General features: G+C 38.6%; 5 protein-coding genes and 2 long non-coding RNA genes across 7 annotated transcripts; 5 read left to right on the forward strand and 2 right to left on the reverse strand.

Moving 5' to 3' along the window:
- Positions 1 to 365: 365 nt before the first annotated feature.
- Positions 366 to 7,776, forward strand: LOC138126603 (uncharacterized). Its single transcript, XM_069042398.1, has 6 exons — positions 366 to 453; positions 506 to 720; positions 778 to 1,334; positions 6,687 to 6,772; positions 6,825 to 7,039; positions 7,088 to 7,776. Exons 1-6 carry the CDS (start codon positions 397 to 399, stop codon positions 7,644 to 7,646), a joined length of 1,689 nt encoding a protein of 562 aa, XP_068898499.1. The 5' UTR covers positions 366 to 396; the 3' UTR covers positions 7,647 to 7,776.
- Positions 7,777 to 10,855: 3,079 nt separating this feature from the next.
- On the forward strand, positions 10,856 to 11,891 carry LOC138125634 (chymotrypsin-like). The gene is made up of 3 exons (XM_069041055.1): positions 10,856 to 10,954; positions 11,002 to 11,216; positions 11,263 to 11,891. The coding sequence occupies exons 1-3, from the start codon at positions 10,898 to 10,900 to the stop codon at positions 11,822 to 11,824; spliced, it is 834 nt and encodes a 277-aa protein (XP_068897156.1). The 5' UTR covers positions 10,856 to 10,897; the 3' UTR covers positions 11,825 to 11,891.
- A 521-nt stretch (positions 11,892 to 12,412) lies between these two features.
- Positions 12,413 to 17,415, forward strand: LOC138125631 (large neutral amino acids transporter small subunit 1). Its single transcript, XM_069041053.1, has 8 exons — positions 12,413 to 13,240; positions 13,967 to 14,213; positions 14,488 to 14,613; positions 15,039 to 15,132; positions 15,331 to 15,375; positions 15,424 to 15,748; positions 16,839 to 16,913; positions 16,969 to 17,415. The coding sequence occupies exons 1-8, from the start codon at positions 13,049 to 13,051 to the stop codon at positions 17,287 to 17,289; spliced, it is 1,425 nt and encodes a 474-aa protein (XP_068897154.1). The 5' UTR covers positions 12,413 to 13,048; the 3' UTR covers positions 17,290 to 17,415.
- Nagk (N-acetylglucosamine kinase) lies at positions 17,407 to 24,124 on the reverse strand. The gene is made up of 4 exons (XM_069041054.1): positions 23,965 to 24,124; positions 23,312 to 23,495; positions 18,425 to 18,677; positions 17,407 to 18,254 (listed from the first exon to the last, which is right to left on the reverse strand). Exons 1-4 carry the CDS (start codon positions 23,991 to 23,993, stop codon positions 17,689 to 17,691), a joined length of 1,032 nt encoding a protein of 343 aa, XP_068897155.1. The 5' UTR covers positions 23,994 to 24,124; the 3' UTR covers positions 17,407 to 17,688.
- A 2,500-nt stretch (positions 24,125 to 26,624) lies between these two features.
- Positions 26,625 to 44,734, reverse strand: LOC138126604 (uncharacterized). The gene is made up of 15 exons (XM_069042399.1): positions 44,185 to 44,734; positions 43,845 to 44,132; positions 43,613 to 43,795; positions 43,316 to 43,556; positions 42,755 to 43,264; positions 38,358 to 38,524; positions 37,957 to 38,280; positions 36,285 to 36,579; positions 33,355 to 34,604; positions 33,095 to 33,297; positions 32,458 to 33,037; positions 29,916 to 30,386; positions 29,470 to 29,754; positions 27,698 to 27,900; positions 26,625 to 27,648 (listed from the first exon to the last, which is right to left on the reverse strand). The coding sequence occupies exons 1-15, from the start codon at positions 44,681 to 44,683 to the stop codon at positions 27,061 to 27,063; spliced, it is 6,087 nt and encodes a 2,028-aa protein (XP_068898500.1). The 5' UTR covers positions 44,684 to 44,734; the 3' UTR covers positions 26,625 to 27,060.
- Positions 38,127 to 38,943, forward strand: LOC138125691 (uncharacterized). Its single transcript, XR_011157508.1, has 2 exons — positions 38,127 to 38,637; positions 38,700 to 38,943. It is a non-coding gene; the product is annotated as an uncharacterized lncRNA (long non-coding RNA).
- Positions 40,087 to 41,145, forward strand: LOC138125692 (uncharacterized). Its single transcript, XR_011157509.1, has 2 exons — positions 40,087 to 40,423; positions 40,593 to 41,145. It is a non-coding gene; the product is annotated as an uncharacterized lncRNA (long non-coding RNA).
- Positions 44,735 to 52,924: the final 8,190 nt, after the last annotated feature.

Raw genomic sequence — 52,924 nt, forward strand, 5'->3', positions numbered from 1 at the left:
TTTTCCAGAAAGAAACACTCTAATACGTGTTTTTTTTTTCGCAGAAAAAAATAAGGAATGAAGAGATGAATAAATAATTTGATATTTATTGATACCTACTGTAAAAAGGACCCTAAATGATTTAAAAATATGTCAAAGTTGACTAGCGGGACCAATATACATATACAAGAGTTTTCTAAATTTCGGTTTAGGTAATACGTATCAATAAAATCTCTATGACTGACAGCAGTTCAATTTGTAATTTTTATTCAGTAATTAATCTTAAGTACCAGATTGCTTTGTGAAAATACGTGTCTAGACGCTTCTTTATTTAAAGCATGATCAGATAAGATGCAAAAATGGGTATAAATTTGAAACGTTGTGTGAGTTGCCAACAAAGTTCACAACGACTCCAAAATGAAAGCAATCGTTCTCATCCTAGCAATCGTTGCTCTGGGAGCTGCCGTCCCAAAGGTATGATAATAATTCCTAATTATGTCTGAATTTTAATTATACCATTTCACAGCCGACCAAATTGCACTATCGCAATTTGTTCAAACAACCTATCGGTGAAATCAAAATCAAGCCCCATCCCAGAATTATCGGCGGACAAGAGGCCACCCCACACTCCATCCCTTATCAAACTTTCCTCGAGGTTTACAGCAACAACGAAGGCTGGTACTGTGGTGGTTCCCTCATTTCCGAAAACTATGTCCTCACTGCAGGTCATTGTGGTGACGCGTAAGTCTGTTAAGTCTGTTATTGTTCATTTCTCCAGTCATTACACTCATCTATTAGGGCTACTGAGGCTCATGTCACTCTTGGAGCCCACGAACCCCTCCAAGCTGAAGACACTCAAGTGAACATTGTCAGCACCGAAATCAAAGTTCATGAAGACTACGACGGTGACGAAATCATCAACGACGTCGGTCTTATCAAGCTCCCCGAAGCTGTTACTCTTAATAATGCGATCAAACCAGTGACTTTGCCCAGCAAGGCTGATGCTTCCAACACCTTCACCAGCGAAACTGCCAGAGTCAGTGGATGGGGTTTGACTGACGGTTTCGGTTCTGAAATATCCGACGTTCTGAATTACGTCGATGTGAAAGTCATCAGCAACCAAGAATGTGAAGAGTTTTTCGGCAGTTTGCTTTCTTCAATTCTTTGCACATCTGGAGACGAATATACCGGCTCCTGCAGTGGAGACTCTGGTGGTCCTCTTGTCATCGATGATGTACAAATTGGTGTGGTTTCCTTCGGAATCATCTTCTGCCTGCCTGGATATCCTTCTGGTTTCTCCAGAGTTACCAGCTTCTTGGACTGGATAGAAACCAACAGTGATGTTCAAATCAAATAAGTTTTGTACTTTGACATTATCTAATTTATGTACAGAGGATTAAGAAATTAATTCATTATAAATAATTAAATAAAGAAGTTTAATTTTTTAATTAATTGTTCTTATTTCAAATTTTCATTTATTTTTCCAATTCATGTTTGGTTTCTTGAAATGGACTCCTCCGTTTCTAATAAACTTACCGAGACTAGATCTTAATTTTCAGATTTTTTGAGCATTACTCTATCATTGTCCTGCCTAAATTGGAAGATATTTAAGATACGTAGAGAATAAAATTCAGACTGTCAAACAAGTGTGTAATTTTTTGGCATGATATTTTATTTAAATTAAAATAAATTCCGTCTCGATGCTACTGCAAACTGTAACTATGTCACCATTTTTTTTTCTGCCGTTTGGTTTTTGCAACATCAAGAAATCTATGGTTAGCAACGGACGTTTCTTTCTTTTTTTTAGTTTGTTATTCTAAAAAAAAAAAAAACAGAGACGCTAACCTGTGCCGTATCTGAATTGGTTATTTTGGGCAAGCTTTACCATTAAATTAGGATTTCCAAGGTACTATAGTCTTCAAGGGTCAAGGTATACCGTCTGTTTCGAATTACCGCGCCTTGTACCCTGCAGCTCCATTTGGAGGATCTTACGAATATAGGCATTAGAGGCATTGACCATCACCAGCAGTCTTGGGCACAACAGGCACAACAAAGCGAATATTCTGGTTTCCCATTATCGTTGATAACTACCCGTTGGGTATTTTCTCTGCCAAGAGAATATCTCGACAAGCTCGACAATTCCAACTATCTCAACAATTTCAACAGGCTCAACAATTCCAACAATCTCATCAAGCTCAACTATCCCAACAACCTCATCCCTACAACCTCAACTCAATAATCTCGATCATCTTGACGACTTACGAATCCCGCCACGACCTGCAGCAATCGCTATAACCGAGGAGTTAAGTTCACCTGCACTAGGAGGAACGACAAGCAAACGATCAAACAGTTCTCATAATTTCAACTCTGTCACTACCCTTTTTCCAACCGCTCCTTCAGAGCAACCTTTCCGTCGCCTTTCATATTTTACTGACTAATCATCTCGTTATACTAATAATTCTGTAAGAGCCTTGATAGCTATCAACCTCCGCGTATAATCTATAATCATTAATTGTGCATATCAGTAATTTAACGCTTAGTAACAACTAATTCGCTAATAAATCCAAGTTCGAGGACCCCCCTCTCCAACTACGTTGTTTATCTTTTAACTTTACAGTAATTTAACATCATCTGGCCTAGCTTGAGTCCCTACCTGCGGAGGTACCTCATTGAACCCAGCTCTACCGCGGGTGGCGCCCTAACCATCATCAAACGAGCTAGCCAAATTATGCCCTTTTGGTCACATTGTACCGTGGCAACTATAAATTTGTCAGATTGTGAAAGGATGTTATCACTTATTAGAAACCATTCAAAAAATGAAATGTTCTAGACAATTTGGATATGATCAGATAAAACTGTTGCTAATGAGACTGCTGAGAATCTTGAATGCAATATAGAATTGCCTGCCGAAACTGAAGTTAGAGCCAGAAGGAAAAAGCGTCACTTTGACTATGAAGATGAACCCTTAACAGAGGAGAATACATTTAAAATAAATGTTTTCAATTACATTCTCGACATTTTTCTCAATCCTCTGAATGAACGATTCACGCTTCTGGAAACCTATAGAAAAAAATGTCAGTTTTTATATGACATTTTAAAACTCAACGATATAGGAACGCTAGAAAATTATTGTACCACCATCGACGGTAAGTAATTTTGGTGTTCTAGAACGGTAAGTAAGTTTATTCAAAATTAACCAATTATTATAATAATTTTTATGTAGACAGAAGTTGAAGACAAGATGTTTGCGCTTTCTGGAAACTTATACCTCCTCACTGCGTTCGTCGTGCCCCAACCAACTCGTGTCACAATCAAGCGTCTTATAAAACTCGTAATATACTATTGTATCCGAATAGGTACTGTTGTAGCGCTGAGAATTTTATTAACACTCCCTGTCTCTGTAGCTAGTGGGAAAGGAGTTTTTCCAAATTAATTAAGAAGTTCAATAAGCCACTGCTGGTTGCCAGTCTAGACTACACATCCCTAATTAACGAATTTGCTAAAGTTAAAGTGAGGAGAGTAAAACTGTAGTAGATTGTTGTAGTTAACAGTTGATATAATTATTTTAAAGTAGGTGGTTTATGTTTTCAAAATAAAAATAGTATTCGCATATTTTGTGCAGTTTTTTTTAATCACAGTCGAAGGTTAAAAAAAACATTTAAGGGGCGGCATTTCGAAGACTTGCAATCTTGCATCATACTGAGAAAATCTACCGCAGGTCCTGCTAATTACAAAGCGTCTATAAAGGAATGTAGGTATATTATCAAGAGTTCTGTGGAATTCGAATATATTTGCTTTTTGTAGCTCTGTAGCATATTTTAGTACCAAATAAAAAAACAGAAGTTGTGTAAGTCCCTTAATGTATTAATGATACGTTTTTAATAAAGACTGTTGACTGCTGACAACATTGTAGACTTTTGACAGAGGGCGAAAAATCTGATCATATAAAAATCGAGGTTATTAGAGATATTAGTAGCGCAGCATGTTAATAAAGTTAATAACAACTAATTACAACTAATTTGAGAGTCTTACTTTGCGAGGCATTTTTAATAACACGTTCAAATTTTAGCTGCGAGTGTGCGTACTTTCAAGAATATTACTAATGACAAACGTTGGCTGGTATAGCCAATAGATATCATTAAATTCCCTAAATTTAGTAAAATCTTATATTTACAAAGCTAAATCAACAGGTCGTGGCTCTTTGATTAAAAAGTTGACTATAAGAGTAACATTCTAGTTGAAACAGAGAATCTCCTGAAATTTGGTTCTTATTTCAATGGTCATTGTAACGGTCAAAAATTATTTAAACAGGATTCTGCAAAAAATGTACAAAAAGAAACTCTTCAAGAAACATTAGAAGACATCCATTTCATTGCTGCAATACATTTTTCAAAAAATGTATTCATTTTAGGAAAGTTAACTGGTTTGAATGTTTTCGTGAAGGAACTAATTGACGGTTTATTAAAACAAATACAGGGTCATTATAAATGACTGTCCCATCCCACACAAATTTTAAATGTGCCGCCAGCCTCGCAACGTTTAACAAACTAGTAGACAGATTTTCACTACCGCCAGTATCGCGATACTAGTCTCACTCATGTCACAAGGCTTGCGGCACATCCAACTACGCCACCAACGCTTACTACGATGGTAGTTTATAATGACCCTGTATTTTCCACAAAGAAGCACCCTAATACGTGTTTTTTTCTTGCAGAAAAAAATAAGGAATGAAGAGATGAACAAATAATTTGATATTTATTGATAGTGTAAAAAGGACCCTAAATGATTTAAAAATATGTCAAAGTTGATTAGCAGGACCAATGTACATATAAGTACAGGAGTTTTCTAAATTTCGTTTTAGGTAATATCAATAAAATCTCTATGACTGACAGCAGTTCAATTTGACATTTTTATTTAGTAACTAGCTGACCCGGCGAACTTCGTACCGCCTCAGAATCAATAAATGTGTTAACTTATTAGGTGAATTAAAATAAGTTTTTTTATTAAGATAAAATGAATAATTAAAATGAATTGAAATTTAATGATTTAATGCATACACAAACAAATTTAATACAGTTGGTTGCAAAAAAAAAAACGGGAAACGAAAATTTTTCTAATGTAAATTTGGTTTTGTCCATTTGTCAATTAATTGTCTACTCGACAATACCTATCAAATAATTTCTAAAAATGTCTGAATTTTGACACTAATTCTAACCTATCTCTCGTAAGAAGGTTTCACACTATGAAAAAATTGTAAAAATGTGTCAATTTTATTCTGACAGTTCCCGTTTTTTTTTGCAACCAACTGTTCGAGACACGACCCAACATTGAAGCGATTTCGGAAGGGTTGCGATCACAGAATAGCAGTTTGAAAAGTAGACCTCGACGGCAAACGCAGGGTCTCCATCTCCACTCTTCCAACCATGGAGGTAGTATTAACAGGAGGGAGGATTCCCTATAGCCCTATACCGTCAATGCTTTAGATGCGGTATCAGTCGGCCACTCTCTGGTACCACTTTATGACTCTTCTCAAACTACGCGCAAGCGTTAGTGACACTGCTGGCCCTCTGCTGGGATCTTTCCACATGGTGCGCTCTGCATTTAGTACCACTTTATGGCAGTGCGCATTTACGCGGCATTTCCGCTTTTTTCAAATAGTGCTCCCTCCTGACAACGCATGATGGCAGCTGACAGAGATAGGGAACAAATCTTTAAAACCATGGGACCACGTCTTCCAAATGAGACCACTCCCGCCCCTTCACAGTCTGAATGGCGCTCATTTCAAAAAAGGAAGTTATGTTGTCGCACCCTGTACAATGCAAAAATAGGTAAGAGTAATACGTGTTGATCACCATTGATCACACTTGATGTCAAAACTCAGCTGACGTTAAATCTCAATTAAGTTCAAATTGTCAATGCGCGCACAATGACATATGACATAACCTTACAAAATGAATTTTCTTCATATTTTTTTTTTTCGTTAGTTATTCGATGTTTTAATAGTTATTCTGCTAATCGGGGCGGAAACAAATCCAACAATGTGTAACTAAATAAAAAGCATTGGTGTGAGTTCGTGACACATGTCGAGTACTTTTGAGGTTATATGAAATCAGTGAATAAACTGAACGATCAAGTTATCGACCGGGGTTGAAAATTATTGAATTACTAATATCGCTATTAAAAAATAGGGGTTGATGGTAGAAGGGTGAAAATTTAGGGTTGTATGTATTTTTCAATGCCACATCAGAAAAAAATAAAAATAAACAATTTTGTCCAAAAAATAAAAAAAAAAATTTTGGGGTGGACCACCCTTATCACTTAGGGGTATAAAAAATATATAAAAACCTATTCTCACACCTACTGAATATACATATAAAATTTCATCAAAATCGGTCAAGCCGTTTCGGAAGAGTATGATAACTAAAACTGTGACACGTTCTTTTTAAATTTTTTTAGGCAATTTTTTTAATTTTTTAAATTATTCTCTTCGTAAGAACCATCCTCGTACTTCAAGGAATATTCTAAAAAAAGAATTAGCGAAATCGGTTCAGCCGTTCTCGAGATTTGGGCTTAGCAACACATTTAGCGATTCATTTTTATATTATATTTATAAGTACCAGATTGCTTTGTGAGTCAAGACGTTTCTTTATTTAAAGCATGATCAGATAAGATGAAAAAATGGGTATAAATTTGAAACGTTGTGTGAGTTGCCAACAAAGTTCCCAACGACTCCAAAATGAAAGCAATCGTTCTCATCCTAGCAATCGTTGCTCTGGCAACTGCCGTCCCAAAGGTGTGATAATAATTCCTGATTATGTCTAAATTTTAATTATACCATTTCACAGCCGACCAAATTGCACTATCGCAATTTGTTCAAACAACCTATCGGTGAAATCAAAATTAAGCCCCATCCCAGAATCATCGGCGGACAAGAGGCCACCCCACACTCCATCCCTTATCAAACTTTCCTCGAGGTTTACAGCAACAGCGAAGGGTGGTACTGCGGAGGTTCCCTCATTTCCGAAAACTACGTCCTCACTGCAGGACATTGTGGTGACGGGTAAGTCTGTTATTGTTCATTTCTCCAGTCATTACACTCTTCTTTCAGAGCTACTGAGGCTCATGTCACTCTTGGAGCCCACGAACCCCTCCAAGCTGAAGACACTCAAGTGAACATTGTCAGCACCGAAATCAAAGTTCATGAAGACTACGACGGTGAGGAAATCATCAACGACGTCGGTCTCATCAAGCTCCCCGAAGCTGTTACTCTTAATGATGTCATCAAACCAGTGACTTTGCCCAGCAAGGCTGATGCTTCCAACACCTTCATCGGCGAAACTGCCAGGGTCAGTGGATGGGGTTTGACTAACGGTTACGATGACGAAATATCCGACGTCCTGAATTACGTCGATGTGAAAGTTATCAGCAACCAAGAATGTGAAGAGGATTTCGGCAGTTTGCTTTCTTCAATCCTTTGCACATCTGGAGACGAATATACCGGCTCCTGCAGAGGAGACTCTGGTGGTCCTCTTGTCATCGATGATGTACAAGTTGGTGTGGTTTCCTTTGGAACCAATCTCTGCTTGCCTGCATTTCCTTCTGGTTTCTCCAGAGTTACCAGTTTCTTGGACTGGATAGAAACCAACAGTGATGTCCAAATCAAATAAATTTAGATTTTTACATTACCTAACTTATAAAATCAACTAGATTCGCAATAGAAAAATGTATTCTTACAATCACCTCGATTAGATCAGTAACCACTCAAACTAAGATTAACAATCTCATTTGAGAAGCAAATGTTATTTTCATTTTTGATACACTGGGGCCAGTTTACAGAAGCGAAATTAAGTTAAAATCATAATCAAATACGAGATTAACTGAACACGTGATCAGATTGAACCAATCGAAGTTTCTGATTCATGAGTCAATCGCGCATTAAAATTTAATTCAAATTGAATATTTCATTCTTCTTCTACAGGGTGTCTCAGCTAAGACTTTCGAGCCTAATATCTGGGTTATTTGCCAACGGATTTTTATGAAATATAAAATGCAGATATTTTAGACCGTGAAGGTTTAATTAGCAATAATAAAATTACCTCAAGTTAAAAAATGTAATTTTAACACATGTTTCCTTTATCGAAAATTATGCGCGATTATTATTAGATAATAATTATTTATTAAAATTTAACATAAAATAACATTTTTAATTTACAATGCGAAAATTTCCGATAATAATGCGGAATCTGGAAAAGTGCCCCGAATGCTTGCAGCGTTTCCACGTTGAATGGCAAGGGAAATCCTCTCAAAAAGGAATTTCTTAGATTTTGAATCCCCTGATTCCGCGATAAGTCGGTCTCCGATGACATTAATGAAATCTATTGTTTCTTTGCACCAAGGGCCTAAGGTTTCAAAGGCTAAACCTTTAAATATGTAGTTTAACGAAATAATTGAACGATATTTGTTATGTTTGCGTTTGCAAGCCATTTCAGCCGCAAAACCTGAGACTTCAGATGTTTTCAATACGTAACTGTCTGCAAGTGTATCTACGACAGTAACGTCCCAAACCAAAGGTTGACCTTTATTCCACGGTACTAAAGTCATCCGATCAGGGCGTTTTCCGTCATCACGAGATAGTCCGTTTGGTTCTAAAGTTGAATTAACATGAATAGAAGTCAAAGACCGGTTGATAATAGAATTAATTTCAGTGTGTCTTGAAAATCTACCACTGCTTTTGGAACAACTTAGACCGTGAATACCAATTTCATCAACTTTCGCATTGCATTTGCAAATATGAGGTGTACAAAGATTACAACCCAATCTTAAACCAATACAAACTTGGAAGGAAGTGTTATCTAAAAGAGTACCAATATTAGGAGAAGGTATTGCATGTAACCAAGATCCTGATTCTCTGCATTGCAAAGCCTTAAAACGAGCCCTAGATGAATTAAAGATTAAGTCATTGTCAATTATTCTTTTGATATTGATATTATCCCAATTCTTCTGAAATTGTGGAATTGTTGGTCTTTCGTTCTCATTTTCTACATCCCAGACTGCTAAAGTTTCATCATAATGGTGAATAATAAGCTCATTATCCTTTGAATTTAGTAATTGAGAAACAAGCTTTTTAACACCATGAAGTGAAGATAGGAAAGCAGGGAGGCAAATATCGGAAATGCGGCGAATTCCCAGTCCACCAAATCTAATCGGTAAAGTGGACTGACACCATTGTAAATCAGTTAAACGTAAATTAAAAATTTCCAAAAAGAGTTGTTCTTAATAAAAAATTAAATTTTGGTATGAAAAGACAGTTCTTGATTAAGGTATAAGCCACGTGTCTGCTAAGAAATTCAGCTTTATTTAAAAGATTTTCAACTGTAATAATAGTTTTTTCGACAGTGTTTTTGAAGCCTTGGTCAAAGATTGGAGAGCCTAAAAGAGATAAACTTCCTCGGTCACAAATTTTAATACCTGGTGCTAAATTTTGAAATTCCTTTATGACTTTTAAATCTGTCTCCAGAACAGCTAAAGATCTCGCATTTGTTAAAGTTTAATTCAAGACCAATTTTTCTGGATTATTATCATTATTATTAGATTGTTAAACATTAAAAAATAGGGGTCTACACAAACAATTAATCACTTGTCTGATTCAACGAAAAGATTAGATTTTGTCGTTAAAAATGTAATGTAAAATTTGAAGGTATTTGAGCAGTTATCTTTTGAAACAATTGATGATTAATTGCCAAGCAACATTTTGTACACCCTTTAAAGTCTGTCAAAATTGGGCGCGCTTTGTTAGAAACGTCAAATTGTAAAAATTTATTGAAAATACTCTAAAAATAGACTACAGCGGCAGAAATTTCAATATTGTTCAAAAAGGAAAAAAAATTGCCTATGGAGAGTGTCGTAAGAACTTCAATGACACAGTTCGTTTTCTCGTAGAACACTATCCAAATGTAGGCTCTACAAAATGTAAAGTTAAGAGAGTCGTCATATTTGAAGACACAGGAAGCGTACGTGAACTAAATTACCTTGCTAAAATATCCCGATCGTGTTTTAGTCCTTTATGGAAGAATTAAAGCATCCAGTATAATAAATTACGTCCAAATGTTGTCTTTAACTTTGTAAGTGTTTGTAAGGTTAGCAAGATAAACGTCAAATATGCCACCTGCGCTTCTGCGAAAAGGGATGACCAAAATTCTGCAAAATTGCGCGTTTGTTTCATACGCATTTACGTTTTTGCATTTGCAGCCACGTTTAACACAGTTTTTTGCTTTTTTCTTGCAAACCAGACTCTTTCAAAGAAGAGTTTTTCCCTACAGCATTTTTTATTGACGATCAATTTTTTATGTAAATCTTAATTGATTCAACATTTTAAAAAGGCATGTAAAAATTACGTTTTTAAGACTTGGATGATTGCATTCATGGGATTTTATTCTTCACCGTCTAAAATATCTGCATTTTAAATTTCACAAAAATCCGCTGCAAAATAACTGAGTTATTAGGCTCGAAAGTCTTAGCTGAGACACCCTGTATAAACTGTACAAAGTGTCCACTGCTGAGGCTTTGCTTTCCCAAAATGAAACATGTTTCATAAACTTTATAAAGCAAATGTAGACGCCCTAGAAATCACCATCTTCTTCTTCTTCTTCTATTCCGAAAACAAGTACTCTAAATTGTGAGAACTTTACATCACGCTATGAATGCAAAATATACTCTGCATACATTAATTTTAGAATAAATTTTCGGCAGCAGCAAACTGTCAGAAAATCGTGTTAACGGAATGAAACTCCATCTGTTCGTAATATCGATAGATTCTGGGGCTCCAAATGACTGATAAATCTAATCTCGATTTGCCACTTCGATGAAGAGTATCTAGATAAAAGCTCAACTGATAAAAAAAATCAAACAATATCTGACCATGAAAACTGGTGTTGTTGTTCTGACTGTTTTGGCTTTAACGTCGGCTCTTCCGAAGGTGAGTCTTTAAAAATCGCATAAATGATTCTGACGCTCTGATTTAAGTCAACGAAGTTGAATTTTCGCAACTTGTACAAACCTCCCGCCGGAAAAATCAAAATCAAGACAAATCCCAGAATCATCGGAGGCCAAGAAGCGACACCTCACTCGATCCCCTACCAAGCTTTCCTTGAGATATATTCAGAAAGTCAAATGTGGTACTGTGGTGGTACTCTAGTGTCTCAAAACTACATCCTCACAGCTGGACACTGTGGCGTAGAGTAAGACATTCCGATTACTCTTCTTCTTTGTTACATGTTTTTGTAGCGCTGTCAAGCTTGACGTGATTTTGGGAGCTCACAAAGCTCTCCAACCCGAAGACACTCAACTCGTTCTGACTACTACCGAAGTAAAAGTACACGAGGAGTACGACGGTGACAATATATTCAACGATATCGCTCTGGTGAAACTCCCACGAACCATCTCTCTTACTTCCGCCATTCAACCATCAGTACTACCCTCTTACGGTGACATCAACAACACTTTCAGTGAAGTCCGCGCCAACGTTAGCGGGTGGGGATTGACCGACATGTACGAAACAAAACCATCTGAAGTTTTGCATTACCTCGAAATGAGAGTGACAACCAACAAAGAGTGCGACGACAACTTCAACGCCACTATTATTCCCTCCATGATTTGTACGTCCGGAGAGGATGATACCGGTTCTTGTAGTGGCGATTCTGGAGGTCCACTAGTGACCGATGGGGTTCAGATCGGGATTGTTTCGTTCGGGGTGATTTTCTGCATGCCGGGCTATCCTTCGGGATTCACAAGAATCACCAGTTTCTTGGACTGGATAGCCGCCAATTCAGATGTCAAAATCATGTAGTCGAGTTATATTCAACAGATTTTTATTCAGTTCTAGTCACAAATAAAAATTTTCAAACTTCCAGAAATGGTTTTGGAGATTCGTTGAAACTTGTACGAACATCTTCTAGACCATTAAAGAATAATCACGTAAAACAGAAGGTATACACTTTCTATTCTCTATGGTCCTTCGAGCCGGATCCACAAAATCAAACAAAAGTAAACCCGGTTAGATATCAGTTGATTGTCAGTGTGGTAAGTCATTAAAAGTGTCACTAGTATCTTTTGGAAAAAATATTTGCAACTCACAGGAATTGATTTAAGTAAATAACACCGAGATAGAAACTGCAGAATTATTTACAAAAAAGCTTCAGCAATTAAGTTTCTATAATAATAATTCGAACGATTATTGGGTATTTACTATTGTATAACTGTTAGTCAATAGTGCTTGGAGCACTTATATTGAAGTAGCAAAGAGTAATGATTGACTGGAACAACAGCTGTAGAGTGTTTGGCTGTTTTACTAAGTTTTAGATTGTACTAATGTAAAATCGTGAATAAAATTTTGGTTATATTTGCGTCACCCCTGTTTAAAAAAATTAGTTCTGGTCTGGCGGGAACCCTTGACCCACCCCATCACTCATGACGTCACGACCGAATTCTTGCGTTTCCACCACAATTGCCCAACAATTTTCGTTCGTGATGGTCCGCATTGTCATGCAAATAACTGATCGCGCATTTGAAAAGGCTCAATTAACCGATCTTTGTGCAAGTGGGCGAGCCAGATTAATAAATTGCCACTTCCTGAAAGAATCATCGCAAAGGACAAATTTTTCTCTCGTGAAACAACGATTGTGCAGCAAATGTGGCAGTCAATTATGCAAGTTAACAAAAAAAAACGACGTCGATAATTGGTGGTTGGACCAAGATGCGGAATTTAGCTCGTGGGGTCGAATGCATAATTCAGTCGCTAAAATATAAAAAGGAGGAAATTGGCGAAGATTAAGTTATCGTTGATTGTAATGACGAATGTATTTCGCAAGTCCTTCGCAGATAGTGGCATTTTTCGAAGAGAAAAGGCCACGTGATGTAGTATTAGGGCATAGTAGGGAGGCAAACGAAGAATGGTCCAGATATTGATCCGCATTCTGCTCCGCGAGTAGGACCGAGTAGAACTGTCTAAAGAACGCGGGGTTGGCGAATACGCATCCAAACAGTAGTAAGCTCCCAACGTGGTCACGACATCATGGAGGGCGACAAGAAAACCGACGACGAGATCACCCTCAAGCCCAAGATGACCCTGGTCAACGGCATCACAGTGATCGTGGGGAGCATCATAGGCTCAGGGATATTCGTGTCACCTGCAGGAGTCCTCATGCACACCGGTAGTGTTAACGCGTCTCTACTAGTGTGGACCATCTCTGGGATTTTTTCGATGGTAAGTGAGACAATTCCTATCAATGAACTTTGATAACCTCTGCTCCGGCGAACTCCGAACTAATTCCGTCACACACAAATTTTTAAAATTGTCCTTGCGCCTTTGGCGAAAGCTCCACTTTGGGGCTGATGCAATCGGATCAAACGCACTTCCGACAAGGTTATGTCAATGTGGCTTAACCGCAATTTTATGCCATTCCGCACAAACTTCTAGTTTTTCCTGCGACAAGGACGAAGTACCGGTAGTTTGCGGTGTGAATTGCGCGACTGCAATTACAATTAAAGGCTTTTTGTTCACCGACAATTATCTCACTTAAATTCCAGCTGGAAAAAGTCGATGCGGTTTAATCCAGACAGAGAAGCTAAAATCATGTCAGATGTCCAAAGCTCCAAGGAGCTTACCCGCCCACAGGAGCTTATATCCTCTTTTATGGGAAACAATTTCGCCGAAGAAATACGTGACTCGGATACGACAATCCAGACTCCAGAGTGTCGATGCGAAATAGTCTGGCACAATATCCGACGTGCAAAATCTTTCTCCAGAAGATCCGTTTCAAAAAGCATTCGCGCCCTCTACCTTTTCCCATCCCCTCTTGCTTGATTGATGATTGTTCTGCATCAAGTGGGTGGTTGAAAGCGCACCCTGTGCCCCATTTCCAATCTATTCGAGTCACAACAACAGACCTGTCAGCCGCACGTCGCCCTCATGACACGTTTATATTTTAAGGTTGGCGCTTACTGCTATGCAGAACTCGGCACCATGATCAGGAAAAGCGGCGCTGATTACGCCTACATAATGGAGACCTTCGGTCCCTTCCTCGCTTTCATCCGACTGTGGATCGAATGCATGATAGTGAGGCCGTGTTCGCAAGCAATAGTCGCGTTGACGTTCAGCGTCTACGTGATGAAACCCTTCTTTCCCGAATGTCAACCACCTGAGGACGCCGCCAGATTGCTCGCAGTCTGTTGCATTTGTGAGTATAGTTGGTGGCCAATAAAATCCCCATTGTACTACATATTTTCATTGTATTATTGTTACTTAATAGTTTAATGCGGAGGTTTATTGGACTATAAATATCACTCGGTATAGTCTCGGTTTAATGAAGCACTTCATCAAATCCGTCCGAGCTTCTTTGATTGTAATTACTCGAATAAAAGCTCTGCCCCAATAAGCTTCGAGCTTTTTGCTCGATTTCCCACGGGGCCAATTTGGACCCTACAGATAAACCGGTTTTCATTTCATTCCAGGCGTCTTGACGTTCGTCAATTGTTACGACGTCAAATGGGCCACACGTGTTCAAGATATCTTCACCTATGCAAAACTGTTGGCGCTGTTCGTCATCATCGCCGCCGGAGGATACCAACTTCTCAACGGTAGATACTCTCACACTCGAGTAGCTCAAAGAGCATGCTTTGGTTCTTCTGCTAAAACTACTTTAGACGTTCTTGACCCCTCCGGATTAGTCTAGATTTCACTTTTTTGTAGGCTGTACTTGTTCCCTTGCCTCTCGAAACTTCACTTTTGTAAAACAAGCATGATCTAGCTTTCTAGGTCTATTTATGTTTTCATTGTCGAAAGGCCACGACGTAATTTCGTGGTGACGTTATCGATTCTGTGATGCTCTCACCCCATTAGCTTCCTTTTACAATGGAAGTTTCCCGTTCCTGTCCCCTTTTATAAAAGTGAAGTTGCTAATTGCGCCAGAGGCCGAACATAAGAGATGGCGAGTAGTTTAAACGGTGGAAGTATCAAAGGGTTGTCTGGGTGAACATCTGCGAGATTGCACTTACTATTGCAGGGCACACGGAGCACTTTTCATTCATCAACACAAAGAGCGAAGTTACGTCACTGGCATTATCATTCTATTCCGGCTTGTTCGCCTACAACGGCTGGTGAGAAGAATACCGCAAAAATCTGGGAACAGGAAATTCGGAACCAGTCCACCATCAAAAACCAATTTTTTCACAATCTTGTGGAGATAACGAGTTTCCTGTTCTGTAGTTGTGGTCCCTTTAACTAAACTTCTTCCAATTACTGTTTCACGACAGACCAATACTTTAAACTTGCATAATCGCCGCTATTTCTTACAGGAACTACCTAAATTTCATTATCGAGGAGCTGAAGGACCCTGTCAGGTACTCTCTCCCAAACTGTCTTTCCCCCTAATCACCGACCTCTTGCAGAAATCTTCCGCTGGCTATTGCCATTTCTTGCACGTTGGTCACCGTGGTCTACGTCCTCACCAACGTGGCCTTCTACACGACGCTCTCCCCCGCCGAACTTTTGGGATCAGAAGCTGTGGCTGTGTCTTTCGCCGATAAACTCTTCGGCCCTCTGGCCTGGACCATTCCGGTTTTCGTCGCCCTGTCGACCTTCGGAGCCGTCAATGGGATCCTCTTGACCTCCTCCAGGCTCTTCTACGCGGGCGCTTGCCACGGACAGATGCCCGAAATCTTGACCATGATTCAAGCCCAACGACTCACGCCCACGCCCTCGGTGCTAGTCATGGTAAGACTTGACAAAAATCGAAACGCGAGCAGGACAAAATTTAAAATGGCATTGACAAGTTTAGTTGTCAAAAATAAAACAAATTTGTCAATCGTGCCAACTGACGGTCCAGATGTAGCCAGACGACCTGGCGCATGACCGACTCTAACAAACATAACCTCAAATCTTTATTTATCTGAAATTTCAGATTCAGGAGGTACAAGATGAAGAGAAAATGACACATTTACCTTAAAAGTTTCGTATTTCATTGACTGCAGTCTTCAGTATTCTACAAATTAATTTGAACTGATATTTGTTCTTCCCATATAAAAATTGCAAAGCACCCACAATACCACACATCTCATCTAACGTATACCTAATTGTTGCCAAATAATCTTTAATGAAAACGCTTTACTGCGCTTTTACATTTTTTTTTAATTACTAAATTCTCGGAAGACATAAATTTAACCGGATCACTCTTGCCAACTTAAGGTTTAAACTTATTTTACTTTTATCTTTTAAATTAAAAATAACCCAGAACGAACTATTTCTTTGTTTGAAAAGATTTAACATAAATTTTTAATAACAATTATTTGAAATAGTATCGTAATTATTGGCACCAATAGACTTATCAAATCAAACATAACCTCAATTTTGAGACTGGAATTTTAATCGTAAGTATATTCCAAATGTTATAATTAACCTATATTGGCAAATTGTTAATTTAGTTCGGGTTCTTTTTAGTGAAATTTAAATAACACTATTTATTTTGTTTAAATTTGCTTGTGTAGGCAACCAGATATACACCGCTAAATCACATTTAAAATTAATTTCAATTCTTATCAGTGAACGATGTGATAAGAAACTCTTTATGCTGTGTCTGGGTATAGTGGGTGGCATACAACGTACGAGCGAAATCTTTGAATCCCTTTTTTTCTTTTGGTAATAAATTCAATTACGCAATATCTGGTTACATTGAACAAGGCACCCAAGGAACGCAATAAAATCGTTTGATGAAATTTTATTTCCGTAAATAACTTGTAAATAAAACCGAGGAGGCATAATGGGACATTTATTGTGCACTACAAATTGAGACTTATATTGTTTGCAGGCGCTGTTATCGATGGTATATCTCACAGTGTCGGACATATTCGCTTTGATAAACTACGTGGGATTCGCCACATGGGTGAGTAGAACAAATATCGTAAACACCACCATGATGGATAGTTAAAAATTCGCAGCTGAGTATCGGCGTGGCCGTGTTGTGCGTTCCATGGTTGCGGTGGACTCGCCCAGATCTGGATCGACCCATCAAAGTGAACTTAATATGGCCTGTGGTTTACTTACTGGCGACCGTGTTCGTAACGGCAGTGCCGATGGTGGCCAGTCCTGTCGAAACTGGTATCGGCGTGCTGATGATTTTAACATCGATACCAGTTTATTTGGTATTTATATATTGGGAAAACAAGCCGCAATGGTTCGTTAAAGCCACGAACAGCGTAACCGTGACACTTCAACAAGTCTTGATCGTTGTTGGCAAATCGAAAGCGGCGAATTTGTAGATGACATATCTTGTTGAAGCAGTTGCGAGTCTCTTGTCGGACGCCGTTCACAGGAGACCAAGATGATGACAATGCCTACATCGACAATAAATGTTTGTATGCATGTAAAATAAAGAATGTTACGAACATTCATATTTTATTTGAGTGGTGGTAAGAACTACTTAATATATACATAAAGGAACTATCAGTACATAAGCGAAACAACAGTCAAGAAGTCAGAGGCAAAACGCGGAAGCTTAAATTAAGTGTCTGCTACTCTGCAACAAAGGATAAACGATGTAAAAATAATATACACAATTTATATACACATATAACATCCAAATAACAGCATCAATTTAGAATTTAAGTGACTAGCTGCGATTGGCACAGCGAGCTGAGGCACTTCTTGTCGAACGAAACTCAGCTAGTGAAGGCTGCTTTCCTGTCGTACTTGTAAAACACGGTGTAGTTATTGGAGTAGTCTTTTGCCACCTTGATGTTTGCCTTGTCGGCCGCCATGTAACAAGCTCCTGTGGCCATGCTTTTGGTGAGCCTCATCATCGAGATCATCTCGATCTCCGTATGCTTCCTCATCCAAGTAACGAACCCCGGTTTCAACAACTCCCAACTCAACCAAACCGAACCGACACACAGTACTTGTACCCCACCGTCCCTTTTAATGAGTTGGGGCGCCGCCTTCGCCACCACCGCCGCAACAGACTTGGCCAGGTGCATCCCCGCCTCTTCAAAAACGTACTGAGAGAGCTTGTCGCCTTTCTTCGCCAGTTCCGATATCTTCTTGCAGAGCGAGGCGATTCTGGCCTTGTCGAAATTCGCGTAAAAATAGTCCAAGATGTCCGCCTGGTTCTGGATGTTGAAGTGGTCCTTCACCTCCGCCCAGATCACGTCGGTGGGAAACGGGGGCTCCTCGAAGTTGTCCAGATCGTCGAAGCAGTATTTGATCGACCTGTGCGCTATCTTCCACGCTGCAATGTTTGGAAACAATTAGTGTGAGCGAAGGTCGCCGCGATTTGCGAGCCATTAGTGGAATGGTAATAGGGATTGATTTATCGCGGCCTTGTAGCACTTGAGTACACAATCGAACGCTACGTCTTCTATTGTTAGAGGTGTCGGCTGTAATGAGGTAAACACCTACCGCTGCCCTCGTCTCCGAGGAGATTGCCCCAGCCCCCGCATTGCACTCGAGTGCCGTCAGGGTTGAGCAGGAGGGTGTTGGAGCCGGTACCCGCGATGCACGTGATGCCGCCGCAGTTCGAAGTTGTGGCCACCGAGCCTTCGGTGTCGCTGCCCACGGCGAACACTTTGCTCAGGTTGGGGTACGAGTCCTTTAGACCGTTCACCAGCTCTTGGTTGGTCTCTTCATGCTCGCAGCCGCTCAAGCTCAGGCCCTGCAAATTTTGAGATCAAGTTAAACGATAAAGATTATAAAACTTCTGAAGAACTGATTGCAAAGTATAATTCTTGGAAACAAATCAACGTTCAACTAGGTACATGAGAATGGAATCTTTTATAGATAAGTGAGAAGCTTGAAAAAATGCTCAACGATGAGGATTTAGGAATGATAACGCAGATACACCAGAACCTGAAGATGAGTAGTCGGAAAAATCGTAAAGCTATTCAGCAGACTTTCAACGAACGAATATTTACGTTCATTTTATTGCAAAAAATTAATGGTTACGACAGATGCAAGAACTCGATTAAGATTTGAATCTATATAGAACAAGAATAAATGTCACAATCGGAACATAAAGTATTTGTTACTAGGGTCATTTAGGTGTTTTATTCAAACATAAAACAAAATCCAATAATAGAAGCGAAGACTTGCGCAACGCTACTGAACTTAACCTAACAACAATAATAACAAAACAAATAAACAAAAAATAATTGTCTAAATGATAATGACATAATATAAAGAAAAAAGAACTCAAAAAAGCTTGTTCAGTTAACAGATTGAAGCTTTTAAAAAATTATGAATGAATTACCTCCCCCCAGTCTTTTTTAAGAACATTATACATTGTGCGGATGATTCTTCGCCATATGAGGGTTTTGAATAACAATTCTTTTTGTTTTTCTCTTTATTCATGAAGATACCACAATAATAAGTGAATATTAAACAAGGTATATAATTAGTTATTTATGCAACAAGTGAGTAAAGTAATACTTTTTTTTACGAGAAAGAAAATTTGCCGCACGAACGCAGCGAGTGCGCAAATCCGCCGAAAAAAAAAAGATACTTTACTAACGAGATGCATACAAAAAAATTTTGGCGTCCGTAAGTTTAGATAACAATTTTTTCGACACTCAAAAATTTGAAAATTTTCTCCTGTGTGTGCCAAAAAAATCCCAATTTACATTCGACCTCGTTAAAAAAACTACTAATCATGAATGAAAAATTTTATAATTGCGTTAAAAAATGACACATTACGGCACTTTTTTTAACGCAAAATGCGTGCAAAAATAAACCGCTATGGCACTTTTTTTTAACGCTTCTTGACTGATTCAAAAATCACATATTTTATTAACGCAAACGAATGAAAAAACTTGCACTTTTTTCAAAAATATTTATTTACCTAACGTATGCGGAAAGAGAACTGCCTGCGCTCGTGCTGCAAAAAAGTGCTCACGCGGGAAATTTCTTCCCGCAAAAGTTAAATTTTTGTAACGAATAACTCAAAAATATGAAAATAAAAAATTTAACATTGGTAACTTTTTTATTGTTGGGTTGATCGCACCTTCCGCGTTGCTGATTACTAGATGATTAAAATTTAAAGCGTCGGTGGCATCTTCTACGATCACACAATATATTGAATAAATTCTTCCTCTTCACTTGAAAAACAACAATAATAATTACTTTCAGGGCCCTGTTATTACTCTTACCTTTTTGAATTGTATTCCTATTTCTTTTATAATAAAATTACTTATTTTTTGTGTCGATGAGAATTAATTTTACAATTGCAAATGTGACGGAACGTCCATTTTGTTTAAAGTGAATTGACGTTTCCGTCTAAATATCAACTTTACAATTTCCCCCAGTTTCTGCTGCAAAGTAAAAATCACCGCGTGCGGGAAATCGTTGTTCCCGCACTCCGGAAATACCGGTTTTGATGCTATGAGTAATTTAAACGACGGCCCAGAGTAAAAATATTGTTTAGAAAAAATTGTGCTGAACTTGTAAAGGAAATTTAATAGAATTGATGAAAGCAAACACGGGTTCTCTAAATATGTAAAACAATCTCGATCTAGAAGCACCTGGATATATAAATGGTGGAAAAGCAAGGAATTATGTAAATAACTGAAGAAGTATATAAAATTTACATAAGCACAAGTAATGAAAAATAAATGTAATAAAAATTATCTTTGCCCTTTGCTTACTTCTATTGACATCGCAATCAATTTACTGCACAAAAACACTTCTTTATAGTTTGATTCATTTTTTTGTGATAAAGTGTAGGTAATTTATCTGCCGCAAGGTGTGCCAAATACAGCACTCGAGAGTAAGGCCGCTTTCGTTCACTTGAATTGCATCGTCCACTCATCTCCGTGAACGAAAAATTTGCGTTCCTCACTCTTACTGTAAAGTGTAAATAAATATTAACACAATCTTATAGTAGGTATAAATAAAAATTTCTCATGAAAATTTGGATTTAAAAAAATTAAACGTTATTCAAATGGAGAATATTAATTTGGATAATATAATTAAATGAAAAAAAAAACAATTCTTTATTAACTTTATTAAAAGCTGAGAAAAATACTTCACTAAATAAATTGGTATAAATAAAAAAAACTCATCCGATAAAATTATTAAAATGAGCTTCACCAACTTTCCAATAGATAACCAAATGGTCTTCAAATTCTTTAACATTGTGCATAACCTTTAGTCTAATTTAAGGAACTTCCACCTAATTTTCGCCTTTATAAATCGTGGAAGTCATCGAAATTGACTGAAATCCTGTGTTGTCTTTTCGATCGATTTAAAAAATTCTTTCACTATTAGACAGACGATAAAAAGGCCTTTCGAAATAGTTATTTATGCAACAAGTGAGTAAAGTAGTACTTTTTTTTACGAGAAGGAAAATTTGCCGCTCGAGGGAAGCGAGTGCGCAAATCCGCCGAGTAAAAAAAGTATTACTTTTGCATACAAAATTTTTTTGGCGCCCGTAAGTTTAGATAACAATTTTTTCGACACTCAAAATTTGAAAATTTTCTCCTGCGTAAACCCGTGGACCTTTAAAACGCTCGTTTTACTCGCGTTTTAAATTGGCCCACTCATGCAAAAAAAATCCCAATTTACATACGAATTCGTTAAAAAAACTACTAATTATTAATGAAAAATTTTATAATTGCGTTAAAAAATGACACGCTACGGCACTTTTTTTAACGCAAAATGCGTGCAAAAATGAACCGCTATGGCACTTTTTTTAACGCTTCTTGACCGATTCAAAAATCACATATTTTATGAATGCAAACGAATGAAAAAACTTGCACTTTTTTTGACGGACGTTAAAAAATATATATGTATTTAACCCCACTCTCATTTATAATTTTCAGTTGCCCTTTTGCGCCGACTCTGTGTGAAATATAAACGTGTAATCTACGCTAAAATTTGACAATTTAGAAAGACCTGACCTGACCTGTCTGAAGATTTTTCGAATGAACAATGAACAATTTAAGAAATTTTATTTCTTACTTTACACTCTCTGTATAAAAATTTACAAGAAAATAAAGTAAAACATATTTAAGATTCTTAAAAAAAAATCTTCAAATAATATTTGACGTTTGCGCGTATTTTGCAGGTTTCTTTTTGTAGAATGTGACGCTTCTATTCTTACTAGTCTTTTGTCCAAGTAAAATGCAATTACATTCGCTTTTTTACACTCACAAATAAAAATATTACATAATACCAGCGAAAACTAGTCCAGAGATAAGTACAAAAAAATTCACATTGATAAGAATAATCCTCGTTATTTCAAGTCCACCAGTTAAATATTGTTATTGCTGAATAAAATTCAAAGAGTTCTTCTTCACCTACCACAATATTATGTAATATTTCTTCACTTCTAATAAACTAAAACTTGGTAAACAATGATAAGGAACTGGAGAAACTTGTAAAGAAAAGTTGTAGTTGTAGACGCTATATCGACACGCTTCTAATATTTCCGGCACCAAAAAAAAAATTGTAATACCAAAATTACTTGATTCGATTTGCACACAAAGGCATGGAGACGTCTAATGAATAAATTGAATCGATCAGTGCCTATTTAGCGTAAGTGGCAAGGTTATCAAATCCTTAGGCGCTCTTCACGCAGGATTTCGTTTCAGACAATTCGCTGACAATTTAGTTTATTTTGGAATCACATCTAGAACAATCGGTATGCTAGGTGTCGAGATAAAATATTTCTTTATTGAGTGATAGATGACGTCACGAGTGATAAGAGCGACTTAAGAAAATTAACGATTGCAAATGCGATAAAGGAAGAATTTAATTTTCATTGCCCAATAAACTTATCGATTACTGTCAACGTGTCGAATTGATCCATCATTTATCGTTATTGTTGATCTTTATCTTTATATATTACACAGCTGGGATTAACTTTATGTTTCATTAATTATCCCTTCAATAACACTTTGCCCAACAGTTTAATTTTGTAGTTAATTAATGTCGAATTATCACAAATCTGCGATAAACAGTGATAAGCAAACGATCGCTATCGTCACCGAAAGGATAATTCCGCGATATTGCAAATAAGTTTCGACAACAAGCAAAGTCAATATAAAATTAATAATAGAGGAGTGGAGTGCACGGGTACACAAATTCTGTCCGAAAACATCGCTAAAACTCGATGAGACACCGCTGTTCATTATCGCCCTTTATCGACTCGATAAGCAAACACGGAATTTCGGGTAAACGATCCTTCGCCACGGATCTCGACCCCAACGCGATGGAAAAATCGCGCGACTTCTGATAACCCGACACCGTTTCGTCAATGACCTGCCGCCAGACAAACAAACTCGCAAAACTTACCAGCGCGTCCAGGGGCTGGTGGAAGCCCATCTTGGCCTTGAGCCTGGCGGAGTTCACCATGTCGGCTATCCTCTTCTGGCACTCCGCCATCCCCGTCATGTGGTGGTTGGTGCCGGGGCCCGTCGCCGTCGCGATGACCTTGCCCGTGATGTCCATCAGGATGATGTTCGAGTGGGTCGCACCCCTGCAAGCACCCCCTTCAGCATTTCTTTGCAAATTACTAACTGATAACATCTGCTTGTCTTGTGTTTGTACCGAAACAATAGTGTTTGCGCTGGGTTTCCCCTGGTGCAGTCTTATCAGAAGCACCTGTCGGGGTGCAACCAAACACTTAACGAGGTCTGGGTCGGTGTGGTAATGACGCCCGATTGTTATCGATGGGGGATGGGTTGGACTACCGAAATTGAGACAGATACAGGTGGTCCAGAACCCCGTCCGCGCTGTATTCGCCTGGACAACTTTCCACCGACAACAACTGACATTTCCTAATGTTATATAAATTCGCGTTGCCCAATCTGGGCGACAAGTTTTCGGGGGCTTTTGGGGCGCTCTGGTCCGACCTAATCGACTAATTAATTCAGTGGCGCCCGTGACATATGTTCGAAACGTGGGTTCGAAAGGGGTGGGTTTCGGGCGAGTGACAGGCTACATACCCTTCGATACCGCCGATTAGTTTACTCATTCTGGTGAGTGATATAACATAACACGCCGGATCTGCCACGCAATCCCGACCAACACATTCACTTCTCCTTTGCTATTCTAACCTACTGAATGGTGCGAGCTGATAGGAAGGTTGTAAAACGCTAGAGGCTCGTACACGAACGTAACCGAGCCAGGTCGGGCTCAGACACGCCTCTGTACGGCGTCTACACATTTCTTTTTTACATTTTCAATTCGATTTTAATTCGGTCAATTGACGTTTATGAAGTTAACGCTCTCGATTTTTAATGGGGCCTTTTCACAGGCTAGACTGGACGCAGGAAGCGGCCAATTGAGGGGCAAATTGGGAATAAATGATGCGGCGGCGGCGGCTGCAGGACTAGGGATAGGGCTCCGCATGCAGTGTACTAGCTCCGTTGATGATTTCAGACACAGCCGAAGCCGAGTTTCATTTGAGTCGTCAATAAATATCATCCCTGATCGCCCCCTGTTCTACGACTCTGTAGTTTGTTAGACTGCAAAGAGTAGAGATTATGTGAGGTTAGGCAACCAAAAATTCTTACAGTCGATGGAAATCGATAGTGACCCAATTTATACCGTTACTTTCGGCGTTTCGTTAAATAATGCACTTGCAACTTTTATTCTTTACGTAAGACATTAAAAAAATAACATAACCAATGAGTATTGGAACTGGAACCACTGCCACATTCACCATTAATCAAAACTGCCATTTGTCCGAATTGCACGACACAAAACTTTTTCATTTTTTTGAACAAGAAAAAATAACCTATTTCAAAAAATAACAATTAAGAATTTATGTAGTTGTGTTATGTCTCGTTGTATTCAACGTCTTAATTTTAACTTGTAAATACATTTTGATTGTCTCGATTCGATACCCCAAAATCCCTAAAATTACAAATCAAGTGAGCACCGGCGTCACCGAAACAATTGAAGTGCAATCGTAAAAAAGTTTCGCAGCAGGTGCGTTTTGCAGTTTCTTCGTTTCTTATTACATTAAGTTTCGTTTATTCTGTGTTTATTTATTATTTATTATCCCGTTGATTCGCCTGTTTAATCGGGAACAGAATAAGTAGTGGTGGTTTCCGTTATTTTGATTGAAATTTGAATAAAATTAGTTCAGTCAAGGTCATCCAAGTTGGTATGCGAATTTTGACGCAGAATTGTATCATAAGGTATTTAAATTAATTCATGACAATACTTGTCCATTGTTTGATGAATCAAAACGCAAAAATTATATTTGTTGCAGTACCTGTATACACAGGTGATTTTCGAACCGCCAATGAAAAAACGTTGACGTTTACCTTCGACATCATTTTTAGAGCCTACTGTGAAAAGTGAAGCTTCGCCCTCTAGCAGTTTTTTTGTCCATGCAACAAAAATTCAAAGTGAAGGTAAATCTGTGTTAGATACATATTTAAAAAAAATAAATAAAAACAAAAAATGCTTTTATCATTATTTTTATGTCTAGTGAGAAATTACATTTTTGTTTTTAAGTTGGTTAGGTACGCACCTCTTATCACAATATTTAAAACTGAAGGTCATGACTTTCGGTTCTGTGTTGACCTTAGTTTCCTTAATAATTTCTGGAAATGATAGAAAATAGTCCTGAGGGCTCTGGTTAAGCGATGTTGAATATTTTTTTACAATTTCCTAATTTGTTGTTGGTTTTGATTTTTCAATAAGATTAGTGCAGTCATTTTTTATAATATCTCCTCCCTAGTAAAGGTTCATCTAGAAATTATGAAACATTTTGAAAAATCAAATGTTTAATATCATATTTCCATATGTTTTGACAAATTTTCTGTTCCTGTGACATTTTTACCTTTATTATAACTTAAATCTTCAGCTATTATTACATAATTTTTATTAAAAGTTTTGTAAGAATATAAAAGATAAATCGGCATAAAGTTTATCATTTTTCACTTCCCCAAAGCGTGAATATAAATACCACGCATTTACTATTTGCTTTAAATGGCGATAGTGTGAAGGCCAATGTAAGTTTCAAAAGTTTGTAATTTTTTATTGGCTGTTCAAAAGAAATGAGTTATTTTTAAAATTAGGATTTAATCAGTGCTATTTTAGTTTATCAGAGGTTCATGCAAATGCGGGCAAGATTAAAATAATTGCCTGTCATAAATAATCGTTATAATATTCAATATAAAAACAATAAACTGATAGTGTTTGTTTATGAATTGATACCAAGACTATGCAACCAGTAATACACAAAGTGTAAATGTGTATTTAAATCATTGGTGTTTGAATTTGATTCGTTATTGAGGCACGTGCAGTTTATACGATTTTTTTCGAAAGAGTGAAAGTGGAGGACCATCAATACGCATTTCAAAAACCGTTGAAAAAGTTACGGAAATAATATCTATAAAATGAACCTAAAACGTCAAGTTATCATTAAAAAAAAATTAAGGTTTGATCAAAATTAGGTTATGTAACGAAGGATTTGTCAACTAAATAGGCTATCTGCGTTTGGGGAAAAGAACAAACCACGACTTTCTTGACAAATTTTTTTTTTATATCTGTCAAATCCGATAAATGAAGTGAATGTTGAGAACAATTGAAGCATGTAAATGTAACTGCAAATGTATGACACTGAATTTCAAAATGAAAGAGTTCAACATAATAACGATATTAAATTTTATTGTTAAAAGTAAACATTTTGATAACAGTAAAATATAGAAGATTTGTAAACCTTACCTAGGTACTAAAATTATTATCACTCGCAACATGTATAAACTAACATCAGCTGGACAGAGAATAGAATCAGTCATTTGAAAAACGTCACAGTTTATAGCCAGTCAGTTGCTATTTCGGAATTTCGAGAACTAAATAATCGTAAAGATGCGATTGCATCCACTGTTTATAATTCAGTCCATCTGTTGACGTCTTTGAAGTAACTCATTCCGTTTTGTTTGAGTTTGAGTAATGGTTATGGAGTTTGTCGCTGCATATCTACCTGTAAAAAATAAATTGTTAGCACACGATGCTTAACGATCTGCAATTTGATAATTCGGCCGCAGAACAATAATAATTGTAAAGCATCTCTTAAAATATCATTATCTCTCTTTATCTTTGTCGCTGGTTGGTTCGGTGGGCGTCCCGTTCGCCAAAATTTTCGGGTCGTGCACCTGCGGCAACTCTACATTTTCCGGAGGCACAGTCGTGATGCTGCCGTCGTCTTCGGCAACAGTGATCCCGATGGTGGCTCCAATTTTACTGGAAGCTTGCTTGAACGTATCGCTCAACTTCACTTGCACCACGTTGATGCACATGGACATGAGAGCCAAGCCGAAGACCAAATAGACAATAGAAACGATCATGCAGGCGGGATCGTCGGGGACCATGTCCCCGAACCCTATCGTCGTCATCGAGATGAAAACGAAGTAGAAGGAGTCGAAGAACGCCCAGCCCTCCCACACGCAGTAAATCACAGCACCGAGGAAAATGTAACCGATCAGAATGATGATGGCCACTGATATGGGCAAATTGAATTCGTCGTCGATTTCAAAATGTGACATCGCAGGAGTTATCGGAGTTTCCATCGTACTGGTCGGCGGGATTTCGGGGTTTTCCGGGTCGACGATGGCCGAGGGACGGCGGAAGGTGGCGAATTCGTACACCTGTTGGGCGCCTTTGAAGATCTCCTGAAAACCACGATTTTACACAGATTATCGGAGGTGCGTCTGGAAGTACCTCGACATGAGCGGTCTTCCTGATTTGTCGACAACTCCCAGTGTAATAGACTCGTCGGACGAAGGACCAGAGGAACTTGATGCATCGAGTGAAGAGTTTTCCAAAATCCGTCAAGGCTATGAGGAAGAGGGGAAGGCCGATGATGGAGTAGACAATGGTCAAAGCTTTACCTGTCGCTGTTTCTGGATAAATGTGGCCGTAACCTGCAAATAAAAGAAATATTTTGTTGTTTGTTGTGGAGATTGTTCTTGACCAAAGTGAGATTAACAGTGCTCAAGAACTACGACTCGATTTAAAATTGGATAAGTCAAGCGTGTTATTAATCGAACCATGTGTACATACACCAGGAAATTAAAGACGAAGCCATGAATCATCGGCGAGCAATAATTATTTGGAAGTTTCTTAAAATAAAATTTTGTTTCGTTTAAACAGATTTTTTTTATCGCCTGTTCTGCGGTCAGATTTAAATTGTGTCGACGACTCATAAAAGCTTTGCTTTTAAATTTAGAAAACATCTTGGTGTAATTTTGATTCATTCATTCAAAGAAAACAACTCGGGCTAACGTTTCAAGATAAAAGTAAACCTTTGAACTTGGCCGGTTGCTTGTTGACGAGTTTTGATAAACGCTTTAATTAAACCGTCGATTAATGGCTGAGCAAACTGTAAAAAGAAATAAAATTGCGAGAAGGAAAAAGTTTGGAACAATAAAACATCCCAAGTAAAATAAACGGGATGGAGTGGTCTGCGCCGTTAAACTGAGGTCGAGAAACGTGAGGATCGATGAAAGATACACAAATCGCATTTGGAAAAAAATGTAAGACGGGTGCAAATGTCGCATGGAAAAGAAAGGAAGTAGATGTAGAAACAACGTCAAAATAGAACGCAGTGTCTTCCAGGAACTAATTTTAAGTCCACACTTTTAAATTTTGTAATTATGTGGAACAACAAATCGTTTCAAATTTATTTTGAAATTTTGGCTGCCCCGATGTCGCAGACGCGTTATTGCGACACCACATACAAACATTTATTTTAAAAATTCGGAAACAAGCAGAAATTCAAAGAATTCCAATTGATTTTTTAGTTTCGCTCTACAACAACTCGCCCAGTAAAATCTCGTTATGTTTATGTAATATCACATGTTTACCAACTTTATTAAGCATAAAAAACAAATTTGTTAGTATGCCCGGTCCAACTTTAAATACACCACCTCCTCTCCTGCGAGGATTTCTGATCGATATTAGCTCCACGTTGCTGGTGTCATACTGCGGCAAACTTCAATCGCATCGTCTGCCCTAGCGGCGAAAATCGCGACGAGGTCGAATTGGCTGCACGGGGTGGCGCAAGGATTCTAACGGCGTCGCACGCTCTTAATTATCGAAATTAATATTGTTTCGTCAGTTGGCAAAGTTTTTGGGTCGAAGTTGCATCAGAGACCTGACCTACATTTCAGCAGACAGTTGAATTATCGTCTCTTTTATAATTCAAAGGAATCGCATCGAAATTGAAAGGTTTATTTTGAAAACATGTCGACGTTTACAACTCGTTTCCTGAACGGTGAGGATTGTGGTTTTTTCGCGTTGTCTAGATCGGTAAGCGTGGGTCAAGCACCGTCATATTTTTAGACGACACATAGTTGGCTCTGGGTGCAAATCTGGAATGTCTCGTTTTTCTCACAGTGGACACCTAACCGAACCGAGATAAGTCCGATTGATTTATCGTGGTTGAGTCAAGAGGCGTGGGAAATCGAATTTTCCAGTTCGACTTGGCTTACCTATGCTGGTGTAGACCGTGCCGCAGTAGACGATGGCGTTGGAGAACGACCACTTCTTCTTGTGCTCTTTCTCCATGTCTTTTTTCCTTTGTTCGTTGTCGATCAGGGCCATCTTGTGGACCTCGAAGAACTCTTGAGCTTTGCTGGTCCATTCTTGGTCGGACGAGTTCGAGGGCAACGTCAGGGACAAGTCTCTCAGTTTTAGGATCAAGTCTCTTCTGGAGATTCTCACGTCGACGATTTGCAGACCAGCTGCAGATTTGTTTTTTGCGTTTTCGTGGGCGCCTAAAATAGAAAAAATATCGACAGTAGTGGCGTAACTCGCCTAGGACGTTGCTAATCGATGTTGTTTCTGGTGGTCATTAGGCTCAGTTTCTGACGACGGACACGTTTAAGCAATTGAAGTGATCACGTCGCATCTTAGCCGTGCATGCAAATTTAGTTACCTTCGATCCTTTCGAACAAGAGGGCCCCGCCGACCGTGTACAGGATCAACACGATTGTCAAAAACGTATGCGTGAACCATTTCCTGCTCCACGATTTTAGTTTGCTGTACAACCAATAAGCGCACTTTTCACCAAAACCGAGTCCCGATTTAGTAAAGTCTTTGATTCCGTGCAACTGATCGAAAATAAACACCGACTGCTTCTTGAAGTAGGCCGGGTTGGGGGTGGGTCCCGAGATGCCCGCGGTGGCGGTGTACTGCTGCGGTATCCTGTACTCCTGGGGCGGGGGTATGATCAGCGTCGGCCTCGTCCTGGAGAAGCCCACTTGCTTTCTGGATCCCGACGACGCCGAATTCGGCGTCTTCAACGAGGTCGGCGTTCCGGCCGATCTGATCGAATTCGATTCGCTCGTCGTATCCATTTCACGTGATTGATGCGGTTTTTTAGCGCTCACTCTCGGCACTTTCACATTTTATCGGCAAGAAGAGGTCGCGTCGGTGACGGCCAAAGTGAACTAGCATGACGGAGAGTCCAGGAGATACAGAGCGTCCCGACGTCTCCGCCGTTGCTCTCTCTCGGTTATGACGCCGCTTGTTTCTACGATCTCGATATAAATATCCCAGTCGAACGCACGGTCGTTTTGTCTTTTCGCCATCATTTTCGACGTTTTTAACGAGCCATTGTTCGAGTTTATTGATAATTTGGCGCGTGGGGCTTCTCTTTTGGTTTTGTTTCACTTTCGCTATTCTAAACTTTATTCGCCACTTTTAACGCATCATTTCCTCTAGAAATTTCCTCAGATCTTTGTCACACACATCTTATTATTCTGCCCCTCGTACCAAAAATAATATACATTTATTTTCAATTTTTATTTAGACAATTTGCAATTTTCTTTTTCCTCAACAATTATTTGTAAACCTGGTTTTGCAATCATTATTTTTAAAATGATTTCTGCATTTCACTCACCATCTTAGTTTTGCTCTTAGATTACAGATGGCGAGACAGTTATTCTTCCTATGAATCATTTGGAAAAGTTTCCAAATATCTTATTTTTAAAACAATTTAAACCGTTGTTCAACAATTTCAAATATTATCAAAGGTTAAAACCATATTCAGCACAATTTGGAAGAACTACGACATCTATTATTATTTTGGCTACGTTGCAGTCTGTTGACGATGTTTGTTTGCCAAATTTTCAATTCCTCAAATTTGTGTGAAGTGCTTACTAAAATTAGTAATCTTCCGAGAAACGAGATTCTTAAGAAAATAATTTTTTTTGTTAAAATTCTTCAAAATTAGACCGTCAGAGTAAGCACACTCGCCGTTACCAACATTGCGTTTTATGTCTACTTTCTCTCGAAGAAGTATAAAACATGTTTAAACATAAATAGAAACGTGAAAAACGATTTTGAAACTCTTTCAAGTAAACCACAAAGAACACGTTAGCTTTTTCATTTTTTCTTATGATGTCAATGGTTCCGCGAACTCCAACTGGCAATTCTGAAAAAAAAAACTAAGAGAGTTAAAAATAAACTTCTTAAAAAATCCTGTTACTCTTTATTTTTGGAAACTTTTTAAATTTGATTTTGCGCGAATCAACACTTTTGTATCGCAAGAAAGATGTTAACTTTTCGAAATGGTTAATTATTATTTGATTAAAAAATATCACAATATTTTTCTTTTTCATGTAAGATAATCTGTAGCAAATTTCCATCTTTCAGAATTGTTTTAATAGTTATTTACAGTAAGAGTGAGGAAAGCAAAACTTTCGTTCACGCGAATTGCGTTTCAATGCAATTCAAGTGACCCAATGCAGCCTTACTCTCGAGTGCTGTATTTGGTTTTGTTCGATATCTCCTTAGAAAGTGAGTCTGTAACATTGTATTCAAAATTTTAAATAAAAATAAAACATTGTTGAACGGATCTATTGCTACAGAAAAAAATAAAAACAAAATCAACAAAGTTCTGCAACGTCAATAAAGTGGTTGTGTGCACGTTGTGGAAATTGTGTAAATGGATGATGAAGAGTTCCTGATGATGTCCTGGAAGAGGCAAGTACCGTGAGGTACCAAATGTTGCTTACAAAAGCAAAATTACATTATCAGAAAGAATTGGAAAGATTTACGAGTGAATGGAAACCAATGAGTGAAAAACAGTGAGCGAAAGTGAAGTGAACGAAAGAAAAACCTTCACCCACTGGTAACTATTGATACAGACTCACTTTCTACGGAGGTATATTTTTTATGAGTGCTGAAATGGATTATTAGTACAGTCTTAGTAATGAAACACGATTGTAAAAGATTAAAATTTATTTTTAAAAATTAGACAATTGTATAATAGCATAACTTAAACAAAAAATTTCTTATTGGGCCTACTCTAAGATATTATCACTCATAAGTTCACAGAACAGTCAACATTTGTTTAAAACACTCGATAGACTTTGAATCTGTAACGTTACAGATTTTTTGGCACAGGAACATAGAACAAAAGCCAAAAAAATTATAAAGATATAAAATGATCGGATTCTTGTGGAGTTGCTAACTATCCGGGTTCTTGGTGCTGGCCTCGCTCACTGTCACGCTCCCCAAACTCTTGGAATCGTGCATCGGAGGTATTTCGACGTTCTCGGGAGGCACCGTCGTGATGCTTCCGTCATCGTCAGTGACATTGATTCCGATAGTAGCGCCAATTTTGGTGGAAGCTTGCTTGAAGGTGTTACCTAGTTTCAATTGTACCACGTTGATGCACATCGACATCAGAGCCAAACCGAAGACTAGGTAGACAATAGAGACGATCATGCAGGCGGCATTATTCGGTACCATGTCGCCAAATCCGACGGTGGACATGGAAATGAAGACGAAATAGAACGAATCGAAGAAGCCCCAGCCTTCCCAGAGGCAGTAGATCAAGCCTCCCAAGAGAATGTAGATGATGAGGATCAAGATGGCGACGGAGATGGGCAAGTTGAATTCGTCGTCGATTTCGAAATTCGAAATGGCGGGGGTCACTGGTGTTTCTAATTGGTCGGTGGAGGGAGTGTCGGGTTTTTCCGCGTCGGGGAAGATTGAAGGACGGCGGAAGGTTGCGATCTCGTACATCATCTGGGCCCCTTTGACGATTTCCTAAAATGGAAAATATACATTTGGGTTGTGGGTACGGTCGGAAGTACGAGTAGTTACCTTGACGTGTGCCGTTTTCCGCACTGTCCGACAACTTCCCGTGTAGTAGAGTCGTCTGACGAAGGACCAGAGGAATTTGATGCATCTGGTGAAGAGCTTGCCGAAATCGGTCAAAGCTAGGAGAAAGAGAGGAATTCCGATGATAGCATAGACGATCGTCAAGGCTTTTCCAGTCTTAGTTTCAGGGTAAATGTGGCCATAACCTGAAACAATGAAGCAATACCTTTACAAGTTGCCGTCGATGGTTTGGTCGATGGTACCGATGGTTGTAACAATGGAAAGACAGTAAACAATGGAATTTAGAAAGCTCCAAGATCTCTGGCCGCTGTACGTTTTCATCCCGGCTTCGTGCGCCACGTGAAGCTCTTCTTCGAATGTCCTCAGTTTGTTCCTCGCCAAGGACTTCCAGTCTTCCTCTCTCAAATTGTGGCTTCTGAGCCACAGCAAGTCAATGAAGTCTCTTTTAACTCGTTTCACTCCGCACTTGTAAAAATACTCGAAACTGCCTTCGACGAATTTGAACATGTAGCCGCCGAGGCCGCAGAAGACCATGATGACCATCAACTCGCACAAGCATCGATTTTTCAAGATCCGTATCCTGCGACATTCGTCCTTCATGTCCCGTTTGAACATGCGGAAGTTATCGATCAATTCTTTTATGGTGAAGACGCGAATCACGCCGAAGAGTTGCCTAAACCGGAAGTCCGGTTTGACCACGGCTTTGGTCGCGACAACGTTCGACGTTTTGGGGTCTAAGATTTCGATGATCTTCGTGGAAGTCGCTCTTTGTTTTCTCCTTTGCCTCACGAACTCTTTTACTTCGGGTCTGAAAGGTTTGGGAGCTGGAGGTATGTCTTCGACAGTGCTGGTATCCGAGTCTTTAGGCACCGGTACGGGAGGGGAGTCGTCCAAAAGCTGAGCTTTCCGGAAGCTTTCGATCAGTTCTTCTTGAGTGAAGGCGTGAGGCGCCGACTGACTCCGCTTCACTTGTTCTTTGTCGAATTTCTTCAGCGTTTCGCGACCTCTGTTGGCCGCCGCCGCCAGCCCCTTCTTGGTCTTGTTGAAGAGGTTGACAACCTCGGTCTGCGCCATCTCGGTCAGACTTTCGCGCTTCCTGTACTCGTCGATCACCTGTTTGGAGAAGCTTTGCGACTTCTTGATCGTAACCACCGGCTTCTCCAGATCAGTCACTTCCGGTTCGGACTTGGAATCGTTCTGTTTACTCACTGTTCTCTTCCTCCTCCGGCGCTCGGGCGTCTTCGGCCTCTGTTCGGGCACATCCTCGTCGGTGGTCGTCTTGTCGTCCACCTCTTTGACAGGCGTCTGGTCCCGTCGATTGGCACTCCGTCGTTTCGTATAAGTCCGTCGTTTCTTCGCAATCGACGCACTGTGCACTTGCTCCGGCGTCACCAAGGCCTCGATGCGGGCCATGTCGATTTCTTCGCCTTGGGGTTCATTCGCTTCGCTCGGGTTCTCCGCGGGTGCTTGCGGCGCATCCATTATTTCGAGACTAAGTTAATTTTAGACGTCGAGGCTGGATTTGGGAGCGAGTTGGCGGCGGCCGAGATAGATGGAGCCCGAAACGCGTGGGTATTTTTAAATGGACCCCAACGGGTAAATCATCTATTTATTTTATTCGTATGGGCGATGGCGATTCGGGATGCAAACATTCATTTATGACCGCCCGATTTACACCGACTTAATTAGTTCCGACTAAACGGATGTGCCACGTTCATTGATTGGATTCGATTGTAAAACCGGGAATTAAGAGGTTTCGGTGCCCGTGACGCAACGAACAGATGCAGACGATTTGTATTGTTGGTTGTATAATAAATCAAAAATCTAAAACGCCTCGATTTCTTCGGCAGTCGATAACAGACGCGGAATAAAAGTTGCCAATAAAATGTTGCACATGTCAAGCAATAAAAATTGGGATTATTAGTTTGCAAGTCAAATAAACACTCCAGGTGTTTACAAAAACACTGGAATAAAACGTGAATCATGGCCATCGTCAAGATTATTATTCAAAAGTTTGCGAAAATAAAGTTTTGGACGTTACGCTCGGTTTATGCAGTCTTCGACGAGGTGCTGCATCTCGTCTTGCATTCGTAAATTTAGAAGTCTTTCGTCTTGTGTCATGAATCACGCGTTCATCGGAAGCTTCATCTTAAAATTTCCTATTAAATGGAAGTCTGGATGTAATTATTTATGACTTGACGAATGAGTCTCCGCATTAATCAGACAACTTGGTCGATATTCCAAGGCATAATTCACTTCACTGTGTACTTTTGATCAAATCAACACTGTCATGTGTATCTGCAGTGCAATTGGGTGCAGCGATAAACCTTCCAGATAAATTTTAAATTTAGATGCACTATCGAAACAGGACCACTCGATGCAATTTTCCACCTCTCGGCTTTAGATTATTTTCAAAACAAGTTTGTAGATTAATATTTTGAAGTTTCGGAAGCACTCTTGGTTTATTACCGGCAGAACTGCACGAGAGCAGCTCTTTATGACGACCGACAATAAGCGGAACTTTTGAAATCTCAATAAGTTTGTTTAATGTTTATAGAATTTTACATGTTTACTACTAAAATGAACAACTTTAAGTGTGTTTGATTTTAAGATCTTTCACAACATTTCCAGCAGTAATAAATTGCACGTTTAACAGCCTCATAAGTTATATGGCATCTAAATTCGCAAAAAATCGGTATTAAAGGAGCTAATCGGTGTTCCTCTCTGTTTTTTTAATGCATTTTTAAACGTGGAAATGTTTCCGGCTCGAGGAATATTTGGGTGTGCCGCAGGGTTGCCCTTTCAATCTCCATCACCTGTCCTATTTCCCGGATCAATTATCGCGGTTGTTGGCAACGGAATTGCAACGGTGACGAAACCGACCTAGATCCAATCGCGACAGTTGAGTTATCGCCCTTCCAGAGGGAAAGTCTTCGCGCCGGTTAATTCGGGAACGTCGGGCCCAAATTAGAAATAAAGCGTTGCACTTTCCATTGTATCAATTTTGCGTCGAGCGTGGGTCAAACACCGTCATATTTTTAGGCGACACATAGTTGGCTCACAATTTCTCATATCTGTGTGACACCTAACGGCCAGAGATAAACACTATTGATTTATCGTGGGTTAGTCATGAGGAATTTCTCGGTAAATGAGATTTTTTGCTAGGCTGCACAAGTCGCCAAAATAAATCACCTCACCTATGCTGGTGTAGACCGTGCCGCAGAAGACAATGGAATTCCAAAACGTCCATATTTTGTTATCTATCCCGTTGATCACAGCCAGTTTGTGCGATGAGTAATAGTTCCCCATTCTACGTTCGTAATTGGACTCGATGTGTCTCGACGCCTCCCCTATCCACTCCTCCAAGGACTTTTCCACCGGGGTTCGGACAGATGTTATTCTTAATTCCTTGAGTAGGTCGTCTCTCGCTCTCGCTAAATCTAATTCTACGGCTGATTCGGCCTGGCCTGGAAAAGAAGTGATTTTGTAATTATTCATTCAAATTGAATCGCAGTTTTGGTTCGGTTGGACCGCGAAAATTTCGGTGAAATTCCTTTGAAACCATTGCCAATGTTTCCTCCGCTAATTTCTGGCGTGGTTTAACTCGCCACTAGTAATTACAAATTACAACCAAAGCAATTAATCTGATTCCCATTTTTAACCGAAACACAAAGAATCCTGCAGGACTTTGTTCACGCAAAACTTGTCTCGATCACGAAAATACGGGGGAAGCGATGTTGCACCTGTTGCAAGGCCAAATACCAGAAATATCTTAACAATCTAGTGCTAGTGCATCTGCATAAAATGACTGTTGAGATTTTTTTCAAACTGAAGACTTGAATCATACTCTTGTGTGACTATTGATGATAATTTTGAGTCACCATCACCACGCTCGATGAATCAGTACAATATTTTTAAGTGGATCGAAAATCTTTTATTTACTTTATAAAATAATAAATGGCATTCCTCCAAGTGTTATCTCTTTTGCGTCAAAGTGACGCGTCCGATTTTGAAACTCAGCACCGTCCAGATTTTTTCTTTGTTACCCAAAAACTTTGATTGCGATTTCGGGCACGTTTGCTATTAAATAACATGGAATTATATTTAGCAATCGTCAATATAGAAAGTCCGATGCCAAAATTCCATGTTGCGTCTGGTCACTTATTTTTAAATTTGTTGTTATTGTTAATTATGTAATTTGGAGCAATTTTCTTAACATAGAACACGCGCAAATTCCCAACTTCAACAAATTAATGTTGTTGATGAAATTAATAAATTAGCTGCGCTGATTTATTGTGTTAGTATTCGGGAAAATTATGGCCGGGTCATATTTACGCGGAACTGGTGAACGATGGCCAGCGCGAGGGGCCGATTTGGTTCGATTGAGTGACCGTGGTGCTGCGGAATTGAGGCATCACCGAAAAAACTGACATGTTGCATCACGACAAACGATTTATTTTGGTCTTCACTAATGGATTTTGGTCGAAGTGAATCGGAAGAGTTTAGCCCCATTAGACAGCGTTATAAGATGCGCGAAATATGTGCCAGAAAATAATTGTTCGAGTGTTTTCAAACAAATCCATTTGGAAAATTTATTATAATCTAATAATTAATCTGCTTCACTAACAATTGCCCATTAGTTTCGCCCAAAAAATTTTATTTTTAGGAATTTTTGTTTATAATCTCAGCTCTCTTTTGAATATTTACCCGGTTTATTATAAACAAAAAATTGTAAACAAAGTTATTGCAGTTTAAAAATAACACGTCGTTCATCATCAAATACACTGACATGCTTTTTGACGTGACTTCGTCAAACTTTTCACATCAAGCAAGTTGTTTCGTACCTTCGATGACTTCGAACACTAGGGCGCCTCCTATGGTGTAGAGAAGCAAAACGATGGTCAAGAACATGTGCGTGAACCATTTTCGACTCCACGCTCTCAGCTTGTTGTACATCCAATAGGCACATTTTTCCCCGAAGCCGAGTCCCGACTTGGTGAAGTCTTTGATCCCGTGCAACTGATCGATGAAGATGGACTGTTTCCTGACGTACGGGTTGGGGGTGGGTGCCGAGCTCGTGGTGTACTGTTGGGGCCATTGGCGGTCTTGCGGGGTCGGTATCATCAACGTGGGTCTAGTCTGGGCGAAACCGACCTGCTTCCTGGAAGCTGCAGAAGTCGGTGCCGATTTGATCGAAGTTGAGTCACTCGCGGATTCCATCACGACGCAACGGTTCTTATCACACTTTCACATCTTATCAAAACGTGGAACTCTTGTTTGGGTTGGCGCGTTTTGCCGGCAAACCAGCATGACGGAGGGTCTAGCAGATACAGAGCGTCTCGACACAGTTGCACTCTGTCGGATATGACGCCGTTTGTTTCTACTGTTTTATAAATATTTCCGTCGACGTTGCTGTCATTTTCGCTTAGTTTTTTCGAAAGCGTCGACGGTTTATTCGCGGGATCTGGCGCTGCTCGGTCATTCTCTGTCGCATTTGAATGATTCTCGTCGATCAAGAAGGAAATGTAAGTGGGGCGAAACGAGGATAAAGAAGGTTTTGTTTGATTTACTAGACACAGATTTGTAGGTTTGCACGGCATCTGTACGTCGGATTCTAGTCTTTGCCAGAGTAATCACGAAATTGTGAAATACTCTGTTATGTTATTAATAAATCTAATGTTAGAAGAAAATTTGCTGTGGTGGCTTTAAGGTGAGGCCATAAAATAAATACGACGTGCTGCTCGGAAAGATTACTTTTATTAACAGTAATTTGGTTGTAACATTTTAATTTTTTCCTTTATTATTTATATTACAATGAATTTTATGGTATACTCGATGATTCTGTCCTCAAAACGGTTTTAGAGTTTTCATTTCTTTATAATTTTATGTGCAACGACAGATAAACAGTTCAGGAGTGTGTTTAAAGTGATAACAGTTCATAATTTAATAAGAATGAAATAAATTACGAAAAGGAGAACAAGACATACATCATCAGGGTAATCATCTTTATTAATGTATCTTGGACAACCTGAAGATTAGTTTGCTAAATTGTTTTTTTATTCGTCTTTTGGACGTAAAAGTTGTAAACGTTTTTTTCGAATGGTAATAAAATCTTTTTTAAATATTTATTATTATTATTTATTACCTTCCCCCGTCATTTCCTATCAGATTTATTAATTTCTTTCACGCTCAGTTCCTCCTTCATCGTCACCTGTCTGCCAATATTTTTCTTGACACTTTCCTAGCAAATTTTATTTCCATTTCAGGTCTAAATTTTGTGAATATCTTTTTTTGTCTTGTTCTGAACATTTTGCCAAGATATTTCGGGATTTTAACGTCCTCTTTAGACACAAACTTCCGTGTGGCAACAATACTTTAACAATACGAAAAAATAAGTTTATCAAAATGTCCTCTTTTCTCCTTTGACTTGTCTTATCAAGATGAGAATGACCCAAAAATACTTTTCAAGGTCAAGGAAGTGTAAAAAACGATTTGACCCCTTCAGAAGCCAGATCTCAATCTCATAGAACCTTTGTGGGATGAGCTGGATAGAAAAGGACTTCAAACAATCTATATCGTCTATGGAAATGTCTTAAATGAATGACGAATGTGTATTGACACTTTATTTTTTTAAATCTTCACACATCTTTTTATTCACATACATTTTTACACATTCCTATGTATAAGCTTATAACGGGTGTTCATTTAAATTTTCCCTCAAAGCTGGCGTTGAACAGTCGATTGTGAACGCACCACTCGTCAGTCTGCAGAGTAAAAACACAAACAACGCAAAAGTGAGGTTAGATTTAAACAGCTGATCCGAGATCTGTAAACCGCAGTGCGTTCACAATCGACTCTTCAACGCCTACTTTGAAGATGAATTTAAATGAACACCCGATTTGTGGCGCCTCAATAAAAATCTAATCAAAAGTGCTTTGTTATACATTTTATTTTTCGTATTTACGGGCAAAAATGATTGGAGAATGATTTGCCACTTAGCTAAATGTAACATATTATGCTGCACATGCGTTCCTAGAATTTTTCAAGGCACACTTGATCAGAATTTTTTGTAAACGCCCGATATATCGTAAGTATATCTAAAGTCCATTCACGTTGGATTTTCCTAGTCAAGGTCAAATAATACAATATTGTGGCGGTGTGATTTTTACTTCAAAAATGCTTTAGCTGTGTATGCCACCAATACGGGCTGATAAAGTAACCAAGTCATTGGTAGAGTGTAGTGGTTATGTTATTCGCTGTCAGCAAAGAAACAGTCATTTTTCAAATATTGTTTTTAGAGGATAACAATAGGTAATAATACATCCATTTTGTTATCATTTGCACTAAAAATAGTGTCAGTTGTTAATCGGTATGATAGGATTAGGAACGTATCTACAATAGGTACCTAACTCCTACCTACTGGTGTTGTATTTTTCTGCTTGCGTTGTTGATTAAGTGAAAAAACCCTTAATGACTACAGTGATGACTGATGAGGAACCCGAATAAGTTATAGAAAATGAACCCAATAGGAAATTGTGTGAAGTTTCTTTCATTGGAAGCGATGGAAGTAAGGAATGCACCTAAATGATGGAACAAATTTGGCCATAAAATTTCAGTTATTCAGAGACACTTATACGTTTTGATTGTGGTTGTGACGTTTCAAGAATGTATTGTTACAATTGCATACCACAAAAGAAAGGTGTGTTTTGATTTTTAATGATTTTTTTCTAATTTAAGTTTTTTCGATGTACACATTACCTTTAAAATAACGTTGTATTGTTAAAACTGCTCAATAAAGGTCGTAAATAGATTATAATCATGTTAATACATACAATACATCAAATATTAAAGGATTCTGACTAATTAATTTTCGAACTGAAGCTATTTTTTCTTGAGTCCGTATTAGCTTGCGGGTTTCGTCACATTACGTCAGTTGTGGAAGGTTAACCCAATTTTAAAATTAACCTTTTTTCTTTTCGCCATGGTAAAATCACCCAGGAATAGAATTTTATAAAAAAATCTGTGACTTTATTTCACACGTCAAACTAACATTCAAAATTAAAGACGTCAAATCGCTCTATCACGAATTAAACACGATAATGTAAAAATTACTAGGAAAGGAGGCGCAGGCTTGCAACGTGACAACAATTTAGCAGAGAAAATCCAACGTGAATGGACTTTATCTGTTTATTTTATTGATTCTTTTTTTTTCTGCTCTTTCTAAATAACATTATTGTAGATATTTCGCTAACATAATAAGTATGTAATAATAATAATTATTTTAAATAAACAACAAAAGCAAGCATATCTTTTAGATATAGCCGTTCCAAATTCACACAATATAACACAGACATATAACACAAAAATTAATAAATATTTAGAACTCTCCGTTGCTATGAGAAATCGTTGGTGTTTAGAAAAAAATTCGATTTTACCATTTACAATTTCAGCAACAGGAATAGTACCGCAATCTCTTTTTAAAAATTTAAAAATTTTGGACTTAGAGAACACATTGGTGGTTGAAATTCAAAAAGGTATATTATTATACTCATGTCATATCGTAAGGAAATTCCTTAACATTGACACAGAACATAAAACACAAAAAAGTCAAAATGTGGAGGCGAGACGCCGGTAATTATGTTGATAAGCACTGCACTATTACTTGATAGTATTATCCGTAATAGTGTATGTACTCCGGCAAAATTGCCGTGCCGCCGGGTGGAGGTGGGATACGAAAAAAAAAAAAAAATTAAGAATTATCTTTTAAATTTACTTGGTGCACTGGAAGCATAAGTCGAAAGTTGATATAAAATCTAAAACGATACAAAACAGTAATTTTCCGTATTGTTTTAGTTTTCTTTTCTAGAGCATTTTCATTTCAGTCTTCTTTGAGAGAACCCAGACTAGATTTTTCAATATTTCCCCGACACCAAGACAGATTTTCCTTTTGCCACATCGCAAGGAAATGTCTCTTGGACGTTTCTAAATTGATTAATTCGGAAAAATCGCAAACCTGCACCGATTTTATTCCCGCTTTTATTTCTGTGCGTTAAAATATTATAGGATATTAAATTAATTCAGCGTAGCAGATACGGATACACGTTTAAGTAATACTGATATAAATTTAGAATTTTACGATGCTGACTCTCATACTAGATGATTATATTCAACCCTAAATAATTTCGATTCGATTCCGCCTCTGTTTATTTTTTTTGCGGATACCTATATATTTTTCCCAGTGATAAATAGATAACCTCATATTTTTCCTGCATGTTCTACTTTCGAAAAAAAAAAAATCTAAAATAATCCCGATAACAAAAACACCTCGCATTCCGTGCTATTTTCCGCAAGTTGATTGACTCGAATGTAATAACAAAATCCGTGACATCTTCAATTCGTAAAAACAATGACGTATCGCTCGACTCGGCTGAGACTCGATCTAAATTTAGACCTTTCCATGAGACACTGATAATCGAACTCCCACCACACTAAAAATACAAACGCCGTCACTGATATTACACCAATCTATTTATTGACATCACACCTGTTGTTGTTATTTCAAACGATCGTGAACAGGAATCCTGCCAGGTCTCGAGCTCCGTTCCGATCCTGACCGTTAGATGGTGCATCCTGTCCGCGCGCTACTTTTTCTTTTTCTTTTTACCTTTGCCTTTCCCCTTTTTTTTCCCTTTCTTTTTCTTGTGCTTCGGTTTCACCCAATGCTCGAAAATCGACCGGAAGAAATCGTCGTCGGTCGCGTCTTTCAACGGGAACAACAGACGCCTGTTCTCTTCGGCTTTCCTCAGCTCCTCCTCCAGTCGCTCTTGTTCGCGTCTCAACCGAGCCAGTTCTGCTTTTTCTTCTTTGGTAAGCTTCTTCTTTTTCGATTTTTTACTCTTCTTCGAACCCTTCTTTTTCTTCTTTTTTCTGTCTCGTTTCTTTTTCGTCTTCTTCCTAGGTTTTTTCTTCTTCTTTTTCTTCTTCTTCTTTTTCTTCTTCTTCTTCTTCTTCTTTTTCTTCTCTTTGGGCCTCTTCAACTCCTCTTTCAAAATCTTCGGTACGTACCATTTCTTGTTGATATTTTGGGTGATCGAATTGAAACTGTTTATTAGAACCATTTGCACTATAGTGTATTGGAAACTCTCGTGAAAACTAAAGGAAGATATTCAAGTATTTTTTGTTTTGATAAATTCACACACTTACTAGTCGTACACGAACTCCTTTATTGCGAACATGGCGCAACTGTTGATCATGATGTTCTTCTCCATACCTTCGATGTAGTCCTTACGATCGTCCAGATAGTTTGTCCATTCTTCTATAAGAGTATCATGAGGGCTCTGACTCATACCAGATTGTTCAGGACTTGGAGGCTGAGGGCTCAAATCGTTCGAACAAATTTTCTTTATTCTCTCAGATGGAACAGAAGAATGTTTCCACAAAAAACCTGAACGCATAATAAAATCGTTATCGATAACAATAGTAATAATGATAAACTCGCACGTGTGTCCATTAGTTCGTCATCTTCTCCAGGTGTAGACTCATAGGACGACGAGGACGATGACGAAGACAGGAATCTGTCAGGAGTGTTAGGATCAGGCTGGTAAAATTCCACTGATTCTTCACAACCACACCAAAACTCCCCTTCCGCCTCTTCCGTCGAGGTCTCGTCAGTGGAACTGTCATCTAGAAGGACTCGATAGGTGAAACGTCCTTCCGTGATTGTTTATTTTACATTTGTAGCATTTCGGTGGCGCTTTGGGCAGTTTAAAGATTTCTGTGGATTCGTCCACTCCTACGGCGACGTAGCTTGCCCCGTCTGCCCCACCTGAGGAATCGCTCGAATCCACATCGCTGACTGCGGGAAAACTGATCTCTTCGCCTTCGACGTCTTGTTCCACGGCGAATAAATCCGCCGGCGTCGGCAGCAGCTCACATCCGGCTTGGATCCTTTCGTTGGAGATCACCACAGCCTCGGCGAATATCTGAAAAAACTCCTTCCTCGACAGATTCCTGTTGGGATCTGCGACACACACTCAATCCCTCACCGATCGGGTCGCGTCAAACAAACAAACCTCTAATCAAATCCACCACGAACAGAATCCATTCGACAATAATTTTCTGGTACGGTTCCGGGAACTGAAACTCATCCTGCACCTTCCACAAACAATCGGTGATGACGTCCAGGAACCAGAACTGGACGGCGTTCAGTTTGTAGTCCTTGCAGGCGAAGTACTCGCTCAGGATGTCGATGCAGGTCTTGATGCCGACCTCGCGGATGTAAGGTAGCTTGAATTGGTCGAGTTTCGGGAACGAGAGGGGTATGAGGTTGATGCGGTTCTGGAAGGAGTAGTGTGACGCAGGGGTCGTGGGGGGCACCTCCAAGATGCTGCTGTCAGTGACGGATTGTGCGATTCGGGTGTCGGACTCTAAGAGCGAGTCGGTTGGTGCATCGGGGAGGGATTCTTCGTGCTCTTTGGAAGCCTTCTTGTGGACTTGGAGAGCGCTCCCGTGGGACGATTTGGAAGACAGTAACAAGTTGTTTAATGGATATTTGACTTGGACAATATCCATGTCAGATTTTTTGACGTCACTTAAAAACAAACAACTAGATCGGAGATGACTTGAAAAATATTTCTTGCGGCGAAAAATGAAAAGCGAAATAATTAATGTACGCGGAAAAGTATTATTACTAAACTAATTCTGTTGCTCTCTGGAATTTAATTAGCAGAAAATTGTATCAAAGCGAAGCGCGAGGTTACGTATTAATTAATGAGTTTTAAGAAAATACATAAATAAACGGCTCGATTATTATGCGGACTTTTTTTTTTAATTATCTGCACATCAAAGAGCGAACGCGATCTGATTTTACAGGTGGATACATCACAATGACGATTTCCAAACATTTACAAATTGGTAAATGAGCACTACTTGCTTACGCGAATTTTCCTGCAACATTTTGTAACAACTTTTTTATTATTGTGCCCGCGGCCGTGGTATAAAACGTCCGGAGAGTAAACCTATTATTTTTTTAATTTCACCTCTGTGGCGAGGTCTCTCTTGCGGCATTGTTGATAAATCGCGAGATAATATTCGTGGAGCAGAGGAAGCAAGCTCGTCTGCGGAGTGTCGATAATGTTTTATTGTACGGTGATTCTTTGTCGGATGAGATAGGAGAGAATCGGCGTTCTCACAGGATAGATGAGATGCGTCTGAGGCTTACAAACCAGGATACTCGAATTTTCCTGAGGGCATTTTAATATCCGGGTGTACCACCAAATAGGCTCGGAAAAAATAATTAGAAAGCCCCAAATTTGGGGCGTTAGTGTCAACACCGGTGTGGATTAAATTTATGCAGGGTCCGCGGTGAAATAATAGTTTTATTAGGGCCAGGTTAAGCCATAATTGAATGAAAACAGGCCGACCAGTTTTTATTTATATTGCGGGGGAATTACTTAATCCTGGGAGCGACGGTGTCGGCCCGGTTTGCGGCGTATTCAAAGTATTTACAGACAATTTCGCAAATAAATAGAATCGATTGGCTTACACCACTTGAGTCTTTTAAGCCCGTCTGTTGTGTAGTAGAGTCGAAAATTAAACGTCAAAACGCACAAAGCCCGAATTGAATAAACTGTGCTTATTCTTCGAGTGAAAAATGTAGCTGAAAAACTCGTCGATTTTTGCGAGATCAAAGGACCCATCGAAACACACACCCATTACGGTTGGGAAACAGTAATTATGACAGAAATTACCCAATTGAGAATTTTAAGTGATATAATCACGATACTAATTAAAAACTAATTACAATTAGTGCCTCAATTAGGCGAAGCTCCACTCGCGGAGAATATTTTAAAATGTTTTCGAAATTAATTTTCGTGTTTATTAGGGAGCACTTTGATGGCCTCAGCAAAAATATATGGCAGGTTGTAAAAATCCCACCCTCCGGGGAATTAGCATGAACAAAGCGGGGCGAAATAGAGAACAGTGTTTAACGAAATAAATTGCCCTTAATCGAGATGACAGCCGACGAATAAATGGGTCATTTAGTTTTATTTCGCCGTCCATAAGCAGCTTCTCTAAATCTTAGTCACTTGCACAGATTTACGGCGCTTTCGCGATTATTGCACAATCGAAGCGAATCTCTTAGGGGATTCGAGCCACGCGCTCCTCCCGGCGAAAATGCGTACCAGACGATGTGACGTCACGTACAGGATAACGTGCTTAAAGGTGTTTGTTATTGTTATTCGGCGCGAATCCGGTCGGCGACTTGAAAAATATTTGCCTTGTGTTGGCTCGTGTAAATTCGAAAGCTTTCCACAAAACAACAAACATCGCTAGATAAATCCGTTTGCAGTATGTTTTCATAATTGTATCGTTTTTGACGTCACACGGCTGACGTGGGTAGCTTTATTGTTATTTTTTTGCTACAACACATACCCGGCGACGTGGTATTCAGGCCGGAGTAATTTATCACTGCGGATGTTATTATCAAGTAATGATAATATTTGGTGGAAATATTGTGTATAAATAAAAGAATTCTAAAATATATTTTCCTGTAAAGTTTCATTCACATTGGAATAATTAGTACGTAAAATTAGTACTCTCAATTAACACGAGAAGTATAACAAGTGCGTTTGCATGGACGCATTCACAATGCTTGTAATTAGTACGTCTACTTTGTACGTTACGGAAAAGTTTGTATACTTCTAACTTTGTCGCGAAATTAGTAAGTTCACTTTGGTTACGCGCATGCGCAATTTGAAATTTTTGTTTTACATGTCAAAGTGTCGTCAAACATAACATAAATGTATAAATTTCTCGTCCATTGCAACTTACTTTAACATTTACAAACAGTACAAAAACATGTGTAATACCCTTGTTACCTTGTAATCCAAATAGTTCCAAATTTTTAGCAATTTAGCGTAGCAGTTCCCTGTAATGCATCAATATCCCTGTGTAATAACAGATGGCGGATCCCACTAATTACTTTGCTTAATTTTTCATTGTGAATACTACTACTAATTTCTGCGTTAATTTCACTTGCTAATTTCAACACTAATTTTTCCAATGTGAATGAAACTTAATGTGAACTCACTTCGCGGTGAATATTATGTAACTGTATGGTGCGATCTTGGTCCATGTTAGAAAATTTTCGAACAATATGATAACAACATTGTAATAGGTATTGCTTCTAGAATTTGATTTAAAACGTTTATACAGTGAGGGGCAAAAGTAACGCAACAATTCGATAAATCATAGACTGTTGAGTTCTGAAAAAAGAACAAAAACGGGTCGATTTTTAATTTCAATTTCCCGTTTACTGACGTAATATTTTTTTATACTGGGTGTTCCTTGTCAAAGTCATGACGTCATTATCAATTTTTTTAAATAGCAACCTATATTTATTCGTCATCGTTTTGATAGGTCAATATGACAGAATAAACATTTTAACCCCTTACAATCATTTAAAAAAAAATTGAGAAAAAAATTGTTGAAAGTTAAAAAATATTTGGAGCCTTTAAGGGGGTCGTCGAACAAAAAAACGTTGTATTCAACTCGTTCTTGTATAAATTGATCTTTTTTTGGCACTCATGGACCTTTAAAACGCTCGTTTCACTCGCGTTTTAATCTGGCCCACTCATACCAAAAAAAGCCCAATTTACACACGAACTATTTTATTATGAATGAATTAATGATTAATTTATTAACTAGTTAGTACCGACAGGCATAGTAATAGGAAAAGGCGTGATATAATAACAATACTAAAAATAGTGAAATTTAATTTTTTAATTTTGACGGATACTGTGGTGTCGCGGTAGACCGCAGACGTGACCTTGGGTGGAATCCTTCAATTTTAACGGTTTTAAATTTTAAATTATTTTTTTTTCATTAAAAAAGTGGCAAAGTAGAAAAAATACTGTATGACATCTCGTTTATAAGGCATTTTATCGCACTTACTCCTTTAGGGCACTCCTCGCAAGCTCATGGCCTAAAACCGTGCGTGCGATAAAATGCTTCTTATAAGACTCGTATCATAATACATATACTATTTTTCTTGCTGTTTGATTATTGTTGAAAAGCTTCAAATGATGATAATAGCAATGCCTTTCGGTACTAACTAGTTAGTAAATTAATCATTAATAAAGAAAATAATTTAAAAAAAAAAATCTTTCTTAACAATTTTTTTCTCAAGTTCTTTTAAATGTAAGGGGTTAAAATTTTTATACTCTTATGTTGACTGTTAAGAGAGTTATCAAAATGATTACGAATAAATATAGGTTGCTATTTAAAAAATTGATGATGACGTCATAACTTTACAAGGAACACCCTGTATAAAAAATGTTACGTTTCAAATTTTTGATTTTATCTAAATTACAACAATTTTTTATTTCTAGTGCAATTTGCATGTAATTTTGGTGTTTTATTCCTGACTGAAATTATTTCAGTTTGTCACAGCAAAATCAATCAAGAATACATCATTATTTGCTTTATTCACGACCACAATGTCGGGTCTATTTACCAAGGGTCGTTTATCACTCAAAATGATTCTATGCTAATATAATTCATAATTATCATTTTCCAGGGCACTGTTCGTTTCATGTTGATAATATTGTTCGAAATTTTCGATTAGTTTGTAATTTATTGCTAAACGAGTGTGTATTATTTTAGCAAAGCAATCATGCCTGCATTTGTAGTCACCCTGTGGCAAAACTGGACGAAATAATATGTATGTTGTATTGTTTTACTTGTACTTCTACAACTGCACAGTGATCAAAAAGAGAATAAATCAAAAGTGCTACCTCATCTTTTATTTTATCGAAACGTTTGTCTTACTTTGATCGTCGCAGAATTATACTTGCTAGGCATACTCGTTTTATTGGTTGCCTATTCACCCCATTTCGAAAGTAACATTCTAATAAAAATGCTTCCTCTTCAATGGTAAAATCTATTTTACCACTTATTCTGGAATAATTGTTGCTTACAATAAACGTCTGTAAACTTTACCGAAATCGAAAAGTTGTTTTCTAGGTTAACACAGCACATCGTTCCTTTAAAATTGACGTTTCTTTGACATTTCAGCGAAAAATATGCTTACCAGTGGCGTCGCGTTTGGCAATAAAGCTGGTAAATTACCCATTCTTACAAATATAAAATGTTGCTTTTGTTTATTTAATAAATTTTCTCTATTATCAGATAATAATAATAAAATGCACAATTATAATTCCCACATCTAAAATTCATGAGGTATGATTTATTGTAAAGTGGCGTTTGAGACCACAAATTGTCTACGCCCATGCATTGAACGCTTATTTGCATAGAATTCCGCTACGACATGACCGATAATTTGCAACGTCTGATTTGTTTTCTTTTTAGCACCTTGTGTTATGTACTTTTCTTGTAGGATATGAGGCGTCATTTGTCCTACAATTATGCCCTGCCATATATTCATAAAACTTTAAAATTTCTTACCCAGTCTAGGACTGGGTATAATTATGCCCTGCCATATATTCATAAAACTTTAATAGTAGTTAATCAATTAGGAAACCTTACTTTATAAATATCGCACGTTCAAATGAAATCCTGGGCTGAGTAAGCGTTGGAATAATTAAACCGTTTAGAACAGTGTAAAGTTTGAATTTCCCGCCGTTTGACACGAATGACATTTGTTTATGTTTAATTGGGACATAATTGAACATGTTTGTTTTCAGCAAAAGGTGCCCTTAGATATTTGCTTCGTGAATAGGAATCGTTACGTTATTCTATTTTTAATGTAAAACATTGCAAATTAAGAAAAATGAGGATATTTTTGGCTCTAAATTTTAGGTTAGCTGTCAACATGCTCTAATTATTAATCTACGCTTTAAAAAAGCGCAACAATTGACCCGCTCCGGTCCTGTGATTCGCTCAGTCGGTAAGTTAAAAAATATTTGCGTTGTATTTTTTTTTGTGCTTTCCACAAAACAACAAACCTCCTTAGACGACTCCGTAACATTTTGTTTCCATAATTGGCCGTTTGTGCCGTCACACCGCTGGGTGACCGGTGATAATTAAGTAGCCTTTACTTGTGAGCCAGCTTTTAAATTTTTTTACGAGCGAATAACTCATTATGAGCGACTTAATTAGAAAGTTTTGTGTTGGCAGTTGTGCCGTTGTGCAGCTATTCCAACAGCTTAATTACATGAGATCCTTATATACCTTTCGTGCAGACGTTTACGTCGCTGGAAGCATGTAAATCCTTCCACCATCTTTGTTTACTAATGGGTTATCCCCTAATATGCGGCGCTAATTATGGACACAATTAGAATTCCGGTAGCGCTCCGGTATTAAGGTGACGGTGCGCCAGTTCCGGCACTTCCTTTGCCTCGAAAGTAATCATTAAAATATTATTATCGTCGGTTAAATCGATTCGAATGGTTTCGGTGAAACGATAACCGGGAACACGGACGATATACAACCCATTCAGACGTTGGTTCAGGCAGGAAGAGTAAATATCGACAGCTGTCAGTGTCGAGAAGACGAATCGGTCGTTTTTCAATGGAAATCATACAGTCAGCGCTGATATTCGACATGTAAATCCTTCGACGTCGAGAGGGAATTATTACGAAACAGTAATTGCAAAATCAATAGGGAATATATCGGGGCAAAGGGAATATTCGATGGGGGCGTTTTTCGACTTGATTAATTAATTTGTAGCTGCTAAGTGTCGCGATTTTCACAAAAAAGACAATCATTGGGGGTGTGTTGGCGGCACTGTCGGTGTTGTTGCAGGACTCGGGGTAGCTGCGGAGCACCACTCGCGATTAATCTTCCCCATCACAGACAGATAGGCGCCAGGTATCTCTCCATGTTTTGAAAGAAAGGGTGATTCTATAAATCATGCGGGCATCGGTCGAACACGTTTCAAATAACAGTCGTAATAATAGAACAATTAGAAAAGTACAAACCATTAATCTTCGACGATCACGGAATGAGAATCGAACATCAATTTGTTACAGAGTGTTTCAGTTCATTTATTTTCCTATTCAATTGCAGATGCCGAATCGATATCTCGCGAGAGCGTCACTCGGTAGAGCCCCGGTCTCAAGAATACAGAGACGTCAATTTAACAGTCGGAGTTTCCCTTTGTTTCGTCCTAATGACTGATAGATTAAATATTTTCACAAAGAACTCGACAAACGGCATAAATTTCGCACACGCGCCACCGCTCGAATTAAAACAACAGGGCTTCCGGATAATCCGCTAATTCGTCCGGGAAATTAGCCGCACTTTTTGATTCGTTTTTTAATGCGTCGATATCGAGCGAAACGTGAGCCGTAATACTATTGATGCGTTAAAATAAATGTATGCGGTTTTATTTTTTAACAAGGCCACGGACAAACCGCCGCTCTCTCCATTATGCAGATGTTCCATCGGATCAGCCGGAAAAATCCGGGTCGAATCTTTTCGGGATTAATTCCGGTGTGTCGTGACCTGTGGCGCAAGTGGCGTTCGCAATGTTACAAATCGGGCACGAAACATTGCAATTGTAAACAATTCTTAAGAACGAATTTAATCTCATTCAACACACAACCACCAGCGAGATCGATAAGTAATTTATATAGCTAGAATATACAATGGTTTTAGTTCATTCCACCATCATTACGGAGCTTTCTGGCGAGGAAGTCGCCTGAAAATTACACTTTGATGGATTAAACTACTTTACACAATGCCAGGTGTTGGCCGACGTTGTTTCACTTCACAATACAGCTCCACCATTATCTTCTCGATGACAGAATTTCCCGTTTTAAACCCGACCCAATCTCTTTTTTTTGAGTAATTACAGAAGAAAAACAGTCCGCAAACAATAAAGGCTGGCGCGCCAGAGTGAGGACACTTGAAAGTTTAATTGTCAAAGGAATTGGAACCACTTACTAACAGTTATTTGCGAGTCGGAAGACGAGAGCTCTTCATTTGAAGATTTTTTTTTCTATTTTTGCGTCGAGACAGTTTACACAAGCAGCAGCTCCAGTGTGAGGTCTAGCACCGTCGAGCTGGATAAAGGAATTAAAACCAAATTAATCTGACAAATATTTTTTAATTAAACAGGCCGGGAAAGCCGTCGAAAAAGCGTGGAAATTAAGATTAGGTTGGTCGACGTAAAAAGCGGCGAAACTCAAAATTATCTAATTAGGACAGGTTGGAACGGGGGAACTGTTAAAGCAATAAAGAAGAATAAAACAGTAACGAGTCGGATTTGTATTTGTTTTGAGGAGATAAATTCGTAAAGGGGAATGTTTTGTGGAGGTCAACGTGACTCTCCCTCGATCCGTTTCCTCTGTTTGTTCTCGGAGTGATTTTTTGATTAAGTCAAATGCACTCGGGAGCGTGAGGGTGTCGGTGTAAAATGTCGTCGTATTATCTGGAATGGGTGTATTATGCCGAGAGTTGTAACCGTTTAGGTTTACGAGTCGTTCAGCTTTCCAATGTCCCGGATATGCAACCAGCAATACGTCGCCGACATTTAATTAATCCGGGCGAAGAAAAATAAATTTAATTTGGACGAGGTCGCGGGCTTTTAGCAAAGTTTTTAACGGCATAAAGGACGCAAAGTAATAAACAGGAAGCTGGCAGACGTTATTGTTGGCAAGTTTTAATAAAACCCGTCCAAATTTCGCGGTCTGAATGGGAGAAGAAGAACCGGCGTTTAAACCGGCACGTCCTTATCGCCGGTTTAGGGTGTGCAGGAGTTTAGACGTAAGACGTCCATACACGTCACGGTTTGATTGATGATGAACGGGTGTAGGGGACGGATCGAAGCAACTATGCAAGGATCCC

The sequence above is a fragment of the Tenebrio molitor genome, chromosome 3 (genome assembly GCF_963966145.1).
Source record: "Tenebrio molitor chromosome 3, icTenMoli1.1, whole genome shotgun sequence".
NCBI classification, from domain to species: domain Eukaryota; kingdom Metazoa; phylum Arthropoda; class Insecta; order Coleoptera; family Tenebrionidae; genus Tenebrio; species Tenebrio molitor.

Bases quoted from the DNA above. Each gene is read 5' to 3' on its own strand.
- LOC138125631 (XM_069041053.1), top strand. From the start codon at position 13,049: ATGGAGGGCGACAAGAAAACCGACGACGAGATCACCCTCAAGCCCAAG. The intron at 14,214-14,487 runs GTGAGTATAGTT...ATTTCATTCCAG, and splicing joins GCTCGCAGTCTGTTGCATTT to GCGTCTTGACGTTCGTCAAT. The intron at 16,914-16,968 runs GTGAGTAGAACA...AAAAATTCGCAG, and splicing joins ACGTGGGATTCGCCACATGG to CTGAGTATCGGCGTGGCCGT.
- LOC138126603 (XM_069042398.1), top strand. From the start codon at position 397: ATGAAAGCAATCGTTCTCATCCTAGCAATCGTTGCTCTGGGAGCTGCC. The intron at 1,335-6,686 runs AAGTTTTGTACT...ACGTTGTGTGAG, and splicing joins CAGTGATGTTCAAATCAAAT to TTGCCAACAAAGTTCCCAAC. The intron at 6,773-6,824 runs GTGTGATAATAA...ACCATTTCACAG, and splicing joins TGGCAACTGCCGTCCCAAAG to CCGACCAAATTGCACTATCG.
- LOC138125634 (XM_069041055.1), top strand. From the start codon at position 10,898: ATGAAAACTGGTGTTGTTGTTCTGACTGTTTTGGCTTTAACGTCGGCT. The intron at 10,955-11,001 runs GTGAGTCTTTAA...CTCTGATTTAAG, and splicing joins TAACGTCGGCTCTTCCGAAG to TCAACGAAGTTGAATTTTCG. The intron at 11,217-11,262 runs GTAAGACATTCC...ATGTTTTTGTAG, and splicing joins GCTGGACACTGTGGCGTAGA to CGCTGTCAAGCTTGACGTGA.
- Nagk (XM_069041054.1), bottom strand. From the start codon at position 23,993: ATGAGTAAACTAATCGGCGGTATCGAAGG. The intron at 18,678-23,311 runs GTAAGTTTTGCG...CAAAATTTGCAG, and splicing joins ACCAGCCCCTGGACGCGCTG to GGCCTGAGCTTGAGCGGCTG. The intron at 18,255-18,424 runs GTAGGTGTTTAC...CAAACATTGCAG, and splicing joins CCTCGGAGACGAGGGCAGCG to CGTGGAAGATAGCGCACAGG.
- LOC138126604 (XM_069042399.1), bottom strand. From the start codon at position 44,683: ATGGATATTGTCCAAGTCAAATATCCATTAAACAACTTGTTACTGTCT. The intron at 43,796-43,844 runs GTAAAATAAACA...GAGTCCTTCTAG, and splicing joins GCCACCGAAATGCTACAAAT to ATGACAGTTCCACTGACGAG. The intron at 38,525-42,754 runs GCGCGCGGACAG...CGAAAATGACAG, and splicing joins AAAAAGAAAAAGAAAAAGTA to CAACGTCGACGGAAATATTT.